The 72,089-nt window shown below is 37.3% G+C and overlaps 4 protein-coding genes across 6 annotated transcripts; 1 reads left to right on the top strand and 3 right to left on the bottom strand.

Annotated features, from left to right (window-relative positions):
• Positions 1 to 22,733: 22,733 nt before the first annotated feature.
• LOC111921690 (protein LONGIFOLIA 1) lies at positions 22,734 to 26,124 on the bottom strand. The gene is made up of 4 exons (XM_023917277.3): positions 25,765 to 26,124; positions 24,302 to 25,663; positions 24,021 to 24,222; positions 22,734 to 23,537 (listed from the first exon to the last, which is right to left on the bottom strand). Exons 1-4 carry the CDS (start codon positions 25,909 to 25,911, stop codon positions 22,951 to 22,953), a joined length of 2,298 nt encoding a protein of 765 aa, XP_023773045.1. The 5' UTR covers positions 25,912 to 26,124; the 3' UTR covers positions 22,734 to 22,950.
• A 16,418-nt stretch (positions 26,125 to 42,542) lies between these two features.
• LOC111921689 (carbamoyl-phosphate synthase large chain, chloroplastic) lies at positions 42,543 to 46,741 on the bottom strand. The gene is made up of 4 exons (XM_023917276.2): positions 45,233 to 46,741; positions 44,460 to 45,152; positions 42,846 to 44,361; positions 42,543 to 42,757 (listed from the first exon to the last, which is right to left on the bottom strand). The coding sequence occupies exons 1-4, from the start codon at positions 46,559 to 46,561 to the stop codon at positions 42,723 to 42,725; spliced, it is 3,573 nt and encodes a 1,190-aa protein (XP_023773044.1). The 5' UTR covers positions 46,562 to 46,741; the 3' UTR covers positions 42,543 to 42,722.
• Positions 46,742 to 47,984: 1,243 nt separating this feature from the next.
• Positions 47,985 to 52,160, bottom strand: LOC111921688 (peptidyl-prolyl cis-trans isomerase CYP63). Of its 3 annotated transcripts, none has more exons than XM_023917271.3 (14): positions 52,006 to 52,160; positions 51,398 to 51,493; positions 51,249 to 51,303; positions 51,068 to 51,156; positions 50,967 to 50,991; positions 50,823 to 50,861; positions 50,607 to 50,724; positions 50,362 to 50,522; positions 49,961 to 50,288; positions 49,724 to 49,830; positions 49,068 to 49,257; positions 48,723 to 48,989; positions 48,571 to 48,651; positions 47,985 to 48,502 (listed from the first exon to the last, which is right to left on the bottom strand). In XM_023917271.3, the coding sequence occupies exons 2-14, from the start codon at positions 51,473 to 51,475 to the stop codon at positions 48,232 to 48,234; spliced, it is 1,809 nt and encodes a 602-aa protein (XP_023773039.1). In that variant the 5' UTR covers positions 51,476 to 51,493; positions 52,006 to 52,160; the 3' UTR covers positions 47,985 to 48,231. The 3 variants fall into 3 exon arrangements, with proteins under 3 accessions (XP_023773039.1, XP_023773041.1, XP_023773040.1); XM_023917273.3 differs by having other exon boundaries at positions 47,985 to 48,496; XM_023917272.3 differs by lacking the exon at positions 52,006 to 52,160 and adding an exon at positions 51,815 to 51,969.
• Positions 52,161 to 62,976: 10,816 nt separating this feature from the next.
• LOC111921686 (calmodulin-1) lies at positions 62,977 to 64,095 on the top strand. Its single transcript, XM_023917270.3, has 4 exons — positions 62,977 to 63,135; positions 63,243 to 63,403; positions 63,477 to 63,554; positions 63,664 to 64,095. The coding sequence occupies exons 1-4, from the start codon at positions 63,060 to 63,062 to the stop codon at positions 63,799 to 63,801; spliced, it is 453 nt and encodes a 150-aa protein (XP_023773038.1). The 5' UTR covers positions 62,977 to 63,059; the 3' UTR covers positions 63,802 to 64,095.
• Positions 64,096 to 72,089: the final 7,994 nt, after the last annotated feature.

Genomic DNA, 72,089 nt, shown 5'->3' with positions numbered 1-72,089 from the left:
TTGATCAATACTAATCAAATAATATGATTTCATATTAATATATTAGAACTTATAATATATTAACAAATCATAAATATCCTTTTCTCACAAAAGTCTATCCAAATTGTTTCGATGCCATGCAACCCAAATGGACCATGCCAATCGGGTCAAGTACATACCAATTATAGTTAAGGACCTAGACACTAATCCAAAAATAAGTCCTTAAAGTGAGATTTGATGGACAAAATTGGATGTTGGACTCCTATAGCACATGCAAAGGCATAAAGTTGCCAACTTTATGCCCTTGGACCGCTTTAATGATTGAGATATGGTTTTTGGTGTGAGTGACTGTATGGATTAAGCACTTACTGGTTGAAAGAGCTTAACATATCAGTACGATGGGCGTACCAAAAAGTATGCAACGCGTACTGCCCAGGACCGAGTACGCTAACCGTACTGGAGTTACGTTGCATGTATGCCCCAATGGGCCTTTGGCGATTATTGGACTTGTGTGGCTTTTGGGCCTAAGCTACTTTTGGACTTTGGCGTTTTTAGCATAGGTGGGCCTAGTTTTCTATTGTGGTCCTTACGTGTCATGGTTTGTGCCTTTTGGGTCGTGTATCCCGTTATTGTGGTTGGGCTGAAATGGTTAGGTCCATTATGGGAAAGGTGAATGGGACTTATATTAGGAGTTCGGACTTAGGGTTTTGGCCCATGATTTGGGATTGTAACCTAATTCTAATTAGAGTAAATTGTATATGTTCAATGTGAGATTTTCAGATCAGTAGTCGAGCAGTTAGTATTTATCAACAGATCGAGGTGAGTCTCCTCCCTGTATCCATGGGTCGAAGGCACCAAGGTCAACCCATTATTTGGTTATGTAGTATGCTAGCTGTTGTGTCATATTGATGGGTTTTGAGCATTCTAACACTCTTATGGTGTACATGCAACCCTAGAAACCTTGGATCTATGTTTTCTCTATTATACATGCAAATATGATTTTTCCAAGGTTCTCATCCTAACTAACATACAATGGAGAAACTATACTACGAAAGTCTAGTTAGATGACATACCTTTTGAAGGAGCTTGGAGTATTGAACCTTTAAGAGCTTAGTGGCCCAAGTGTTGCACCTCAAGTGGTTCACACAACACCAAAAACCCTTAGAATAACTTGAGAAGAAGAATAATTGCACTAAAATCGGCTATCCTCCTTTTCTTATGCACTAGTGCCAATTTCATGAGCTAGAGACCTCTTTATATAGTGTGGAGGATTAGGGTTACATTCATGTAAACCCTAATACCCATGACCTTTCGTTTCCATAGGATCCATGGGTTAAAAACTCCATGGACTATCCATGAAAACTTAGCCCAACCTAAATGAACTTGGCCCATCATATATATATATATATATATATATATATATATATATATATATATATATATATATATATATAAGAGTCCATATTTAATTAGTTCCTTTTTGATCATTAAATTAATTATAAATTAATTCTTGATCAATACTAATTAAATAATATGATTCCATATTAATATATTAGAACTTATAATATATTAATATAAATCATAAGTATCCTTTTTCTCATTTTTTCTATCCAATTGTTCTGATGTCATGCAACCCAAATGGACCATGCTACTCTCCGGTCGAATACATACCAATAATAGTTATGGGATTAGACATCTAATCAACAGATATATATTGTGTTTGCATGATCGGGTTGAAATATACCCTAGGACGGGGCCCAATATGGCATGTCGGGTTGAAATATACCCCGGGGCAGGGCCCACTATGGTATGTTCGGGTTGAAATATACCCCAGGGTGGGGCCCACTATCGTACGATCGGGTTGAAATATACCCCAGGGCGGGGACCATACTTGCTTATTTGGTTGGAATATACCCAAGGGCTTGGCCCAGTTGTATGTTTGGTATGTTGTAGTTTGGGAAAACTCACTAAGCTTTTTCTTACAGTCTGTATTGTGATTTCAGCTACTTTCGGTACTAAGAGGAAGAGCCTAGCTTGATGGCGCAATATTCACTCCCCACCATTTTCCGCGTTATTTGATATTGTCACTCTGATGAGTTGATATAATGATGATTATGTAATGGATTTTGGAATCAAACTTATGATTGTAAACCTTAATTAAAAATGAAAAATTTTCTCCTGGTTTTTGGGCTGTTACACTTGGAGTCAAAGAACTCCTGAATTTTGGCGTGGTTTGGTGTGATTCCTTCTTTGGTTATCCGGAAACCTAGGAATTGGCCCTCTTCCACTCCAAAGGTACACTTTCCTGGATTGAGTTTCATCTGTGCTTGTGCTAGGGTCCGGAAGGCTTCCTCAATGTATCCAAGTAACACTGCTTCATGACGACTTTTTATAACCATGCCGTCAATGTAAAACTCGATGTTCATGCCGATTTGGGTGGTGAAGACTTTATCCATCAGACGTTGGTAGATTGCACCAGCATTTTGAGCCCAAACGATATTTCTTGGTAGTAGAACGTGCCACGATCGGTGTGGAATGTTGTCTTTTCCTCGTCTTCTCTGCGCATTTGGACTAGGTGTTAGCCTTTGTAAGCATCGAGGAAGCACTTAAGCTGAAATATTTCCAAGGATTCAAAATTTTAGTCTATCTCTAAGAGGGGGGTAATGATCTTTTGGGCAGGCGTTGTTTAGGTCGAAGTAAACGATGCACATTCGCCTTGACCCATCATGTTTCTTTACCATCATGGGGTTAGCTATCTAGGTAGGAACAATTGTTTCCCCGAGAATGTATGCGCCTACCAGCTTTACGACTTCCTTATTGATTGCTTTGCTTATGTCGCCCGCTTGACCCCTCTTTTTTTGTTTGATTGGGACGCTTCCTGGAAAATGTTCAAGCTATGTTAGATTACCTTCTTGTCTACCCCCGTCATCTCTGTGGGTTACCGGGAGAATACATTGAAGAATTGTTTCAAGAGTGCGATTAGCCTGGTTTTGGTTTTCACCGATAGGTTGGCACCCACCCGTATCACTTGCTCTGGGTAATTCGGGTGGATCACATGATTTTCCGTGCAACAGTCCTCTGTCGACTTTTTTAGGGCTCGAACTAGATCTGGGGCTGCAATAATCTGGTAGTAGATGTGTGGGCGTAGGTTACTAGCGATAATTTTGGTTGAACTGGTACACGTTTTAAACTTAATGGTACCGTGGATGGTTGATGGTATGGCCTCCAATTGGAAAAGTGTCGGATGCCTGGGCAATATGTTTTGTTCCACTGGGAAACGTATCATTGAGAACTCAATCATTTGTGTGATGCTTTCCTTCGCATCGTGGCTAACCAGCGTGAGGGGATGTATGGTGCCCAATGGACACAAGTTGTATCCTGTGAAACCGACTAAAGGGCTGCCTGTTGGTGGTTTTTGGTCATCCTTCCAGGAACTCGGTAACTATCGAAAGCAGTGTTCGTAGAGTATGTTGGTGCTACTCCCATTATCTATGTAAACGCGGTGGATCTATTTTTGGTGTATACATGTAGTGATTAGGAGCGGATCATTGGGATCCAGTCACGTGGCCTCGGGTCCTCTGATGAGAAGTGGATGTTCAAGAGGTTTCTAGATAGTGCCTCCGTATCATTGTCTACCTCGCGACGCTTGCACCTCTTACATAGTGTTTTGATGGTGAGAACCTCGTCCTTAGGATCTTGGTGTTTGTTACTGTACTTTCGGACCTCGACATTCCCTTTATCAGTAATGTTAAATGTGAATCGAGCATTTGGAGCATTCTCATGGAGTATGTGGATCATGATCATGGAGTATTTGGAGCACTTGGGGTTTATGGAGCATGTGACAAAGGAACAAATCCTCTGATAAAGGAGTGGATAGTCTAAAAAAGAAACGGATAAATTCCCAAAGGAACGGATCATACAGAAGGGGGTTTGGAGCACTTCAGAGTGATATGGAGCAACAAGGGGTCCTTGTTGCGCTATTTGTTGAAGGGATGGGCTAGGAAGGATGTTTTTGATCCAAGGGAACTCCTTCTTATACCAAGACACTCCCTCTTGTGCCATGGGGTATCCCTCTTGCATCATGGGATACTCTTGTTGAGCCATAGAGTATGTTGTTGCGCCAAGCATCGCCTTGTTGTGCCATGCATTTTATTGTTGCACCAAGATGGTGATGTTGCTCCAACCTAGAAGTTCATGTGCCACACTTGATGCCTCTTGCGCCATCCATGTTCCTGTTGCGTCATTATGGGGCAAGATGGACCATCTTGGTCCCTGATGAGCCAAGTATGCTATGAAGTCCTCTTTGATGCTTAAGATCATTCAAGAATTCTCAGAAGTTGGTATTGCTCAAGGATTACACCATGTTGTGTCACTATGATGGATCATGGATGTTAGGCCATTAGTGTTCATGATGCACCACTTGTACATCATGCTGCTCCACTATGGCACAAAGTGCTCCAATATGTGTGTTACAGATGTTGCATGATGGAATTTGATTGGTTTCAACCTTTCATGGGCCTATAGTCCAATGGGCTTGGCCCATTAGGGTTGTAGGTCTGATCCCTCAAGTATAAATATGGATGCATGCTAGGTCATTTTTTGTATCTTGAATTCTAGAGTGATATACGAATCTCTATGTAATTTTACTTGTAACCTATGTTTGAGAGACTGAAATAAAAGAATACTCCCCTCCTGCACGACGTAGGTCACCTCGATGGAACCACGTAAATATTGTGTCTTGTGCACTTATAGTCTTTCTAGTTGTCCGCTTTACTTCCTAACAAGTGGTATCAAAGCTCCAATTTGTATTCTTGTGATTGAAGATGTCTACTCACAAGTTTGATTTGGAGAAATTCAATGGTTTAAATGACTTCACATTGTGGAAGGTGATGATGAAGGCTCTTCTGGTTCAAAAAGGGTGTGCAGCGGAACTGGAAGGAGAGGCAAAACTTCCAAAGGACATGGCAGCTGAGAAGAATGTGGACATTCCGACAAAGGAACATAGTGCCATTCTGTTGAGCTTAACAAATGAATTACTGAGGGAGGTCGTGGAGCAAACAAATTGTGACATCCCCAAAATCTCGGCCAGAAAAGACCGATTTGTTTATGCTTTGTTTTTAAAATCAGAGTAATCGTTTAAAGAAAATTGTTGCGGAATTTGTCCCCAAAATAAAATAAATATGATAAGAATTTATCAAAGCATTTCTTAAAGAAAAGTATTTTCATTATATAACAAAATCTCGGGATGTCATGTTCCGATACAGACACATAAGCATAAACAGAACTTACATTTATTTACACTAATGATTTACATCTCCTTTATTCTCTCAGTGAAATATGTCTTCGTATTGATACCTGTGATACAAAGAAAACTGAGTGGGTCAGGCTTGGGAGCCTGGTGAGCATATAGGGTTTTCAACCCACAATAATACATTTATTATATTCAATTATCAACAATCAACCCAAATACCCATCCCCATTATCTTCTTTATTTATTAAGGTTTTACCCTAAGAATCAATTATACTTTCTTCATTCATTCCTAAGGGTTTACCTAAGGAACTGGCACACAGTCCATTTGCTACCACGGTTTATACAACAGGCACTACGTCGCATAGTCACCAGGGTTCATACAATTGGCACTACGTCTCATAGTCACCAGGGTTTACACCAAAAGGCACGAAGTCACATCGTCACCAAGGTTTATCAAATAGGCATGAAGTCGCATCGTCACCAAGACTTACTCAATAGGTACGAAGTCGCATCGTCACCAACTATTCCATCTACCCATGTTCTACCCAACATTTTTGTAGATATAAATACAAACACAATTTAAATCATTTAACACCCGTATAAAAACATCAATTCCAAATCCATCTCAAATAGATAATTAATATATAACACATAGCACGTATTTTATAAAATACTTCATATTTATATGTAAGATGAAAGTGACTATACACTCACTTGATCAGAAGATGATCGGGCAACACTACGGCTTGCAGAAGTAGTGTTTCTCCGTAGATTTGGAAGATCTTCACAAAAACCGGCTCCTCGCGGGCAGCGCTTCGGCTCGGGAATAACGTTCTTTGGGATCCTCGGGGCTTCGGATCTTGCTTCGGGGCTTGGGAATAATACTGGAGCTTCGGGATATGATTGGCGCGCAAATCGAGGCAAAAACTTAGAGAGAAAGTAAGAAAAATCGCAAGGAAATGGCTGATCTCAGGTTCTATTTATAGGCTGCTGGGTCTTGGATTACGCGGGGCGAAATCTCAAATTACGCGGGGCGTACTCGAGTTACGCGGGGCGTACTTTGACGTCACTGTGTGCGTCGACTGGTGGCACTCGAGTATTGGTCAGACAAGTTGCATCCGACTGAGTACGCTGGGCGTACTCAAATTACGTTGGGCGTAATTGACTCGTCGAACTTCTAAATTGCGTAACTTTCGCATACGAGCTCCGTTTTCGACGTTCTTTATATCCACGCGAAGGTGAGACTATGCTCTACAATTTTCATTTAGACTCCGTTGGCTAATTTTGACTTTGTTTTTATTATATTATTTTTAGTAGGCCGGGACTGGAAAACTCTGTTATAAATTCATAGCTTCTTCATCCGACGTCCGTTTTCGCCTATCTTTTTATCGTTTCACTACAATTGACGAGATCTTTGATTCTCGTTTAGATTGTTTTGGCTAAAAACCGCTCGATCTCAAATCGAGTATTCGGGCTGCATACTGCTAAGCTGAAACTTAGAAAAATCATAACTTCCTCATACGAAGTCAGATTTTGACGTTCTTTTTATGCACGCTCATGGTTTAACGAACTCTACAACTTTCGTTTAGATCACTAAGGCTAAATATCACTCTAATATAAATTCACTTTTTACGTCATTCAGCGTCGTGCCGGTTCTGTCGCGAAACTTCGACAGGTCATAACTTCTTCGTTATAATTCGGATTTCGACGTTCTTTATATGTACGGAATCCTTGTAACATATACTATAACCTAGTTAAGATTATTAATTCTAAATAATCTTCTATCAGAAACTCATTTTTGACGCTTATCGTCTTTAAATTGACTAGCCCTGATCTACGAGCGTTACACAAATGCTTCTGGGATCTGGGATAAACTTTGTGACAAGGACCAGAACAGCTCGCTGACGAATAGGTTGTATACAAAGCAAAGGTTGTACACTCTCAGAATGTCTGAAAGTACCCAAGTAAAAGATCATCTAGATAACTTCAATCACATCATCTTGGATCTACAAGGGGTTGGTGTGAAGATTGTAGATGAAGATCAAATGCTCATTATATTATGTTCTCTTCCTAAATCATATGAGAATTTTGTTGATACCATGCTCTATGGTAAGACAACGCTCATTGTGATTGATGTGAAGGACTCCTTGATGTCCAAGGAATTGAAAAGAAAGGTTTCAGTTGGAGAGGAGGTGTCTAGTTTCGGTTTGTTTGCAGGAAGAGGGAGGACAGAAGATAGGAAAAGGGGGAAACAAAGGGAGATCACATTCAAAATCGAAGTCTAAAGGTTCATCGAACGAGAAATGTTATAACTGTAAGGAAAATGGACACTTTAAAAGAAATTGTACACAATTGAAGAATGGGAAGTTCAAGAGTGAATTAAGGGGACGACGGTGATGTACTGACTGTAAGTACATCAAGTTCTTTCGATGCTTGAGTCTTGGATTTTGGAGCATCCTATCACATGACGTATAACCATGACTGGTTCGAAACCTTCAAAGTATGGGATGGCACAATCAAGATGGGTGATAACTGGGTGAGCAGTATCAAAGGTAGTGGCACGGTGCAGATCAAGATGTACGATGGTTCCAACAAAGAAAGGGCATGAGTTAAGCCTGAGAATCAAAGCAAAGAAAGAGCCAACGTTAGTCGTCGTCCGGGAGGGGGTCCTGGAACGATACTCAGACGATCTAGTCAGTAGTTGTATGAGAGAATTAGGGTTTAATTTGAGATAGTGAGAGAGACGATCCTTCCTTCTGGAGAAGAAGGGCCCTTTTATACCTGTCGTTCGGGGAGCATGTCCCCGACAACATTTTTTTGTCTCATTTGGACCGTTAGGACGTGGAGGCGTTCTATTGGTGGCTGTGGGGATTCGATCTAAGCAAGCACACCAAAGACCATGGCGTTTGGAACGGGGGTGTCAGATCATGAAATTGGCAGTTGTGCTCGTATTCTGTCACACCCCCAAACTAGAACGACGGAAACGTTCGGGGGGCGGGGGACGTCATGTTAAGTATCACAACACATACATTATAGAAATCAAATTACAACAACCATTGCATTAATAATGTATAAGTTTTTACATAAGCATTCATACATTAGATATTCGACATCAAAAGTAGATATAGTAAAAGACGAAAGACACAACACGACACTAGGTTGTCTTCTCAAAAGCTCCGGGAGTGCACCTGTCTACTGGATTCCTGAGAATACACGTTATTTTGAAAGAGTAGATAAGCATTTAAGTTGGTGAGTTCATAAGTATTAGTTATGGGTGTTTTAGTTTTAAGAAAATGTTTGAGTACGCTCTAGAAAGTCCTATACTTTCTGCTTTACAACTAAAAAGTAGTTTTACTCCATAAAACTGTTCTGTTTAAGTGTAATTGTACTTATAACCTAGTTTGACATAATTTTAACTCTCCATAAAATTATAAGAAGAATGTTTTCCATTTCGTTTGTGAAAGTAGTTTGAATCCCTTAAAACCGTTCTGTTCTGTTTGTGAAAAATAGTTTTGATCCCATAAAACCGTTATGATGTTCTGTTTGTGAAAAGTAGTTTTAATCCCAAAAAACCGTTCTGTTCTGTTTGTGAAAAGTAGTTTTAATCCCATAAAAATATTTTGTTCTGCTTGTGAAAAATGATTAATGCAGTAGTATTTCTAAAAAGAAAATACACTACTAGTGTAATAACTACCCTATTATTAAACTGGTTAATTAGGATTAAAATGTGATAAGGTTATAACCATACTGATTGACTAGTGTTTAACACGACGACCTGCTAGTGTCGAAACTAATGTGACATTTGTCACCCCTTGGCTTGCCTGCCGAACTGTAGCAAACTGTTGGGATGTGGGATTGTCAGTCCCGTATAGATCTATAGACACAATGTTCGCTCTCCCTCCAGGAGACACCAGTTACAAAACACGACTTAACAAGTATATTGCTAAGTCGTGAAGTAGTATCTCACATATTTAGTTTATATAGTTTAAGTAAAGATTGAATTATATCATTTTCTTAACAAAGTAGTTTAAACCTGGTATACTTATCTAGTAAAATAGATTTATCGTTTGTTTCCTACATTATACCTATTATAATTTATATGCTCTATCTGATTAGCGTGATCTCTCACGACTGTACCCCTTTGCTCGGCGTGATACAAAGGTAATGATACGACAAAAGTAACCTTTTATATTCCTATATGTATAATATATATAATTAAGAAGGATACGACCTTCGGAAAAATAAATCCTCCTTAAGCCTACATCCAAACACGGAAAAGAAAATAAGGCAATTCATTAGTCCTAAGCCCTTGAAGTCTTAATTATATACCTATACATATATAAACATGATTTTGACAAATATAAGTTTAAAGAGTTTATAAGACACTTAAAAGAGTTTAACATTATTTAAAATTGAGTTAAGCATGTACTTTAAAAATAGGGGTTTAATATGCATGTACATATTTAGCAAGTATAATTATGACTTAGCTGACTGTCGGACTAGTGATCCTACCCTAAGCCCACAGCCAAACAAGGAATAGGAGTCAAGGTATCTAGCATCAGTCCTAAGTCCGTTAAAACATACTTATAGATAAATATATAAATGAATATGATTTTAATAACTAGCAACAACCTAAAATGTTTTTAAAGAGTTTTTGAATCGATTTTAATAGCTTATAAAAGCATAAGAATTCCTTTTGTGTGATTGTTATCACAGATAAATATTAACACAATCTAATTGTGCTCAACTTGTATTCCCCCCCCCCCCTAAAAGCATTTAAAACTATCTAAAAGGTAGATTATAGGGGTATGAACTCACCTTAAGTTGGAGATTCGATTGAAGATATGATATAGGATGATAAGTTTCACAAGTGAAGTCCCGAACACAAACGGGTACTAATTAGCATATTATCACACATATAAGTATATAGTTAATGAATATAACTACAAAAGCGTTTAGGAAACAGCCTTAGGAAGTAGAAAACACTTACAATGAAGTGTTAGAACCGAAAATGAAGGGTTGAAAGATAATCATGGCCAAACTAGAGGAGTTTACGGCCTTTGAGTTGTTCACGAGCCAAGCTTGAATGTTTGAAGGGTTCACGACCAATATGAAGGGTTCACGACTGTGAACTCTTGAAGATCTTGATGAAAAGTGAAGTATCAATAGATGAAAGCAAAGGGTTTCCAAGGAACAACAAGAAGAGGATGTGTTACTTACGTTTTTTAGGAGAAAGGATGGCCTTTGATGGATGATACTTGAGAGAAAATGAGAGAGTTCACGGATGGAAGATGAAAAATGAAGAGAAAAATGGCTAACACTCATATATATAGCATGAGTTCACGGTCCGAAGAGTTCACGGCCGTGAACCCTCTTTTGCGGTCATGAACCTCGTTTACGGTCCAAGGGTTTATGGTTCGGATGAAGTCCTCGGTTCGGATGGGTTGCTGATAGCTTATTTTATTTCCTTATTTTTATTAGTTTATTTTATATTTTTAGCTCTTTTTAATTAGTTTTGCATTGTATATTATTTATTTTCTTTATTATGGATCGTACCGGGTGCGGGTTGATTGGAGTCGGACTTAGTGGGCTCTCGAGGCATTGTTGGGCTTGGCGGATCCATAAAAGAAGATTTGGGCCTTAAGAGTTAAGGACTTGGATTTTTGGGCTTGTGAAGATGGGTCATAAACTTCTATTTTTGGGCTTGGAGCATCCATATTTGAAGCTAAATGATGATTGGTTGGTTTAAATCACATGGATATGGAGGGGACCAAAGGAATCTTTGGTAATGGAAGGGTGGAGTGGTGGAATGAAGGACCAATAGCATTACAGCAACATTTGCGTGGGTGGAATTTCCGTCGCGCAGGTACCCGTGCAACTGCCCAGTTTGAGCATTTTGGTCATTTAGCACACCATAACCTGGGGGGATCAGATCCATTAGCCACATTCTCGATTTTTCACCATTGGAGACCTGGAGGAGGCGATTTTGAAGCTCAAGACTCATTTCTTTTCATCTTTCGAAGAGATTGGTAGTTTCTTTATGCAATTAGACTTTTGTGATTGTTTTTCTATTGCCATGAGTGGCTAAACTCTCTATATTGGTTAACTTTGGTTAAAACCTTTGAATGTTTGTGGGTTTTTGAAGGATTCATGCTAGATTATCAATTATCTTATGTTTATGGTTCTAGATCATATTTCTTATGCTTGTTTAATGCTTTGATCATGAGCTTGGCACTTGAATGAGCTATTATTAGTTTATTTCTTTGGTTTTGCATTGAATCATTGAATTAACTTAGAACAAAGGCTTTATGATGGTAAAAATCATCTCTAGTTTATGAATCATAGCTCCTTTATGGATGTGTAAGCATTGACATCCTCTAGGAATTGGGGATTCCTTCTTTCTTAAGGCTAATTAACTTCTTGGGTTCAATTGTTTCAATTAAACCCTTGATCTTGATTAAGAAGGTGTGTTGTGGGCTTCCCCAACCTCCATACTACCTGAGAGGAATCTTGGCATATCATGCTTCATGATTGCTATAACCAATTTAGGATGAATGATAAGCTTCATGTTGAATCCTAATGATAAACACACAAATGTTCATCGTGTTGAATTGCCTTAGTTAACCAATTCTCTCCAATATTTGAGCATCTCACTGTCTTGCTTAATTGCAAGTTTTTAGTTATTCAAGTCTTTTAGTTTTCAAGTAATCAAACACCCCCCTTTTAGTTTAATTGTTGTTAGTTAGTTTATTTACAATAGTTCTTTTAGATTGCATTGGTGATTGAATACAACCATTTCCCCGAGGACCGATACCCTTTTTTACCATTATATTACGTTTTATTTGCAAACAGAGGGTGTAATTTTCTTGGTGGACTTGACACCCCATCAAGTTTTGGCGCCGTTGCCGGGGAAATTGGTTATTGTTATTTGATTGTTTATGCCTAGGTCTACAAGAACCGGTGAACTACTCTACAATCCAAAAATTGAAAAAGAAGCAAAAAGGTTGAAAAAGTTAGCCAAACAAGAAAAGCAACAACAACTAGTTCAAGTTTCTTCCTCTTCTCCACTAATCAACATAGAAGATCAAGTTCATACTTCAAGTAATACCGACACCGAACCGAGTTCTCCAATTGTTGGTCAGTCCTTTGAAGATGTTCCGTTTGAAAACCACATAGCCATGAATCACACTCCACCTCACAATCCCATCCCAAACCCAATCAATCAAGATGCCAATACCCCACCCCATCAACCAAGACAACAACCACAAGAACCTCTCATTATTATGCCACCTTGGGATCAAGCCCATCCTCAAAACCAACCCAATTATCAACCACAAAACCAAAACTTCCACCAGTTGCGAAGGTTCCCGGTTTCAACATGTTTCACTTTTTAAACAACATCACCTTTTGAACAAGGTTTATACCCTTAAAACCCATTAATCTAGCCATATGAGTTAATAAAAGAAATGAGTTTGACCTTTACGATATGTTTGACTTTTACAAGAATAAAATTTCCGGGTTGTCACATATTCTCGGTTGTGAAGTGGCATATTTTCCTTTTAATGTATCTTGGTCTCCCGGTGGGAGCCAATATGGCTCATTAACGCAACTGGAAACCTGTTCTTGAGCAGATTCATCGAAAACTTTCTATGTGGAAGTCCAAATCCTTATCTTTCGGTGGGAGATTAACACTTGTTAAATTGATGTTAGGTAGCATACATCTCTTTCATTTCTCGTTATTTAAAGCACATGTCTCTGTTTTGAATGATACCGAGAAGATCAGAAGACGTTTTTCGTAGGGTGGATGTGAGGAAATAAATAAAATTAATTGGGTCCAACGGAAGGTGATTCTCGCCAGTAAAGATCAAGGAGGTTTAGGTGTTGGGTCCTTGAAAAGCATTAATATCTCTCTCATTTTTCAAGTGGATTTGGTGTTTAAAGTTGGATGGGTCATCCCTTTGGTGTCAGGTGATCGTCGGAATTCATAATCTTTTAAAGAAGTTGATAAGTAATCGTTCACAGAAATCCTTACCTGGTGTTTGGTGTAACATCGCTATGGTCATACATGAGATTGATAGATTATATATCTATGCGTCTAAGATCATCACGTGTAAGGTTGGCTCGGGTACTAACTGTTGGATTAGTGTCTAAGCCTATAACTGTATTTGGTATGTACTTGATCCGGTTATGCATGATCCTTTTGGGTTGCCTTCACCAAAGCAACTTGACAAGGTAATTTAAGGAGAGAGAGAGAATATTATGGTTTATTAATATATTATAAGAATAATATATTAAAGGAGAAATCATATTTATTTAATTAGTATTGATCATAAATTAATTAGGAATTAATTTGGTGACTAAAAGAGATTAATTAAATAAAGGGGCATAAAATATCAAATGTATGATAGTTGAGTTTTGGGCTGGGAAACCTAATGGACTTAAGGGGGAACGAAATTATGATGGGGGATCCATCATATTTTCGTCCAAGGCCTTATTCCAGAAGGTTCCTTGGGCTGCTTGGTGGCTAAGTTGTCCATTATGGTTTAGACTGAAACCCTAGCAGCCTAGAGTATAAATATGACCCCTAGGCTATGAAAATCGGCTACACTTGATTCCAAGAGAACCCTAGGGCCGATTTTAGCATCTCTCACCCTCTCTCATACTGCCTTCTTGCTTGTGGGGTTTGTGAACCATTAGAGGAGTTACAATTGTGACTCTAAGCTCAAGATCAAGAAGACTGCAAGGATTTCAAGCCATTTGAAAGAGGTAAACACTTAGATCTGTTCTTATGATGTTGATTTCGAATTTTATATGATAGATCTAGGGTTGCAAGTCTTGGATTCAAAGCATGTACAATAGAGAAACCTAGATCCAAGCATTAGGGTTTGTATGAGCACATAGGATTGTTCTTATGCATAAAACCCATCAGTGGTATCAAAGCCTTGATTGGTTTCAGTTGTATGTGATGCTTTAACTGTTTGCTTGTTGAAAATCGTTTTTCCTTGCCTCTGCCCGACTTAACTCGGCGAGTCAGTATCTGGACTCGGCAAGTTGGCCCTACTCGGTGAGTCCAGGTCTGACTCGGCGAGTCCGTGCGTCAGGAAGAGGATATTTCGAGATTTTGTTACTGTTTTGTCATGGGATTAATGCCTAAATCTTTTTTTGAAGATAAAATCCGAATTTTATTGCATTTGAATGATTATCCCTGCCAAAACTATAGATAATTTCAAATCTTTTGAATATTAGTTGTTTATATGATAAATATGGATTATTTAAATTATTTGGTAATTATCTTGTGACTAAAATTGGATTAGGTCAAATATAGATAATTATAAAATTAATTGTTTATTTTGTATTATTTCTTATTTGATGTCTTTTGTTTTGAAAAGTTCAATACTTGTCCTCAAGTTTTGAAATTTAAATTTTGTGATTAAAAGTTTAATTTTGAAAAAATTTAATTTCAAACCCTTAGAATTTTACAAGTTTAAAATTCAATCCTATACTATTATATTATTACAAGCTTAATATATATATATATATATATATATATATATATATATATATATAACTTAAAATGCTAGTCTTACCGTTAGCAGGCCTCATTCACGAAGCTAGTCTATAAGGTGGGTATAAGGTTGTTGCCTATAAAATGGCGCTTAATGGGTGTACACTCACACCCACTGCTTGCTTGACTGGTGGAGGGTCGTTAGCCGAATGGGTAGGATAGGGCAATTCTCTCCTCATTAAAAGTATAATGTAAGATACAAATTAACTACAATGTTTTACAAATTCCCAATCCTAGTTACTTTAGGGTAAAATGTGAAAATGATGTTAACCCATAGAATTACACTTTGTACCCTTGTCAAACGTTGGTGGAGCGCGTGTGGTTAACCGGTACACTAATTTGGGGATGACATTAGTAGTGAAGGGTGACTCGATGTTTGTCATAGATCAATGGAGCGTGTATGGTTTACCGGCACATTGATTGGGTGATAGAGACATTGAGTGCACCATGTTGATTCGCATGGTTATTCACAACTAGTTTGCGATCCTCGGTATCCCAATCACAAATTTGAAGTGCATATCGAGATTTAAACATGTCATTGAAAAGTTCAACGAATCTCAAAGATATAGGAGTTTTCAAATACATTTAAAACCTAAATCTCTTTTTCATTTTTCATGGTGAGAATTAGTGAATCATCATTCACTTACCTTCAAATTATTTACTTTTAGAGTACGACATCCCTTTCTAAGTTGTAAATAATGTTGTTGGGTCCTAGCCCTAATTTCTCATTTGGGTGTTTAATTTGGGACTCATTTCTAATCAAACTTTGTTCCTTTCTTTTTTAGATGTCTACAAACAACAACAACAACAACAACAACAACAACGCTTTTGGGTCATTCTCGTTGATGAACCTATGTCAAAAGTTGACATTTGATGGCTCAAACTTCAACGAGTGGATGAGGTACATTCGCATGATCACACGCTACGAGGATAAAGAATATGTCCTCGATGAAAAGCTTGAAAAGATCATCCCAGATGTTGCTACTCCTGAAGAGTTGGCCGCCTTTGAGGCCCACGAGCGTGATGCTACGAAAGTTCATTGCATCATGCTGGCCACCATGAACCTCGAACTTCAAAAGTCCTATGAGGACATGTATCAGTATGAAATGCATCAGGATTTGCTAGACATGTACCACCAGAGCGCGAGGCAAGAGCGCTATGAGATCATTATTAACATGATCACCGATAAGATGGGGAGTGGATAATCCCTAACCTCTCATTTGCAAAAAATGCAGAGGTATGTTGATCGTCTTCTCAAACTTAATGTTAAGTTTGATGAGGATCTGGCTATTGACATAATCCTCTACTCCTTGCCCTCCTGCTACAACCAGTACAGAATGACCTACCACATGAACAAGGAGGAGGTCTCCTTGAGCAAGCTCCAAGGACTGCTGAGAGCAACCTCAAAGACAAATCTGTTGCACCATCCCTACTGTGGCTACTCCTGTGATGGAAATTGGCCAAGGGAAGGTTAAAAAGAGGAAGGCTCCATGTAAGAGCCACCAAAAGGGGAAGTCCCGTGATGTTTCATCCTCTAGTGTGACCAAAGCAGGCCCCGCTAAACCCTCCTCCGATCCTAAGGAAGCAGAGTGCTTCTATTGCCACGAAAAAGGCCACTAGAAACGAAGCTTCCCTAAGTATTTGCAAGATATAAAGGATGGGAAGATCAATCCCACCTTTGTATGTATGTATTCTATTAAATCTAGCAACTCATCATTTGCTACTTTATGGGTTCTTGATACAGGGTGTGGATACATTTGTTCTGATTTGCAGGGCCTAAAAAGAAGTAGGGAAGTGGAACATGGAAAGATGAACTTGATTATGGGAAACAAAAGATCATCGCCTGTGACCAAAGTCGTAGTTTATTATTTAATGTTGAGTAATGGGTTAGGGCTAGATTTAAATAATTGTTGTTATTTGCCAGATATGGGAAGAAACATTATTTCATTTCATGGATTGTTTAGACAAGGTTTCAGATATTCTTTTGATAATAGTAATGGTTCTATTAATGTTTATTTGAATGGTGTCTTTTATTTCAATGCATTACCTTGTAGTGGGATTTATGAATATGTGATGATTGTTGATAATTTAGGAAATGATGTTTTGAATATTGATTCGTCTACTAGCCTAGACAAAGCATGCATGTGGCATTGTCACCTTGGCCATTTCAACAAGAAACACATAGCCCAACTCCAAAGGATGGAGTGTTGGAGTCATTCGACCTTAAGGACGATGACATGTGTGAATCTTGTTTACTTGGGAAGATGACCAAGTCACCCTTTACTGGCACTTGTGAAAGGGGTGAGGGTCTATTGGATCTCATACACACCGATGTGTGTGAGCCCTTTAGATCCACCACAAGGGATGCTTGTCGCTTGTACGTGACCTTTACAGATGATTATAGCAGATATGGCCATATCTACTTAATCAAGCAAAAGTCGGAAACCTTTGAAAAGTTCAAAGAGTTTAAGAATGAAGTGGAGAATCAGCTGGGCAGGAAAATCAAGATGCTTCGGTCAGACCGAGGAGGAGAGTACCTAAGTCTTGAGTTTCACGACTATCTAAAAGAATGCGGAATCGTTTCGCAATTGACGCCTTCGAGAACGCCACAATTGAATGGTGTGGCTGAGAGACGTAATCAGACCTTGTTGGACATGGTTCGTTCTATGATGAGTCGGACTTTGTTACCAATAGCTTTCTGGGGGTATGCCTTAGAGACTGTCGCCCATATCCTTAACTTAGTTCCCACCAAGAAGGTTGCCCAGATTCCTCACGAGATGTGGACAGGGAAAGCTCCCACGTTGGCACATATTAAGGTTTGGGGTTGCAAGGCTTTCGTAAGACGAGAGACTCACGACAAGCTCGAACCTCGTTGTGAGAAGTGTTATTTTATCGGCTACCCACAAAAGTCTTTTGGCTATCTTTTCTATAGACCGAGTGACAATGTTGTCTTCATTGCTAGCAGAGGAGTTTTCCGAGAGAGGGAATTGATAAGCCAAGAAGACAGTGGGAGGCATATTGATCTTGAAGAGATTCAAGAGCAAAGCGATGAAGGAACCTCTAATGCTAGCACTTAACCCGAGGAGGAAACTCCTGTTGACCCCGTTGACGAGTCCTTACCTCTCAGACGTACTAGTAGGGTTAGTGTTCAACCCCAGTTTTATGGTTTTCATGTTACTAGTGAAGGGGATACGTTTATTAGTGATGAAACACTAATGAATTTGGACGAACCTAGCAGCTACAAGGAAGACATGGCAGGCCCGGAGTCTGCTAAATGGAAAGAGGCGATGGACAACGAGATTTAGTCCATGTACATGACGAAGTTTGGAATTTGGTTGATAATGTACCGGGTCGTAAGACAGTCGGGTGCAAGTGGATCTTCAAGAAGAAGACGGACATGGATGGGAAAGTGCATACTTATAAAGCGCGATTGGTTGCGAAGGGCTTTACTCAAACTCCCGGAGTTGACTATGATGAGACCTTCTCACCAGTTGCGAAGATAAAGTCTATTAGGGTAATGCTCGCAATAGTTGTGTTTCATTATTATGAAATATGGCAGATGGACATAAAAACCGCCTTCCTTAATGGAAAGTTGGCTGAGGATGTTTACATGAATCAGTCAGAGGGTTTTGTCGATGCGAAGCATCCAAATAGAGTATGCAAGCTTGAGAAATCCATTTATGGATTGAAACAAGCGTCTCGCAGATGGAATCTTTGTTTTGACGAGAAAGTTAAAGGGTTTGGCTTTCTACTAAGCGAAGATGAATCTTGTGTATATGTCAAAGTGAGTGGGAGTATAGTGAGCTTCCTCATATTGTATGTCGATGACATACTGCTCATAGGAAACAACGTCCCAACCTTGCAGGAGGTCAAGTCCTGGCTTGGGAAATGTTTCGCTATGAAGGACCTCGGAGAGGCTGCTTATATTCTGGGAATAAGGATAGTAAGAAACAGGGAAAAGAGACTGATAGGACTCAGTCAAGATACATACTTGGATAAGGTACTAAAGCGTTTTAGTATGGAAAATTCCAAGAAAGTGGGGTTGCCAATCCAAAGTAATACCAAACTGAGTAAGACTTAGAGCCCGAGTACAGAGGCAGAGATAGCTGATATGAGTCGAGTACCTTACTCTTCCGCAGTAGGCTTTATCATGTATGCTATGAATTGTAATCGCCCTGATGTGACCTTCACTTTGAGCATGGTCAGTAAATATCAAGGGAACCCTGGTAGATCTCATTGGATTGCAGTTAAGAGTATTCTTAAGTACCTACGAAGGACCAAGGAATGGTTTCTAGTCCTCGGTGGGAGTGATGACTTAAGGGTATGAGGGTATAGTGACGCTAGTTTTTAGACGGATTGGGATAATTACGGATCGCAGTGGGGTGGGTCTTTACTCTAAATTGAGGAGCATTGACTTGGAAAAGTTCCAAGCAGGAGACCGTAGCTGATTCAACGTGCGAATCAGAGTACATTGCAATGAGCGAAGCGTCAAAGGAGGATATATGGTTGAAGAACTTCATTGGAGACCTTGGAGTTATGCCATCCATAAAGGAGCCATTGGAAATTTTTTGTGATAATGAAGGAGCGGGTGCCTTAACCAAGAAACCAAGAGATCATGGTAGATCTCAACATACCGACAAAAAATACCATTTTATCACACATCGGGTAGAAGAGGGACTCCTCGTTGTGAAGAGAGTATCATCAGAAGAAAAACCAACAGATCCCCTTACGAAAGGACTGAGTAGGGTCAGACCCTTACAGCACGCTAGGAGCATTGGGCTGAAGGATGATATAAGTTTGAATTAGATAGGAAACATGTAATAGATAATTTGTACTTGACATTTGATGAATAAGTAAAGTTGTGTTATTTAAAAGTAAAGCTACTATCTTGTGTTGGTTATTTATCTATTGTTTCAATTTTGCATGTTTTGACTTCCTGAATGATAGGATTATTCGAACAGTCCACAGTTGTTCATATTTTGGAAGTAGATGTGAATGAAGACAGTCATGAAGTGTTTGTAGATTGTCTAAAAGGTTTTGGGCATAGCAAATGTTTGCTGCAAAGTTCATGAGTGCTTATGAATATGATTTGAGCATTGGAATAAACCCGCGTTTGCTAGTATCACTTCGTGGTGGTTTACCTTAAGTGATCGCAAAGCGATAATATCATATAGTCTTAAAACTTAGAGATATGGTTGTCGTTTGTTGGTTGGTTATGCATTGATGATGTGTAAACACATTAGTAACTTGATGTTATAAAACACATTGGTGTGCATGATTTAATTAGTAAATAATAGATGCATATGAGTCGAAGTTAATCTGTTCCTTTTATTCTATGAGAATAAAGGCGATATCTTGGCCACTTGATGATTGGTTTGACTTATGTGTCGGGCCCGATCAGATTGAAGTTGATGTGTTCAACTTAATTCTATGTCAAACAAATCAGAGATCGAGGAGCAAATGTTGGACAATAAGCATTGTCAGCATGATATCTAGAACAGAGGATTATACGATCCCTTATCTAAAGGACAAATTGCTGATCAGAGTTGACAGCGAAGTATAAGAGCTAAGATTGCTAATCGGATTCTGAAGTCATATATGAGATATAGTTACTAGACTTATCCAAGTGCGAGACTGTTGGATTAGTGTCTAAGTCTGTAACTGTATTTAATATGTACTTGACCCGGTTATGCATGGTCCTTTTGGGTTGCCTTCATCAAAGCAACTTGACAAGGTAATTTAAGGAGAGAGAGAGAATATTATGGTTTATTAATATATTGTAAGAATAATATATTAAAGGAGAAATCATATTTATTTAATTAGTATTGATCATAAATTAATTAGGAATTAATTTGGTGACTAAAAGAGATTAATTAAATAAAGGGGCATAAAATATCAAATGTATGATAGTTGAGTTTTGGGCTGGGAAACCTAATGGACTTAAGGGGGAACGAAATTATGATGGGGATCCATCATATTTTCGTCCAAGGCCTTATTCCATAAGGTTCCTTGGGCTGCTTGGTGGCTAAGTTGTCCATTACGGTTTAGACTGAAACCCTAGCAGCCTAGAGTATAAATATGACCCCTAGGCTATGAAAATCGGCTACACTTGATTCCAAGAGAACCCTAGGGCCGATTTTAGCATCTCTCACCCTCTCTCATACTGCCTTCTTGCTTGTGGGGTTTGTGAACCATTAGAGGAGTTACAATTGTGACTCTAAGCTCAAGATCAAGAAGACTGCAAGGATTTCTAGCCATTTGAAAGAGGTAAACACTTAGATCTGTTCTTATGATGTTGATTTCGAATTTTATATGATAGATCTAGGGTTGCAAGTCTTGGATTCAAAGCATGTACAATAGAGAAACCTAGATCCAAGCATTAGGGTTTGTATGAGCACTTAGGATTGTTCTTATGCATAAAACCCATCACTAACACCCTATTTTGACTCGATGACTGGAGAGGTGGTGGGTCTTTTGCATCTCGTTTCCCTCACCCGTTTGATCTCGACTCAAAGAAATCATGCCTGGTATCTGAGAGATTAGTGCAAAACGCTATCAGGTGGAGTTGGAAGCGAAAGCCTAGACATCCCATTAAGATTCAAGAGTGAGACCAGCTGCGCGCCATCATTAATGATTTCTCCTTTTCAGATGAGCCAGATATTTAGAGATCTAGTATTTCGACTGATGGCATTTTTTATGTTCATAAGCTTAGACATATCATTGATTTATGCTTACTTGCAGATCAATCAACCCGACGGTTTGGATAAAGTTGGTTCTCGTAAAAGTTATTGCTTTTGTTTGAGTGCTTACTTAGATTGAATCCACACAACCAACACTCTTGCCCGTTGTTGTATAATCGTCCCCACATCCTGTCACCTCTGCTCTTTTGGCAATGACTCGTCTGATCACATTTTGGTGGGTTGCCCTTATGCGTGTGAAGTGCTTGATTGTATTTTCAGATGGTGTGGTTTCCCCTTTCCTACTTTTAACTTGGTTAAGGAGATGATCGATTTTGCTGCTAAATGGGGGCGTTGTCCAATAAAGAGGACGGTTCTGTTATCAGTTATTTATTGTTCCCTTTGGATCTTGTGGAAGGCACGAAACGACATGGTTTTCAACAAAAACTACTCTTCCCCTGCTAAAACGGCAGATTGCATCATTACTGTGACTTTCAAAGGGGTTAAATTTAGAAGTAATTTTGGTGCTAGTAATTGGCCGGACTGGGCATGTTGCCCTCCCAATATTTTGTAACCATCTTTTTTTGTTTCCTTTGGCCCTGCCTTTTGTTCTCTTAGACTTGGGGCTTTGTATTGTTTTGTTCCGTCTTTTATAAAATTCCCGTTTCAAAAAAAAAATTAATATCATAAATAGAGAAATTAAATATACTTTTACATTTTATTCCTACTATCCTCCTACCCACATTAAATTGTGACAAGTGGACTAAAATATTATCAATTTCATTAAATTTGTCATTAAATGTGACACATGTCAACATCCTCTTTAATAAATGAAGGTTTTATTTTTGTCATATGTCAATCTCTCATGAGTTTTGACACTTTTCATTTTGTGGTACTTTTGAAATAATATTATCCACTTATCAATTTTTAAAATTAAAGTCATATACTTATATATGTAAAGTATTAAATATCATATATATCATATTAATTGCAATAAATATGTTTTTTTTCTTATTTTAAAGTTGTATATTAAAAAATATTTTTTGTTTACAATTTAATGGTATTTTTTTTTAAATCAACCAGTGTAATACACAGGTTTCACATCTAGTTTGATACGGTAGAAATTCACACCTAGTTGATATGGTAGGAATTCACATTTAGTTTGATATGGTAGGAAGATAAACAGAAATAAAATATAGAAGAATATTTAATTTCTCTTATAAATAATAGTGTCTGTTCTATTTTTAATATGGCCAGTAGAGACAGGAAGCGAACATGTTCATATTTCTAAGTATAATGTTTCTTTCAAGATTTCTATAGTTACACTAATAAACAAAAGTAAGCATCAAATACAGTACTAGTTACAAAGGTAGGTGGTTTAACAAAACTAACCAAAAAAACAAAATTAAGGAATAAAATTATATCTTAAATGAGAAAAAGAGCATGAAAATTATTAGATTAAACTAATTTCTGAAGCTTTAAAAAACTAGTTTCCTTTGAGGTCTCAAAAACATAGATCTGCCGGAAAATTCAGATAGATCTCCGATTGCTTCGTTCACCAAATCCTTGAAGATCATCCGTTCGATGTCCAGTATCGTTTCCGACGTCTCGATCGGATAATCTTCCCAATCATTGATTCCGACGATATCTTTCCTTAAAACACCGGTAATCAATTCCAATAGGCCATCGCCAGTGTTTATCTCTCGGATTTTCTGAAATTCAGACCATATCTGTTTTAGAGACATACCGGAATCTGTAAACGAAACCACCTTCTTCCATGGCGGAAACTGTCTACTTTTCTCAAGGATTTCGACGATTACGTCGAACACGAGCTTTCGTTGGCGTTTAGAGACCTTCGATGTGTCTTTGGTATTGTATAGCTGTTTCTCGATCGAGAAGAAGACATTGGAATCTTCCTGAAGGTGTTGCGAATACGATGCTCCAAGTATCTCAGAAATGTAGATGAAATCAGAGTCATCCGATATGAATTCTTGGTGTTCTGTTGATTTCGTCTCCAATATTGAAGAGCTCCAACTACCCTCTTCAAAATCAACGGCTAGAGTTGCTGTAAGAAAACAAGCAAAAAATCAATCCCAATTTCCATACCTAATTAATGCGGAAAAGACACATTGCACGAATATTTTTGTTTTATAGATCTATCAGCGATCATGTAAAAATAGGGCATTAAACACCGACATTTGTTACAGTTGTTCTATTATCTTCAGGATTTCCAGTAGTACATCACTTGAATGCTATTAAATTTACTACTAGAATACTCCATCTTAAAGAAGACAGTAACTGTGTACTTTCAGTTTGACCACATATTGAAAACATAAAATTTTGAGAAATATTGAACTTTAATAACGTGTAGTGTTTACAGTATAAAAATAAGTTTCGCAAAGGTTAAATATATTTTGGATCCGTAAAAAAAAGTAAAAAATATAAGAATTTGTTATGCCACGTCAATTGGTTGAAACAACAAGAGTGTAATTATAAGTCAAACATGTAAGTGTCATGTGAACGCAATCAACGTTTGTTTTGGGGGTACCTTTGTAATCAATGCTGTGTGAAGGAGACGACGACTCGTCCTTGTCAAATCCCGAGTCAAGGACCGACACCGGACTCGGTAGAACTGTGGTTGAAATCGGCGGTGACTCAGTGGCACTGTTCATCTTACCTACGCTATGTTGCAACTTGTCATATTTATGTAACGAACTTCTTCCTTCTCTGAGTCCCTCCCATTTGGATCTCTGTAATTAGGCGAAATTAGAAGGAATAAAACGAATAAATGAGGACTCCAGGTGAAAGTAGTAATTGACATTTATATACCTCTGTATCGGTTGTTGAAGGTGTACTGAAGGTGCTTTCAGAAATGGAGGATGATTCGTCGTCCGTAACTACGTTTTTGATGATCCGTTGCTTTGGAGAATTAAACGAGGATGATTCCATCGGTTTCTGGTGTATTGGAGACCTGTTAGTTGAGGAATGGTTTCTTTTAGGTGTAAGTTTGGGAGAATTAATTGGCGTGGTTCGAAGTGAATCGGAGGAATCATTTGCTCTTTTTTGGATTTCAATGCTTAATGGTCTCCTTTTCACAATTGAATTACAACTCTTTAAGTTACTCTCGATTCGAGTGGGCGAAGAGTTTCTAGCTCTCACCGGACTCCTCCCGGTCCGATCAACAGCTCCACCTTCCCGTTTTGGACTAATGGACGGAGAAATTTCGGTAGCATATCTACGCGGTCCTCGAGAATCATCTGCAGATCTCTGTTTATCAACTTTTGAGACTGCCGAACGCGAAGGTTTCATGAGGATTATGCTGGATTCGTCGGAAGGCAGATTCCGATCGAAGACGAAATTTTGCTGGTGGTCTCTAATTGGAGGTCTGGTAGAACGCAAAAGACCTTTAAGTTGCAAAACCTCAAGAATTTGTTTCAATGTGCCTAGATCATTGGACTGTTCATCCATCCCTCTCATCTTCAATTTCTTCTCGAAATCCCCATGCATCGACACCGTCATCTGATTTGGCTCCGGGAAAAAATCCGCTGAATCAAAGAAGCTTCTCTTTTGCTGAGACGACCTCCATGGAGACGTTCTAGGAGATTCAGACTTCGGATTTCCCGATGCATTTCGCATTGATTTCATGGCACTACCATTTGACGAGTCTCTGTTACCTACATTTCTCCCTTCATCTGTAACAATAGTTTCTACAGTTCTCTTTTGGGAATGATTCGGCAGTTTCACCTGGAAATTGGTGCCGTCGATGTATTTTGAGCGAACCAGATCTCTTGAATCCGTAGATTCCGAAGCAGATCTCCGTAGCGTCAGTTTTGTAACGGGCTGTGAACTTTTCTGATCGGAAGATGACAATGGCTCGAGTCCCATGAGTCTCGCAATGACGCTGGGGGATCGCCGTTGCTTGTCATCGCCTTCGGCAACCTTGCTATTACAATTGGCACCATTGACTGATGCAACTGCATTGTTCATACGGACCTCTCTCGGAACCAACAGCTGTGATATCTCCGGCATTGCTATCGGGCGGACTTTCGCATTCCCCTCCACGGACGATTGAGAACTGTTTGGACTTGCTGGTACCACCACCGCATGTTTCTGTGGCTCAGTCTTTCCTACCTCTCCAGAAAACACCGGCGACTTAACGGAGCTCACCGTCTCCGATGATGCAGGGACTCCCTGTAGGAAGCAGTTTAACAGCTCCGTTAACTTTTGTATTCAGCTACATTTTCGCGACAGTAATTAGTATTGAGAAAGCAAAAAGAAAACAAAGAGCTTACGGAGGAAGGAGGGAGGCGCTTGGTGGAGTGGATGCGTTTGCCGGCCAAAATCTGTTGGCGATCAAAGATCTGAAGGAAACCGGACATGCAACCAATCTGCTTGTCCATCCGTTTTTCTCCATTCCGATCTTGAACCAACCCGGCCATTCTTCACCGTCGACCACCGTCCGGTAATATCTCCGGCTGTCTCTCAGTCACACACAAACATGCAGAGTAGGTAAGAATAGGTTAATGCTTCACAATACATTGACAGTTTTGAGTCTCACGGTTTTCTCCATGACTTTTTGAGCTTTTATCTGCAAGTCTCTCTCGCTTTATGCTATTACTTTGGAGGGTGAACCAAGTGGTTGTGAGGAGAGACGGAGGTGGGGTAGCCATCTCCGACGGATCAGTTATATGTTTCTCACTAATTTCACAATCCGAGTTAATCGCATTAAAAAAAATCCTTAAAATAAATATAATGTACCAAATACATTGAGGTCATCATTTTAATTTTGTCGACAATATTTTAATTTTTTCTTATGTAATTTATTGACACATTTATAAAAATATTTGCTTAATACATATTTTTACAACTAAACCAATTGTAAAGTTTGCCACCTTAGTGTGTTTTCTGTTTTGAAAGTATACTAATTTTGTGACAAAAAATAGATAGTTAGTTTAAATAAGAAATAAAAAAGGTACTTAATTTTTTTGGGACATAATTTTTTATAGGTAGCAAAATGCTATACAAAAAGGCAAATTAGAAAACGGAAATAAAAATAATATGGTTTTAAAGTCAATAACGACAACATCAAAACATGTTACATTGAGTAATTTAGCCCCAAAAAATCAAATAAAGTGTCACAGGACAAATAAGATCAAAAGATGGTCAAAGTTATCTATTTTGACAAATTTGATTTAAAAAAAAAATAAAAATAAAAAATAGGTGGTTATTGTTTAGTCTGGTTGGAGTCAAGTGTTTTGTAAGGTAGTGGTGGCAGCCATGGGCATAATAAGCCGCCGTCCTTCACTGTCATGGACTTGTTTCAGTGCTCACCCACACCCAGGCCATTTGTCTTCTTAAAAAACTGCTCTCAATAGTCAATAGTAAATAGTATTACTCCCATACTATACAAAAGTGTAACTCTTTTAAGTTTGTGTTTTTCATTTTGTATTTCCTTTTTCTCTTGTGTACTTTTATATTGTTTTTTGTTTCATACATTATCATGTCTGATACTTGCTTCTTGTTTGTCGGTTCAAGTCTCAATAGTTTTATAATCGCCAACTTGAACACATTTCATTTCAGTCACATTTTATTTTGGAAAAGAAATATATACTCAATATTAAACCTCAATCTTTTACTTTAGGTAATACCTCATAATCAAATTAAATGAAAGAATACACCCAATGCCAAGGTTGGTAGTAGCAAGTGCACGATTTACCCCATAAATAGTAACTAAAATAATGGAGTCAGTTAATAACTTAATATTCGTCAACCATTTATTCCATAATCATCATAAAAAATAAATTTGGTACACTTCAAAACAGTTTTTTGTGTTATTTATATAACTTTGACCGGCTATAAAAGCTTTAGCAGGTTTTGTGGTATTTATGCCGTTAAAGTATTTTGTGGGCCATTTATATATTTAATTGGAACGATTTTGTATTTATAAATTTATTGATTTCACTTGTTCATGGTTTTAGGACCAAAATGAAGGTTCCTTCATTCCCACCATTGATAAAGGCTCCTTCCAAGAACATAAAAAATCTAAATGCAACCCCAAAAGACCAAAGAAAATAAGAATAATCTAGAAAACTTGAAAGCAATTTTGTAATAAAATAATTTGTATATGATAATTAATCAATGTATTATGACAAATTGCTAATATGTATTTGATAATCAATGTATAACAAGAATGTCACACAAATCCAACCATGGAACCTTACAACAAGTCGATGAATCAAGTCAATCAAACATGAAAACTCGCAGAGCCAAATTAATATGAACGTGTGTTGCTTTCTTAAGCCTAACATCTTCCAAGGCCAAAAACGCGTATGATATTTTTTGCCTAATGTTTAGGAATTTATTGTCTAGCATGATTTAAATTATTAGGGTTCATACCCTTTTCGGGGAGAAACTCAATAACAAGCAAATGGATACGTACACGACACATGATGATTGATTACAAACTTGGTTAGATTGAAAAAAACAACAAAACAAACTTAATTTCTTATTATTTCCTAATTAGACTTCAATTTTCTTTTTACTAAAATCAATATACTTCATTTTCAAAACTAATTGCTAGATAATTTTGACTCGAGAGCAGTAAAATCTACCCTAATAAATAAGAATGATTTTGCCACATGTCCTTCTCTCATTCAATTTGTCACATGTCATTTTGTCATAATTTAAAAATATATTTATTTTCCACTTGTCATTTATTTCATTTTCCATTTCTAATATATTATTAATTAGTTTCCATAAATTAAACCTACCATAATGATATTAATTTCAACTTTTAAATTTTAAATTTCAATTTCAATTTCAAATAAATTTACAGTTTAAACCTTTGTTTTTAACATTTTGTTATAATTAACCTGTTTAGTATACGGGTCTGATAACTAAACAATAATTTTAATTTATTTATTTTTTGCATGTTTTTTTTTCTCATAATTTTTATTTATTTCAAATTTCGAATTCAAATAAACTTCTCATTTAATCGTTTCTATTTAACATTTTGTTTTAATCAACCCGTATAATATACGGGTTTCACAACTAGTGCTAATATAATTGAATGACTCTCGAATTTGAATTATTTTCGTAACTTTTATGCAGAGTATACCATTTCTACAAGCTTGATATAAAAAAAATTAAAAATTAAGAAAGAAAAAAAGAAATTGTTCTATGTTGTAACTGAGACTTTCATATTCACTGAATTACTTGGTAATCAGGAATCAAATAGTCCGCACGCTTTTATCAAGATCATATATTTTTGAGCCTTTTGTCCCCTTGTTTCGCTCATATAGAAGCAGTTTTTAAGCTTTTTTTAGTTGAGAAAACAAAGGTCAATTTAGCACATCCCTGAAAATATGGCCTACATTCATTACAGTCCTAAAATATATTAATCAGATTAACACACACACTTATATATATATATATATATATATATATATATATATATATATATATATATATATATATATATATATATATATATATATATATAGGGAAGAGTTATATGGAAAATAAACAATTAGGGCAACATATGTTGGAACCAATAAAAGCATGACAACACATCATTTTGGAATAACTACATAAATAACTTCCAAAGTAGATTGCTTATGAATAAAGAAATGGACACGTGTCACTTGATCATTGGTTCCAGCATATGTTGCCCTAATTGTTCATTTTCCATTGAACCTACTTCTATATATATATATATATATATATATATATATATATATATATATATATATATATATATATATATATATATATATATATATATAGAGAGAGAGAGAGAGAGAGAGAAAGAAAGAGTTAGGTTCAAATGTTTTCACTATCTATTGTGTGACTGTATGATTGATTCTGGACCAATCATTTTAGTTATTTTAAGAAAGTAATTAATGCATATTAAATGTTGAAGATGTAATTAATATCTATTATATCTTCAACATGTAATATGCATTAATTACTTTCTTAAAATAACTAAAATGATTGGTCCAGAATCAGTCATACATGCACACAATAGATAGTGAAAACAAAATAACCTAACCCTATATATATATATATATATATATATATATATATATATATATATATATATATATATATATATATATATATATATACACACGTAAAAGTTCAAATGGGAGCCAAAAAAAGTTAAGACCCGTAAGAACCTCTAATTTTAGATGTTTATAAAGGGTTTAGGGTTTAGGGTTTAGGGGTTAGGGTTTAGGGTTACCCTAAACCCTTTATAAACATCTAAAGTTAGAGGTTCTTACGGTTCTTAACCTTTTTTGGTTCTCATTTGAACCACTCCCTATATATATATATATATATATATATATATATATATATATATATATATATATATATATATATATATATATATATATATATATATATATATATATATACATTGAAATGTATTTTGTTTATTTAATAATAGTATTATAACATGCATTATAGATTATTGATGAAATAGTATTATAAATCATGCATTTGGTCGTATTGATTGATTATGATTTCCATGTTAGAATGTATTTTAGGTATTTGATTATTATCATTGCATGCAGTAATTTTTTTTTTTTTTTGATGCGTTATCTTGTTAAGGATGTTATATGGATTGATATTAATTAATTTTTATCATTCACGATTTAGTTAATAAATCAAAATTTGAGTTGAAAAGATACATGATTGATCAAATGGTCAAACGGCCAAAGAGCATGCAAAATGTATTTCTAATACAACTAATCTCCAAAACTATTTTATTTTAGAAAATTTAGATTATTATTACAATAGTTCGATTTAATTATATTTGAAATATATAAATTATCTATAAAAAAAGATTTTAAATATGGACAAATATGTATTTGTTGGCCGGCCCAAAAGCCATTAGTTTTAATTCCTACCCGTTATACTTTAGTATTTGATTCGGTATTTTTACTAAAATTTGTTATTGTATGCATCAATTTCTTTAACCGGTAAATCTATCTATTTCATAAATCTATCTATATTTATGACGAACTTGAACTATTGATGCGTGTAAATAGCTACAACTAATTTTATATTTATAACATAACTACTTAACTAACTTAAATGCATCTGGGCAGTATACTTATTCAAATTATAGAATAGTTTCGGTAAGTCAGGTGTCGATCACAGGGAACGGTTTTAACTAATTAATCTACCTATTATTAAACTAACCTAATTTATAATAAAGGAAGGGGTTTTTATCTAATTTTGCAAGTTTAGAAAAACTTAATTCTTTAACACAAATTCAATCAATAAACAAAACACTTATGTTAGTTCGAATTCATTTTCCTTCAATGGTTTATAAATTAGTTATGACAATTACTGTTGGTTACCAATTAAGATACTATTAGCAATTCAGTTCTAAATTTACTAGAATCAATTAGTTCATGTAAATCTATGTATGGTCACACATTAGTTAACACATAATCAATTATTAAATGGAATTGGAGCCATGTAAGATTGATTTGAAAAACACACCCACAGTCATAATATGAGTTCTCTAGCACAACTTAATTCAATAGTTCAATTACTTATCTAATATTGGTTTGATCGTAGCTCTAATAACCTAGTGTTCACTGAATTATTAGGTATTCAAATTAATGCAGATTCATATTCACTAACTACACAGAACAAAATTTTAAAGCAAATCAAATACTAAATCAAACATGTTAGGTTCAATCAATCAAACACAAGTCATAACCAACAAGTAAATCAAAGCTAAAGTATTAAAATCATGAGTTCCAGCTTCATCTAGCTAACAGAAGCAGCTAGATTTAGCTGAACATGCTAACAAATAAACTAACACAAATAATATTCAAAGACATATTTAAATGTACCAAACTATTAAGCTAATTATGAACTTCTCCTTCTTCCTAGGTATGCAAACCAACTTCCAGGCCTTTGAACTCTGTAATTTTCTTCTCCTGAAACTTCTTTAGGACCAACCAACTTCCAAAACCGTAGGGATCAAGTCCTATTTATATTCGTCATAAGATTAGCCTCCACGTCGTGGATTAGTGTTCCACGTCGTGGACATAGACAAATCCTAATCGGGTAAGGATTCTAACTTTGCGTGCACTTATCTTCAGACTTATTCCTTTCCACGTTGTGTAGGAGATATCCATGACGTGGACAGCTTTCTCAGTGGGTTTTATCTTCTTTAGCCTCCAAAGTTTCTTCTTTTTTCACTTTTAGTCCTTATTTTTCAAAATGACTTATTTTGGATGCAAAATACAATTTAATCCTATAAGTATCATTATTCCATGCAAATAACCAAAAGACAAAAGTTCAAAAATGGTCCCTGTTGTTTTCGAAAATATCAAGTTTAGTCCATAAGTTCAAAAAACCTCACAGATGGTCCCTGTAGTTTCAAAAATTTACCATTTGGTCCTTCCGGCTCACTCCGTTAGCATTTAGCCGTTAAGTAAGGGGCATTTTTGTCATTTCACTACCCAGGGACCATTTATGAAGTTATGTATAAAATATATTCAAATATTGCCCAAAAATATGTATAAATATGACAATATCAACCATCAACCTCAAAAAAAAAAAAACAATATCAAATACCGTTTACTAAAAACTCTTTGTATACACCACTTTTTATTCCTTATTACATGATATATATGACTAAACTATATATTAGAACACTTATAATATTTTTAACCTATAAAGTATTAAAAATATGGAGCTGTATATGTATTACCATTGAGCATTTTAAATAGGGAAATTGAATAGTCTAACTGTAATGTAATATAATTGAAGAAAATAATTAAAAATTTTACTTTTGGAAAAATAATCACCAAGTCCAAAATGGAGGATACTGGACGACTGACAAAAAAAACATGTCAGACTAACATTCCAGAGTTCTGAACCAATATTCTAGAGTTCGGACTGAAATTTCGGAGTTTAAAAAACGAAATTTCAAGAACAAATCCGACATTCGGTGAACATTTATGAAATTTCATAAAAAAAAATTATTAAAATCTAACAAAAAAGTAAAGAAAAATATTAAATAGGAAATATATAAGATAATATTTCTTAAAATCTGACAATTGATTGAAACAATAATATTAAACACTTCAAAACAGATATTTTGGATGTAACTAAAGAAACGTTTTTGGAAAAAAATACAACTTAAAAAGAAAAGATATTATATTTTTAAAATGCTCATTTTCTAATGATTAGTTTACTTAACTATTTTAAATACGGGGAAATTGAGTAAAATAACCCATATAAACGAGTATTTTAATAAAAATAACCAACTTAACTTTTTTTTTTTCGAAAAATGGTCACATTCTCCGTAAATAGGGCATTCTGAAGTCAAGGTTTTATTCTGGAGCCCTGCTAACCACACTTTCTCCGGAATAGGGCTTTCCGGAGTCAAGGTTTTATTCTGGACTTGTGGTCTGAAATAAGAATCTCCGTACATTTCGGAATTACATTATGGAGTACCGATGTCCGAAACAGGAATCTATGTACGATTGTCAGGCTCGTACTTTGAAGCGGCAACATGGAGTCGTAGATGCAACTACCGAAGACCCGTTCCAAAGAGTTATTCCAGATTAAAAAAAAAACTAAATATTCGTCCCCCCCCCCACACACACATACATGTGTGTGTGTGTGTGTGTATATATATATATATATATAGCAACCTGGTCACCAAAAGATTACGCGTTATGCCTTGGATGATTTCGATGAGCCTGCAAGGTCTCAACAAGAAGAAACCGTCAGCCGTTCTCCGGGAGGAGGCTCCCTGGAAAATGCTCTGACGGTCAAGTCAGTGGATAGACTTGGGTGTATTCTAGAGTGAACTGGTAGAGAGCGACTTACTTTCCAAGGCATCGGAGGTGGCCTTTTATACTGATGCCTTATGTTAATCCGTACAGGATAGAGAGGTCAGACCCAACAGGATATGCGACTCTGATTGGGTAGTCGTGCTCCTTGATCTGTCAGAACCAACGATTGGTTCAGGTGGTAATGCTCTGAGCATCTTTGTAACGCCCTATCCCGAATCGTTTCCTATTCAGGGTAGTGATCAAAGATCGGGTATTAGCAAGCTTAGGACCTTGAGGAATTGAGATATGGAACCATTTGGATGTGGGTGACATAATTTAAATGATCCGAGTGTTTGGTTTATGTTTTGGAGCCATTGGGTATTTTGGTAAAGTGTCAACTCGGAAATTGGATTTTTGTTCAAGAAAGTGTAAGGCAAGTATGAGTTGATAAAAGCATAGAGCTTCTCATTACCTTTTCATGGACATAGGGATCGTCAAAATCCGATTTATAATGAAGAAGTTATGGCCTTCGGTTTATTATAGGGTTTAAGGGTAACACTAGTACGCGGGGTGTATATAGGGGGTACACAAGGCGTACTAATGTAAGTGCAGTATGCAGGGCGTACGTTGATATACGCTAAGTGTACCAAGAGGGAATGATCCCGAGACCAAGGCCAGCGTACGAGGGTTTAATGAAACCCTAGTTTTGAGATGTTGCACCATATTTAAGCTCATTTAATCCTTAGGGCTGGCCTCTTTACCAGTCTCCATACCTCCTAAACCCTAAATCTCGACCTTGAGCCTCCATTTTGGTGTTTTTGAGCTCTTGAGAAGAATTTGGTGGTTATTTTGCTCTTTGTGAAGGAAGTAAAGAAGATTGAAGGAGATTTGCTTGGTGAGAAGGTTATAGATCCAGAATCATCACCCGTTTTGCAAGTTCTTTTATGTATCAAGTTCATACCTTATCTTCTCCTTGCTTAGATCTCTTCATAGGTTGGTTTGTTATGTTTTTGGTCCCTTTTTGGGTTAGCTTGATGGGTTAAGTTGTTTGAGGAACTTATCCTTTCAAATCTAAGCATGTTATGAGGTTCTCATACATAAAAGTGCAAGCTTTATGGGGTTTATGGTCACATACATGTAATAAGTCACCAATTAAGTCCTTTTGAGCTTTAAGAGCTTCATTTAGCCATGCATGAACGTAAAGTTAGCAACTTTACGTGGTAATCCAGCTCAAGGAAGTCAAATCTACATTGTGGAGCAATGTCTTAATGGATTAAGGACAAAAATCGAAATATAGCTGAAAGGGGGTAGTACGTTGTGCGCACAAGCCTGTACGCGCCGCATACAAGCCCCAAAGCATGTACGCTTAGCGTACAGCTGAGTACACCTCGCGTACTCAGCAGGCTGGACTTCGAATGTTTGGGCTTCGGTTTGGGCCATATTTTGGGCTTAGTTGTTTTGCGCCGAGTTGGGCCATCTGGTTTTGGGCTGCTATTTATTTTGAGAGGGACCACAATGGCATTTGGGCCCAATTTGGAAAATTGGGCCATAATTAGGCCTTAAATGATTAACTTGGAATTGGGCCTTTTTGAATTATAGGTTTGGCCTTAGTCTTGGACCAAACTAGGTAAGGGGTAAAATAGTCTTTTTTACCCTAAGTATGAATTGATGGTTATGGATTGGAATCTAATTGCTAATTGGATGTTATTGGTAATTGATAGCTCGTGGATTGTCAGACCAGCAACCAGGGATTTATCAGTGTGATTCAGCAGTGCGAGGTAAGTTTTTTCCTCACTGTACTTTTGGGTCGAAGGCACCGAGGCCGACCCCTTTGGATTGTTATCCTGGTTTATCGCATGATTGTATGTTGTAGTGATCTGTTAGATTTGTATCCTGGCATATAGGATGATGTTATGCTTAGTGATCTGTTAGATCTATATGATTGTCTGTATATGCTAGCTAGGGTTTGATATGGTATATGTTGATATGTGATGGAATGTTGGGTTGAGGCAGTCCTGCTATGTGCTGAAGGTCAAGAGACCCAGGGAGTCCTGGATAGACTACAGGCCCGAGAGGCATACCAGTCAGGCCAAAGGCCCGGAGAACGTTTCAGATAGGATGAAGGCCCGGTGTAGCATACGAGTCATGCTGAAGATTATGTGAGCGTACCAGATAGATTGTAGGTTGGTGGGGCGTTTCAGTCAGACTAAAGGCTCCATATGCATGTTGTTGTTGTTATGATTATGTGTTGTGTTGGTACTTTAGGGGAACTCACTAAGCGTTGGCTTACAGTTTTTGGGTTTTGTTTTAGGTATATCAGATGATCGTGGGAAGGTGAAGGTGTGATCATACACATCCTCGCGTTTTGACTTATGATTTTAGGAAAACTCTGATAATAATCATGTTTTAAAAACTATATTGTAAACAATTTATGATCTTGGAGTGGTTTTAAAAGTTTAAATTTGTTTATGATTTTTATGGTTGTTACAATCTTCCTTGTGATCTGGAGCTATTATACTTTGTCGCAGAGTCGAAGGCGCCCCTGGCGGGGTCGGGCCTTCTCCGCAAGCACCCTGCTCTTAAGGGGCATCCATGGGCGCAAGGTTCGTTCGGTCCTGTTCCTCTAGGCACAGCGTGCCTTGGGGACTTACTGGCGCTTCTGAGCGCGACTCTTCGTTCGTGCTAACGACACGTCATTAATTCCCCTAGTATAATAGTCGTAGCGTTGCAAGACTAGCTATGATGTTCTGGACTTAACTGATTGGTACACGCGTTAAGTTCTGATTCAATCGTCATGTCGGTTTTTCTGGCGATGTGACTGCTCATCATGAAAGTCAGTTACATTATTGTGTCAGGGATTTTGAATATCCCACCTTTCCTTATTCTTTATAAGGTTAAGGGCTTTCACTATCAACGCAGCCTCTTCCTCTTAGTTCTCATTCTTCTCTGATTAGGGTTTTCTTTGCTTCCCTTTTGGTTTGATAGTTGCTCAATCCGACACTATTCCTTCTGTGGCTGAGTTCAAACTTCTCAGCAATGCTTACGTAATTTTCATATGGATTAATAAGTTATAGTATTATAGATTAATACTTGATAGAAGCATTACCCGCCAGTTGGATCGCTAGTAGGATCACCCGGATAGCAGTCAATCGTCTGAGTAATTGTCCAGGTGAGCTACCTCACTATATTGTGTATTACAATGCATATCCTTGTGTGTTAGGATATAAGAGCTAGTAAAATAGAGTCGATAGTATAGTATATATGAGCTCCATGTTAGTGTGTTCGAAGCTAGTATAGTAGAAAGTATAGTCTCTATGTGACTGTAGTAGTAAAATCTAAAAGTGTAGTCTTATGTATGTCGGGCGGGGACCATTATGTATGTATATCGAGTGGGGCCCATCATATAGATTGGGTGAGGCCTATTAGGTAGTTTGGGTGAGGCCCGTTTATAAGTAGGCTGCATAGGGCCTATTAGGTAGTTTGGGTAGGGCCTGTTTATAAGTAGGTTGGGTGGGGCCCATTAGGTAGTTTGGGCAAGGCCCGTTTATATGCTTAGTTAGCGGGGGTCGATATATGTATTGTAGTATATGATATTTTGGGAAACTCATTAAGTCTCGTGCTTACCTAGTTGAATATAAATGTTTTTCAGGTACTTCATCGAATCATGAGAAAGGCAAGGTTCGATTGCACACGCACACATTTACTACATGTTTCCGCACAATGTAATCATACTTTGATATATTTGATTAAAAAAAAAATAATTTTGGGTTGAAAAGTCGGGGCGTTACACTAGACGTACAAGACTATTCCAGATTCTCTAAAAAACATAGTTTTGAACTAAAAAACGTTCATAAACACACTCTAAGCTACTTAAATGCACATTCTATATGTACAACACAAAAAACATACAAAAAATGGATATTTCGGACTCGCTCTTTGTATTCCGGACCTACAGGACCATTTCAGATTTGCTAGAAAACATAGCTTTATACTAAAAAATGGTCATAAACACACTCTAAGCCACTTAAATGCACCTTTTATATCTATAAAAAACAAACAAACAAACAAACCAACCAAAAAAAACTAAACAAAAAATGGACATTATAGACTCGTTCAATGTATTCCGGAGTGTTCAACGCATTCTGGAATACATATACTTGTGTGAAAACTCAAATGCAAGTAGTTTAAAGAGTAGAACTCACTTGGTTTGATGAATCCATGTTGGAAACTAGGTCCGAAATGTGGGGAAAACGAACTTCGGAACTTCAGAATCCGGAACATGTATTCTGAATTTTTGTGTGTGGGACCCATATACATAGCATTGGGCTACAATATTAGGCTTGGACTCATTATTCTGGTCTGAAATGGTCCATTTCGGACAAAGTAGTTAGTTTTCAAAAAAAAAAAATTGGTTAGTTTTTTTAACTACAACTCAAATTGTGGTTAGGTTACTCAATTTCCCATAAATATGTATTATAAATTTTTACTATTTAACTCTAAAAAACTATATAAATTACTGTCCTTTCCTGTTTAGGTTAATGTTTTTATGCTATGCGACATTTAATGAGGAAGATTTTTGAAGAATACACGATGCATGTGATAATAGATATTTTTGTGAATTTAGCTAATTGCATGTTGGGTTTTTCTTACAAATAAAGAAAATATAATTAGATTCTTTTACACTTTTTTAATAAGTAATTGAAAAATCAGAGTTTGTTCGGTTGTATGAAAATAATATTATTGATAGATTTTATTAATTAATTAGACCAAATGTGCAGCAGAACGGCAAAATGTGGGCCTTTTCATAAAAATATATTTTAAGGTTGGTGTACGAGAAAGAAGGGGATGAAAATCATATGTTGGAATTTGATGATAAGTAAACCACATTTATCATTTTATAATATAAGAACGATTATAGTAATTAGATAAAATTACATACATGGTCCGTGTATTTTATAAAAGGTCACAAGTTTACTTTTAAGTTTTTTTAATGAAAATGGTCCCAATGGTTTCTATTTCTTGTATGGTCCGTCTCTAAGCCATATATCTTAATATATTTTTAATTTAAATAAAACTGTAAAAATAGTTTGTGTGGTATATGTATTTTTTCAAGAAAAAAAATCAAAATTCTTCAAAAAATTACATAGAATGTTTTTTTCAACTAGTTTGATTTTGTTTCGCGTCTAAACTAAAACGACTATTATACATTTATTTTATTTTTTAATATTAATAAATATTTAAAAAACGAACCCACATATCTCTCTCATTGTTTCCACACCACACACACACTCCATGATGAACGGGATGTAGGCCTTTTTTTTAATTTTAATAATAATAAAATGTTTAAGAAAAAAATAAAAATAAATAAATATAAAGGATATAATAATCATTTTAATTTTAGAATGGACCAGATCCACAACGAAACATACTGAAATGATCATCAATCCAAATTTTCCAAGATTTGGACTAATATCGTGAAACAATATAAACCATATGGACCATTTTTGTTGTTTTGTCTTTAATTTATTTTAGACTTTATTTATATATATTCTCTCCCTAAGATATATGCCTAGTGGTTAAAGAATGACAGGGTTAAAACACTCTCACATCCAAATATGATTATTGTTTTGTGATTAACTTCTCATGTAGACTTAAATTGGTTGATGCATGCCATTTAGATGGTGTTATTTTTCATTTTTATTTTATTTTATATTTTATTAAGCATTATATATATATATATATATATATATATATATATATATATATATATATATATATAAAGAGAGAGAGGATTGAACCCCACACTTCACCCCCAATAAATAGACATTCTTTCATATAAAATGTCTACCGACTCCCTCACTTCGTCTCATCTTCTCCATCTTCATAACAATTTCTTTCACCCATCATATCCTAAATTGTTGTCACCTAAAAGGTAAAAATGATTATATCTCCTAATTAATGCATGTCAATTATCAACTTATTGATTATACAAGTTTAAATTTTATATTTTAAATTTCTCACTCTAATTACATTAAATTAATAACATTAGAATAAAATTAAAATAAAATTAATACAAATTATAAAGTAATATAATTTTACATATTTATTTAAATCAATGGTTATAATTTTATATAACTAAAAAAATCTCTTAATTAATAATTTATTTAAGTGATTAATAATTCTGAGTTTTTTACTATTAAAGTTTAATTAAATTTGTAACCGTGGTTTTCACGGGTTATAAACTAATATATATATATATATATATATATATATATATATATATATATAGAGAGAGAGAGAGAGAGGGGATTGAACCCCACCCACCCACCCCACTTCACCCCCCAATAAATAGACATTCATTCGTATAAAATGTCTACCCACCCACCCCACTTCTCCATCTTCATCACGATTTCTTTCACCCATCATACCCTAAATTGTTGTCACCTAAAAGATAAAAATGATTATATCTCCTAATTAATGCATGCCAATTATCAACTTATTGATTATACAAGTTTAAATTTTAAATTTTAAATTTCTCACTCTAATTACATGAAATTAATAACATTAGAATAAAATTAAAATAAAATTAATACAAATTATAAAGTAATATAATTTTACATATTTATTTAAATCAATGATTATAATTTTATATAACTAAAAAAAATCTCTTAATTAATAATTTATTTAAGTGATTAATAATTCTGAGTTTTTTACTATTAAAATTTAATTAAATTTGTAATCGTGGTTTTCACGGGTTATAAACTAATATATATATATATATATATATATATATATATATATATATATATATATATATATATATATATATATATATATATATATAGAGAGAGAGAGAGAGAGAGAGAGAGAGAGGATTGAACCCCACCCACCCACCCCACTTCACCCCCCAATAAATAGACATTCCTTCGTATAAAATGTCTACCGACTCCCTCACTTCGTCTCATCTTCTCCATCTTCATCACGATTTCTTTCACCCATCATACCCTAAATTGTTGTCACCTAAAAGGTAAAAATGAAATAGAAAAATCAAGTTGAAGTTGCAGGTGCCGCCAACAGCGACCTTCAAAGAAGCCTAAATAGCAACAACTTTAGGCATATCCAAAACATCGCCTAGGGAAATTTGCTAATAATTTTTCTGTCTCTTTATAGATTTTCAGTGTTTCTAATCAGAAAGTTATGGTGGGAGCGGTAGTAATAGGTTGGGCTCCAGTACAGTGTCTAGTAACACTTATTTCGTGCCGTCATGTGTTGGATTCTTTTAGTTATGAGATTGAGAAAAAAATTTAAGGATTGGGTTGGGTTCTTTTAGTTGAAGATTGAATAAATTTATAGCATTGTTGGTTTTTAGACAATGACACTCAATAAACTTAATACGTTTGAACAATTTGTACAACATTTGAAAATTGGTTATAGGAAAAAAAATAACATCTGAATGTGAAAACACACTTGTATTCTATATATTTGACGCTTGCTAGTAGTGAGATGTGGTAAATGAGCATTGTGACAAACAAAATCTTCTATAGTGTCACATAATTGTTTTTGGGAACAAAATATCCAATGACCAACATGTTTTTCCCTAAAATATGCGACAAAAAGTTAGGTATAAAAATAGGATAAATCTAGTTTATTTGAAAAATATCATGGCATAAAGTATGAGGTTTATGTCATTTTTGGTCACTTAATTTTTGGTTTTGTGCTCATTTGGTCATTTAACTATTTTTTAAGTTTTAAAAGGTAATCAAACTTTTGACTTTGTGTTCATTTAGTCACTTAACTTTTGGTTTGGTCACATTTAGTCACCGAATTTTTTAGATTTGTGCTCATTTAGTCACCTAACTTTTAAAATTGTGCTCATTTAGTCACTAAACTTTAAAAAAAAAGTTTAGTGACTAAATGTGATGAAAACAAAAGTTAAGTAACTAAATGAGCATAAAGTCAAAAGTTTGATAACCTTTTAAAACTTAAAAAGAGTTAAGTGACCAAAAATGACCTAAACCCTAAAAAAAAATGATAAATATTGGAACGATAGTCTTAGGGTAATGCATATAACTACCATATTGGATCTGAGGTTTAAGATGAAGATCCTAAAGTATGTCTTTCCTCTTATCTATGGAGTAGAGGATGAATTTCAAAATGTGCGTTATATTTGTGAAGATATACATCAACAATATGAGTCAAGAGTTGTGAGCAAGCAAGTAATGGTGATATTAGTAGCATGTTCACTTCTCGTCAAAATGCAACTCCTGGAGGTGACATGAAGTCATTACATGCTTTCTTTTCATGGAATTCTTCTACTAGCGTCGTTTGTGGAAAAAAATGAATTAAAAAGGTACTTAGAGGAAAACACTTTACTGGAAAATCATGAGTTTGATGTGTTAGATTGGTTGAACTTAAATGGGATTAAATTTCATATATTGTGTGTGATTACAAGAGACATATTATTCGTTCTTATCTACATTATTGCTTCATAGTCTTGTATTTCTACAAGTGCTTGAATCATGAGTCCACATATGAGAAACTTCTTTTGGAAACAGTTGAAGCTATTATATGCATTCAAATTTGATTATGGATGGGAAAAAGATGTATGTATGACTTTACTTGTTATTTGTTTTATTCATTTTAACATATTTTGTATATCACCATTATCTACTTTTCTTCCTTAGGTTGTGTTATTGATGATGATGTACATGATAATAAAGAAAGAGAGAAATAGAGTAATAAAATATAATATGTGTTTAAATTTTGTATCGACTAAACTAGTATAGACATGTATTTTATTATTATTATTTATGAATTACACTCAAAATGTTGAAGAGTTGAATTACTATCCTAAATGTTGAAGAGAAATTAAATATTTTCCTACCTTTTATTCCTATAAATTCTCCTACCCATTTAAATAATGACATGTCATATTACTATCCTAAATATTTTTATATTTCATTAAATGAACATTAAATATTATACATGTCAGGATGATATAGTAACAAAAGTCTATGATTTTCCGTTTTAGGCTTTTAAAATTAAGCATGTTTTAGCCCAAAAGGGCATTTTTAAGCCCACAAAACGGGGTGACGAAAGAATTTGGGGGACTGGGAAACGGGAAAGGCTACTTCTGGCCCGTGGACATCCCTAAATTATGCAAATACTTTTCGCAATTAACATTTCCTTCTAAAGCCTGCATCAACTAGACACATAACATAACTATCTTTGTGCAGTGTACATGTTAAGAGTGTGTCACATTAACATAAAAACACCACCTTTATTACGTCTCGTTTATTAAAACAAGCAACACAAAAAAGGTGAAAAATTAACAGATCCCGATCATAAATAACATCATCATCATCAAACAAACATAAGATAAAACCAACGAAAACACAAAAATAAATATCTAAAAGAACAAAATCAGTGGCAGCAAAGACCTACAACTCCCTCGAGATTGCTGCAGCACTCTTACCTGAAACATATACATATAACAAAATGAAATGATATCACATGACACAGAATTAGATGAATCAATCAATAATATACTAATTTATATTTACCAATAGGTTGTTCCTCCTGTTTTGCAAAATAATCCTGAAGAGCCACCATTTTAAACTTCTTGGTTTTCATGCTTTTGATAGCCTCACAAGTAGCCAAAGCCCCAGAAACGGTTGTTATGATGGGAATCTTGTAAGCCAAAGCCATCCTCCTCAATTGACGCCCATCAATCTGATCAAGATCATCATTGGAACTGGTGATCACCATCAACTGAATCTGTCCATTAGCAACCATATCACCTGCATGTGGACGCCCTTCATGCAACTTCAACACTCTCTCAACTGGAATCCCATCCATCTCAAGAACATGAGCAGTTCCTGAAGTTGAAACAATCGTGAACCCAATCCCCAAAAAAGCCTTAGCAATCTTCCCCAAATGAGGCTTCGTCATATCATTCAAACTCAAAAACACAGCCCCTGAAACCGGTAGCTTCTGTCCCGCAGCTATCTGAGATTTAGCAAAAGCAATTGAAAAATCCGTATCAATCCCCATCACTTCACCCGTACTACGCATCTCAGGCCCTAAAAACACATCACACCCTTGAAACTTCTCAAATGGAAGAACAGCTTCTTTCACTGATACATGTTTTGGTATAACCTCTTTTGTGAAACCCAAATCAGGAAGTGAAATCCCCGACATTACAAGTGAAGCGTATTTAGCTAATGGCCTCCCGATCGCTTTTGACACGAAAGGGACTGTTCGGGAAGCCCGCGGATTCGCTTCGAGCAAGAAAACATCTCCGGAATTCGTGATTGCGTATTGACAGTTCATAAGCCCGCAAACGTTCAACCGTTTAGCTAATTTTGTAGTCCAATTTCTGATTGTTTCCAGACTCGCAGCGGAAACGGTTTTGGTCGGAATCATACAAGCGGAATCACCGGAATGGACTCCGGCTTGCTCGATATGTTCCATGATTCCGCCGATCACGACATTCCCGTGTAGATCCGCGAGGGAATCAATATCGATCTCGATCGCGTCTGATAAGTACCGGTCCACCAAAACGGGTCGATCCGGATCCACTTCAACCGCGGTTTCGAGGTACTTGATTAGCTTTTCGTCACTGTAAACAATCTCCATTGCTCGACCTCCTAACACATATGAAGGTCTGACAACAACCGGATACCCGATTTCCGATGCGATTGCGAGAGCATCGGCTTCACTTTTCGCGATTCCGCCTTTCGGTTGTTCGATTTTTAGTTCGTTTAGAATCAGATTGAACCGCTCTCGATCCTCAGCTGCATCGATGGAATCGGGTGATGTCCCCCAGATTTGAACGAACCCGGAATTGGAAGAAGATGGAAGCTTGTGTTCATCGAGGTAGTTTTGAATGGGAAGTGCGAGCTTCAATGGAGTTTGACCTCCGAATTGGACTATGATTCCATCGGGACGTTCCATGTCGATTACATTAAGAACATCTTCAACTGTGAGTGGCTCAAAGTAAAGTCGATCACTCGTATCATAATCGGTTGATACAGTCTCGGGATTTGAATTCATCATGATCGTTTCATAGCCTGCCTCCTACAATTACAAAGAAAGATTAAATAAAAAAAATTTAAAATTTAAAATTATACTATAAAGTAGTGAATAGTGATGAATGGATGTTTCGAGTTACGAACCTGAAGGGCAAATGAAGCATGACAGCAGCAATAATCAAATTCAATCCCTTGACCAATTCGATTGGGTCCACCACCCAAGATTAAAACTTTTTTTCTTTTAGTTGGAGATGATTCGCATTCATAATCATAAGATGAATACATGTAAGGAGTGTCTGCCTCGAATTCTGCAGCACACGTGTCAACACGTTTGTAAGCAGGAGCAACTCCCAAAGACAAACGTGTCACACGAACTTCTTTCTCTGTTGATTTTGTAGCAAATGATATCTGTTTGTCACTAAACCCTCTTTTTTTGATTTCATAAAACTCGTCTTTATCAAGCTGCGATAAAGTTTTTGACATGATGTATTGCTCGACATCCACCAATTCTTTAAGTTGTGTGAGGAACCATTTGTCGATGAAGCTTAATTCATGAATGGCGTCCACTTTCATGCCCCGTTTCATTGCAGCATATACAGCATGGATTCGATCAGGATTTGGAACACGAAGACTGTATTTCAGTTTGTCCCAATCCCAATCCAGCTCTTTGATTGGTGCACAACCCCAACCCGAATACCCAGTTTCAAGTGATCTCACTGCCTTCTGGAAAGATTCTTGAAATGTTCTTCCTACAGCCATTGATTCACCTACGGATTTCATCTGTGTTGTCAACACCGGTTGAGATCCTGGGAATTTCTCAAATGCAAACCTGGGAATCTGTATAATCCAATGAATTTTACTGTTAGAAAATTATTATGTGTTATATATATAAACAAAGGAAAGAAGATAATACTCGCCTTTGTGACAACATAATCGATTGAAGGCTCAAAACTAGCAGGTGTCTTCATTGTGATATCATTTGGAATCTGGTCTAAAGAATAACCAACAGATAACTTAGCAGCCATCTTTGCAATAGGAAAACCAGTAGCTTTTGATGCTAAAGCAGAAGATCTTGAAACTCGAGGGTTCATTTCAATAACCATAACCTCGCCATCTTCAGGATTCACAGCAAACTGTACGTTAGAGCCACCACATTCAACTCCAATTTCCCTTATAATTGCGATGGAGTAATCACGAAGGCGTTGGTACTCCTTATCTGTCAGAGTCTGTGCAGGGGCAACTGTGATTGAATCCCCAGTATGAACACCCATTGGATCGATGTTTTCAATAGAACATATAATAACAACGTTATCTGCCAAATCCCTCATAACCTCAAGCTCGTATTCTTTCCATCCTAACAACGATTTCTCAACTAGAACTTGTGATGTGACACTGGCTGCAAGTCCTGACTTACAAATCGTCTCGAATTCTTGTTTATTGTAAGCAATTCCACCACCAGAACCACCTAAAGTAAAAGCCGGTCTAATAATCAAAGGGAACTCACCAATTGTGTTGGCGATTTGCAGACACTCTTGAAGGGTAGTACCAATTCCAGATGGGGGAGTTTTGAGGCCGATGTTCTTCATGGCTTCCTTAAACAATTCCCTATCTTCAGCCTTCTTGATAGCTTCAAGTTTAGCTCCGATTAACTCCACATTGTACTTATCAAGCACACCGCTTTCAGCCAACGCCACCGCCAGATTAAGCGCGGTTTGGCCACCCATGGTGGGCAAAATCGCGTCTGGTCGTTCTTTTGCAATCACCTGCTCGACTAACTCCGGTGTCATCGGCTCAATGTATGTCCTGTCAGCCATATCCGGGTCGGTCATGATAGTAGCCGGGTTTGAATTGATAAGAACAACTTCATAACCATTCTCTCTTAAAGCTTTACAAGCTTGAGTACCAGAATAATCAAATTCACATGCTTGGCCGATAACAATAGGCCCAGCACCAAGAATCATAATCTTTTTGATATCAGTTCGCTTACCGACATTTGGTTTTTGAGTTTCAGTTGGTTGGGTGCTCTTAGTAGAGCTGCAGACAATGGAACAAGCGTTTTGTGTGCGGGTTGAAGGTGCTGATAAGTTGTGGGTGATTTTGGACTTCTTTAGTGAGAATAAGGAGAAAGGGAAAGACTTTGGTTTGGAGGAGATGAAAGCGGAGGTGGAGGTGGTGGCAGTGGCGGCGGCGGCGGTATTAGTGGATGAAATGAGCATATTTTCGCAGGGGTTGAAGCAAACCGTCATATCGGTAACGACGGAAGACGAGAGCGGCGCAAGGGACAAAGAAGATAGGTTTTAGCCCAAATGTGTCACGCCTCCACTACCTTACGGCGTTTTCTCCGTTACCCACAATTTGCTATTGTGCTCGTCCCTTTCGCATATATTAACTAGGGTTTGTCGCAAAAAAGATCGTGATATTGGGGAATATGATTACCTATTTTAAAGCATCGTATTTAAGTCTATTATGTGCTTGTAATAGATTTATGTCATTCGAAAATATATTTTCGACAAAAAGTATTAGCATAGATATTTCAAACGAAAAAGTAAATTCCCAAATAAACTTTTTGGCAAAAATTATTATTTTCAGAATAAACAATTCTGACAAAAAAATGTTGTAGAAATTTTAGGAAATAATATTATATACTTCAGGTAAAATTTGTATATTCGGGAGTTCTTTTTCAAAATTTTGAGTTGATTGTAGAATTTCATAATTGTTATGTTTGTTTAATCTGTTGTTCAAATGTGAACATGTCCAATCCAAGACTCAAAGCCTCAAATGATACTGGTTGAGAAGTTCTCTGACTTTAGAATCCGGTGAAGTACCATTTTGAAAGCCCAATGATGGTGGTTTTTGTCAAAGTCTCGGTGTAAATAAGTGTTGGGCATTAGCTGAGGGGTGGGTAGTGTGGGCGGGAATGAATATGTGTGTTTTGGAAAAAAAAAATGGATTAAGAAAATTATGGAAACACATGTAAAAAACTAGCATACTGTGAAAAAACATGTAAAAAAAACCAACATACTGTGTAAAAATTTTGTAGGAAAATTTTTGGCCTAAATTCCTCGCTTTCAAAAATCCACATAAAAGGTCATACTTTTTTGTCCCCTTCCAATTCTTAAATATATTATTCTAAACTAACATAAGTGAAAAAACATGTAAAAAGACGAAATAAAAAAAAAAATAAAGTTGTCAAAAACAAAAAATGTAAGAAACCTTGGCCAAAAAAATTACAATGCCATTGAATAGTCAATATATATATATATATATATATATATATATATATATATATATATATATATATATATATATATATATATATACACTCAATGACCTTGGATAGTAAACGAAAAGGAGACATGTAAACCTATAATCATTGGTAATTGACTAAAAAAACAAATTATGTGATCTTTTAAATCTTAAACAAAAATAGTGACTAAATGAACACAAATACAATAGTTTAATGCCCAAATTCAACTCTAACCTTTACTTTAATTCTTTTTTTATTTAAAGAATTGCATTATCATCTCCTCTTTGGTAACGTAGTACACAAAAATCTCAATTTTATACAAAGGACAAATAAAACAAAAATCATGAACTTTACTAATCAATCTAAATTCTAAAGTGTGGTGATTACAAAATCATCGATCCAGATTGAATGAGACAAGAACATAACTTACCAAGTTACCATGCATATCCATACAAGTAATGGTTCAACTTCAACAAATACAATTTCCGAAATCAAGAATCAGTTTGTAACGGAATGACTTGTACAGAAATCAAGAATAAATTAGCATATTCACCTAATTTTGAAGTTCAGGTTCCAGCAAAATCCATCACAATAAAAAACAAAAACAGAAACCAATTCAGCAATCAAAGGTAGTTGTAGACAACATAACATTGTGAAAGCATATGCGTTTTATGGGCTAATATCACCATAGGAAACAAGACCCCTTTGACCACCAGCACCAGGTGGGATTGACCTTGACCTTGACCTTGACCTTGACCTGCTTGAAACCACAGACACCATTTTCTTAGGCTGATGCTTACCTGGAGATGGAGAAGCCGCCCTTTTGGCTTTGTGTGAGGGTGAGGGTGATGCCACCCGAGGTCCAAGCCGCGACTTTAATTTTTCGCTTATATCTGCTCGCCTTTCAACTGGACTTTGGCTACGACTCCTTCTCCTATACCTACGAAAGGCCAAATTAGTAAATTCCATTTTAAAATATCAAAGAAATACTTTTAAGAGAGAGAGAACCTGGGAGGGCTCCTGCCTCTCGGTGGACTTCTGTTTCTTCGTGGTGGGGACCGCTCAGAATATCTTCGATAATTTGGATATCTGATACAAATCATGTATGTTATATACATGGTTATTATATTTGGTAAATAATTCAAATGTTGATTTATTACCTATCATGATGAGGCTGAGGGTAGCCAAACTGATGAGACCTGCGGGGTGAGCGGTCAGGGCTGGGGGTGCGGTATCTTCGTGCAAAGGAATATTCCTTGGTGAAACCTCGTCCTTTTCTAACTCTTTTTGGAGTCCCATTTCCATTTGGTGATCTGCTTCTTTCAGTGTTGTCAGAAGGTCGAGACCCTTTTTCATTTTGTGACGGACTTTTTGAAACCCTCTTTGAGATTGGGCTTCCACTTCTCCTTACAGGACTTCCCCCACTCCTAAACACACAAACAAAAATTATTACACACACACACAACACAATATCAATGTATGTCAGTGTGTGTGTGTCTTCAAACCTGGATCTGCTCGAGTCATCTGAATCTTGACTTTGCTTGCCAGATGGCTTATTAGATAGAGTTTCCTTCTCCTTCACAATCCCATTTTTAAGAAGCTCTTGCTCTTCCAAGGTTTTCTTTGAATTTTGATCCTTAATTTCCACCTTTGATTCAGGTTCCTTTCGTGACAGATCTGGTGAACTTTTCCTCACTACATAGTATTACATAACAAGATTTCTAAGCATCTATCTCACTAACAGTTGACTAGGGAAAACTGAAATGTGCGTTCTACTTTATTTTTTTACCCATAGCAGCAACCTACTTACGTACATCTGTTTACCAATAATAGCGCAATGTATTTGATTATTAATTTTTACTTATAAGTTATACCTACCATAATAGCAATTTACTTTAATTTTTACCCAAAATGGCAATGTTGCATTTTCTACATATACATATATGACCATTTTACATTATCCACTACTATCTGTAAAGAAAAATTTAAGTTGGTTGCTACCATGAGTGACATATTGCTATTATTGGTAAATAAATGTAAGGCCGTTGCTATATTGTTATTATGGGTAAAAATACAGTACAATGCCTATATTGGTAGAAAGAGTAAATTATGTTGCTATTTCCTGCAATATGCCCTTAAAAAGAAGGGAAAAAAAAGATACCAGAAGTACTTGAAGGTCTATTTTTGGCCTTTGCAACACGTCGATTTGCTTTTCCATCATCAGAACTGCTACTTCCACTTTCTGTTTCACTTGAACTCCCAGAGCTCCTAAAGTAAGTCCACTTTTACAGGTTAGAAATATAATATTAAATGAAAAGAGATTTAAGTAATATATATATATATATATATATATATATATATATATATATATATATAATCAAAAGGCAACTATTTGGACCTTCTCCTTGATCTTTTGCCGGGCAAGCGTCTCTTTTCTTTCCGTTTGTTCTTACGCTGTTTGACTTCTTTTTTTGTTGACCTCTTCTTCCTTCTTTTACCACCAGCAGATGAACTTGAAGAGTCGGAATCAGCTTCCGATTCCGACTCCGAATAGGAATCGGAATCACTCTCCGAAGAATAAGATTCGGAATCTGAATCAGATGGTGAGTACTTCCTTCGTTTCCTCAATTTCTCCCTGATAGATGATCCCCGGCGTTTTTTTACTCGCCCATCCGAACTGTCATCAGAAGAAGAGATATCTTTCTTCACAGTTTTTTTCTTTTTACCTATAAAGAAAATGTAACATTGCATATAATCAAATAAATGTTATTCATGGTTAATAAATAACAATAGCAATACCTTTTACGGGTTCCACCACATTGTTCTTCTTATCTTCAATAACTTCACCACAATCCACAATTTTTACCACACCAGAAGGTTTTCCATCACTTGTTCCCAACAGCTCAATCTTCTTAATTGTCTCCATTCCCTTTGTTACCTTACCAAAAACAACATGTTTCCTGCCATATAACCAGTGAACAAAGCTAGGGTTAATAAAAAGATTATAAAACCAGATAACTTGTAACAACAAGGCAATGAATTACCCATCAAGATGGGGTTGGCGCTTGAAGAGTATAAAGAACTGAGATCCATTTGTATTTGGGCCACCATTTGCCATAGAGAGTATTCCAGCTCCACTATGATCCAGCTTAAAGTTCTCATCTACACAAAGAGTAGAATTAGAAAGAGCATTAAATGATAAGTCATAAATCTTGCATATAAAGAATGAAAGGAAACATGTTTTGAATTATAATTTATACCTGCAAACTTTCCTCCATAGATGCTTTCCCCACCAGTGCCTGCAAACCATCAAAACGTCACCCCTTACAACTCTGGGCATGCAGATGGAAGTTAAAAAGAGCTTCTCCACTCTGTCAAGAACATGATTTAAATAAAATGCATACCATTTTGTTTTGAGAAATCGCCTCCCTACACACATTGAAAAAAAAGTTATTTCACATGCAAAAGTTATGCTGCTATTATAAGATATAACCAATTAACATACTTGAGCCATGAAGCCTTTAATAATGCGATGGAATATAATTCCCTTGTAGTGCAATGGTTTTCCAGTAACGCTTCCAATGCCCTTCTCCCCTACACAGTTAACTCACAATGTAATAACAATGCATATGTATGTATGTATTTCAGATGCCTAAGGTTCATTAAGCCCTTGAGTTTACACGTACCTGTGCATAGTGCTCGAAAATTCTCAGCTGTTCTAGGGACAATATCGGCAAAAAGCTGCAAATTTCAAGTCGTTACTTTCCATTAGTATCTTAACCCCATAATGAAGAGATATAAAGTTACATGACTACATATAGAGTTACATAAATACCTCGATGACAATTCTTTCTGCAGGACTTCCTTCTATTGATAAGTCCAAGAACACACTAGGGTTTTTATTCTTACTCATCTCTTCTCAAAGCAGATCCTAAAACGAACAAGTACCATTAGCATTAGCATATCGCTTCAGATTAAGTAAATGAGAGAAGGTCTAAACTCGCTCTCCTCGAATTTACAAAAAGGTATAATATAATCGTATACTCTAGTGACGTATCATTTAAAAAAAAAAAACATGGGAAAATGATTACAGCTACATAAATGCACATGTTTACACGAAGAAACTTTCAATTTACTATGCTATTAGAAATGCTTTTAACTAATGGATAAAACCCTAAACCCTAGCAGCCCCAGATCAACAAATAAGCAGTCTCACTAATTTTTCAAAAATATTTTGTTTACTAAAACTCACATTAAGATGTAAATTTCAGGAACAAACTACAGATATGAAATAGAACACGAAAATGCGATCGGTTAATTAGAACTTTGAGGTGACATCCGTAAATAGTGCATGCGTCGATTTGAGATTGAACGCAATAGCAAGAGTCTGAGAGTAAAGAGAGGATCGAAAATCTGATGAACTTTAAGAGAGACAGAACCCACCGGCGGACGGCGGTGGCGAGCAGGAGAGATTCTTGGTGATTTTTCCTCTTGTTTTCGCCTATGGTCACTGCTCCACCCGAAAACTAGCAATCGGTGACTTGGGTGTGGTTGGGATTAAAATATAAAATGACTTATAGCAAAATAGTTTTTAAAACTTTTGCCTGCTATTAAATTGCTTTTAGGGTGTTTGGAATTTTATTTAAAACGATTTGTTGATTTATTTGTTTTTTTGTTTTTTACAACGGAATAATTTATTGCTTTTTTAAAAAAATTAATAAGTAAAACAAAAACAAATATTTTGCAATATAAGAATGATTTTTAAAATAATTTTTTATTAACCTTTAAAAAATGAGATTTCAATAAGTTAATACAAATACTTTTTAAAAAAACAATTTATTGACTTGCTGTGTTTTTCCACCTAAAAAGTTAATTCATATATTTTTTCAAAAACTATTTTTCTCATCATCATAAATCAATAAGTCATTTTACCTAAAAGTTATATTTAGGGGGTGTTTGGCTTAGCTTTTCACAGCCAAAAGTCCTTTTTTAAAAAGAAAAAAAAAAAAAAAAAAAAACAAAAGATGTTTGGCAAACTCGTTTTAAAAGTCACTTTTGAAGTTTTTTACACAACGAAAATGAATTTTTTGGAAAAGTCAGGAAATCCTGACTTTTTGTAACTTTTCCAAGAAGGACTTTTGGAGTTTGAAAAGCTAAGCCAAACACCCCCTTAATATCAAAATGGTATCCCAAACACCCTCCTTAATCTTAACTTCGTAAAAAATGGTTCATAGTTCTTTATAATTGAGGTTATAGTTCACGACTATATAAGTTAGTTTATAAGATAGTTTTTCTCTTGGATTTATAGTTATTTAGTTTTTGATAAAAACTAAAAGAACTAAAAAAACTAGCTATTTTCAACCTTCGCATGGCTTTGAATTTCAAAAAGTTCATTGCATACACATGTTTAATGGAACTTAGCTCGGGGGTTCTCGTTTCACCTGCTTATGTAACAACTGTATGAAACAAAGAAACCTCGACTGATTCCTCATATGACCTAAAAATTTTTATCGTATGTCTTTTTCTTCTATCATTGCTTTGCCTTGTGGCCTGTTTGACCACCCCGTGTTATCCTCAAAACTTCTCATGACATTTGGAATCCTGGTATGTTCAATATTGCCCCTTTGTGTATTGATAATTGCATTTTGGTCCTTATGTTGTATATGCGGCGTACCACATGGTACGCTTGGCGTACATGCTACGAAGCGAGTACGTGGGGCGAAAATGCAATTATCAACCTTCGCATGGCTTTGAATTTCAAAAAGTTCATTGCATACACATGTTTAATGGAACTTAGCTCGGGGGTTCTCGTTTCACCTGCTTATGTAACAACTGTATGAAACAAAGAAACCTCGACTGATTCCTCATATGACCTAAAAATTTTTATCGTATGTCTTTTTCTTCTATCATTGCTTTGCCTTGTGGCCTGTTTGACCACCCCGTGTCATCCTCAAAACTTCTCATGACATTTGGAATCCTGGTATGTTCAATATTGCCCCTTTGTGTATTGATAATTGCATTTTGGTCCTTATGTTGTATGTGGGGCGTACCACATGGTACGCTTGGCGTACATGCTACGAAGCGAGTACGTGGGGCGTACCACATGGTACGCTTAGCATACTTATGTAAGGGTTAGACGGGGTTTCAGACACGTTGGTGGGGCGTACGTATTGTAACGTCCAAAGAATAATGACATAAAATTTTCGTTTTTAGATTAATAAATCGTTAATACATATCATTTTTCATAAAACTAAGGTAATCAAGATTTAACAAAACATCATCGAATCAGAGTAAATCATAGAATGCAGAAACACGTGGTGTGTGCTCTGCAATCACCCGAGCTCTTCTATTTGAAAACCAAAGTACCTGAAACATAAACTGAAGACCGTAAGCATAAAGCTTAGTAAGTTCCCCCACCATACCACATACAAAACAATCATACATTCATACTGCCAAACATATTTAGGTGTTGGCCTACCCCTTCGGTTTATTTCAACCGGATATTGTCGAGCATATATGGGTGCTCGACGTGTCCCTTCGGTCTATTTCAATCGGATATTGTCGAGCATATATGGGTGCTCGACCTGCCCCTTCGGTCTATTCCAACCGGATAATGTCGAGCATATTTGGGTGCTTGACCTGCTCCTTCGGTCTATTCCAACCGAATACCAGGTTTATTTCACCCCTACCACTACCACATAATATCACACATGATTCACAGAATCATCGAACAACACATGCATAACCGATAATTATCACAAAGACAATCATCATGCGATATCATAACTAGTGGGTTGGCGTTGGTGCCTTTGACCCACAAATTCTACAAAGGGAGACTCACCTCGCATTGCTGAATCACACAAAAAATCCTTGGTTGCTGGCTAACCAATCCCGAACTATCAATATCGAAACAACACCCAGTTAACATTTGGGTTCCAATCTATAACCATAAATCCATTATTAGGGTAAATGACCAATTTACCCCTTACCAAGTTTGGACCAAGACTTAGGCCCAAACCTAATAATCCAAAAGTTCCAAATACCAAAAACCACCCAAGGCCCAATCCATGGCCTAATTTTCCAAATTGGGTCCAAACCCATTATAGGGCTTCTCAAAATAATTATCAACCCAAAACCTGATGGCCCAACAGGGCCCAAGACAACTAAGCCTAAAAGAAACAACCCAACCCAGTCGAAGACCATACCAAAAGAGTCCAAGTCCAGAAAGCCCAATTCTCATCTGATTAGACGTACGCATGGCGTACATGGCTTGTAAGCACGACATACGTTGTCGGTCCAAAAACGGGCATCATAGTCGGAACGCACGGTGTTCCCGACGGCCATGTAACATCCCAAAAATACGAGCCAAAAATTTCATTTTTAAAACATGCACTTGGCATAACATCAGGGATAAAACGTTCAACGATAATATCATTTTACAAAAGATACTGCATGTCTAGAAAACATTTCTATAAAACATTAAAGTGTCAGAGTACAATTTCCCAGGAGGATCCCGTGATGCGGAAAACAAGGCATGTGTGTGATGTACCGCTACCGCGCCGACTCCTTCCCCTTCGACGAAGAGGTACCTGAAACCGAAACTGAAAATTGTAAGCACAAAGCTTAGTGAGTTCCCCCAATATACCACACACCATACAATTTCATAGCATACATAATGCCGGGCAATTCTGGGGTGCCCGACCTACCCGGCACGACCATTCTGGGGTGCCGACCTACCCGTGTCAAGCCGTTCTAGGGTGCTGACTACCCATGTCAAGCCATTCTGGGGTGCTGACTACCCTTCGGTCCTGACGACCGAACCTCGGGGACTATTTCACCCCCTGCTACTACTACTATCACATATCCTAAGTCCTAACAGATCATGCTAACATATAAACATAACATCACATACTGTCAGACATATCTGGGGTGTCTGACTACCCTCCGGTCCTAACAACCGAACTCTACTACTATCACATATAACATATCGTGCTAGCATATAACATATCATGTAGTAGCAACCTAGATGATATCACAGAGACAATCATCTATCATACGTCTCCTACTGGTGGGTCGGCATTGTGGCCTTAGACCCACCGCTATTGGAAGGTAACTCACCTCGAAATAGCTGTTGATCGGTGTGGGAATTGACTGTCTGCTGCTGCTGCCGTTCCGGAAATCCTCCGGCTATAATTCCCACAAAATACTCAGTCAAACACCGATAATTGCCTCTTGGGTAAAATGACCATTTTACCCCTGATCAAGTCACAAGTCAAAGTGAGGGTCAACTTCCAATTGACCCCACTCGCCGAGTTGGCTCGCCAACTCGTCGAGTCCCGTCCATTTGATTGTCCTTAATCCCGTCTTTACTCGTCGAGCTAGGCATTGACTCGACAAGTTCGCCTTCTAAACTGATGTCCAAGTCCTTCATCCTACTCGCCGAGTTGTGTGAACAACTCGCCGAGTTCATCTTCATCCGATGAACACTTTATACTGTGACTCGCCGAGTTGTATGAACAACTCGTCGAGTCTGTTCTTGATCTAAGAAGGTTTCCTTGAACTCGCCGAGTTCTTTCATGGATGAGCTCGGCTTCCAACTCACCGAGTCCACCCAGGACTCACTACTCTGCTCGGCATGAACGATGAAACATCCCAAAAATACGACCTGAAAATTTCATTTTTAATATAACCAAAAATCATAAAACTGAGTATCATATAATAAAACCATACGCTATGTATCTCAAACCATACTAAAATACTGTGAGAAAGCTGTGTCACAACTGTATCAAAACATATCTAAGAAAACTGTATCAACTCCCAGGACAAAAACTGAAGTTGTGGTGTGTGCGATGCCATCATCCCGAGCTCTTCCCTTTACTTGCGGAAGTACCTGAAACCAAAAACTGAAACCGTAAACATGAAGCTTAGTGAGCTCCCCCAAACTACCACATACCACACAATAACAAATAAAACACATACTGGGCCTTGCCCACTGCATCGGACTGAAGTCCGGAACTAACTGCATCGGACCGAAGTCTGGAACTGACTGCATCAGACCGAAGTCCGGAACTGACTGCATCGGACCGAAGTCCGAAACTAGTTGCATCGGACCAAAGTCTGGAACTGACTGGGACCTTGTCCCCTGCATCGGACCGGAGTCCGGAACTAACTGCATCGGACCGAAGTCCGGAACTGTCTGAACATAGCATAACATAAACACGTATTTGCTAACATAACACATATACTGCATCGGACCGAAGTCCGGAACACATAACACAAAACATGCTTGAATTACAAAGACATCAAGCACTCTAACTATTGCATCTGACTGAAGTCCGGAACTACTGCTAACTAAACGGGCCGACATTGTGGCCGTAGACCCGTTCCTACTGGAAGGAAACTCACCTCGTGAACTGGCTGCTGTGTGTATGGCTCTGGAAGCTATCTGCTGCTGCTCCGGTATCTCCCCGGCTACAATTCCATAAACACACTCAATCAAATACTAATCACTGCATTGGGGTAAAATGACTCTTTTACCCCCGGTCAAAGTCAACTCTCCCGGTCAAAGTCAACCTACAGTTGACCTGACTCGTCGAGTCTCTATTCTCACTTCTCAACCCTGCTCGTGGCTACTCATCGAGTATGGCATCAACTCGACGAGTTCCCTTTTGATTCTAAAACTCAGGCAATCTGTATCCGACTCGCCGAGTCGTATGAACAACTCAACGAGTTGTTCTTCGAGCTAAGAAGATTGCCTTGGACTCGCCGAGTTGTATGAACAACTCATCGAGTCCCTCCATTACTGAGTCTGACCTCCAACTCACTGAGTCCACTCTACTACTCACTGGTCCCCACTCGGCATCGCTCAAAAAGGGGAAAATCGGGGACTCGCGACTCGACTCGCCGAGTCGCTTGCATGCAGCTACTCTAAACTCGATTATGCTTGAATCCAGCGTATAAAACTTATAGATCTGGGCTCCCTTAGCTTGATTAGCACGTAAAAATTCTATCTTTACGTGCCCATAAGCATCCATGAAGATTATAAGGCTCAAAAAGCATAATAAAGGCTAGATCTAAGGTTCTCATGCAAAGCATCTTCAAAAAGGCAATAGATCCGGGCTCTACAACTCCTAAATGAACAGATCTAGGGATATCTCGACCTATTAAGGCATCCATACAACTATAAGGTTTGGAAAAAACATCAAACTAGCCCTAGAAGTGTTCTAATGGAGGTTTAAAGCATAAAACAGAAGGAATCCGAGAAATACCTCAATGAACTCTGATTTTGACCTTGGATCTTTGCTCTACACCTCTTTTCTTTAGTTCTTTCTTCTTTTTCTTCTTCAAACCTTCTCCACACAAAACACTTTAATCAATCAAGGGATGGATTAGGGTTTCTCACAGCTCTCAGAGGGTGAAGGAGGCGAGTTTGGGGCACATAACATTGCTTAAATAGTGAGCAACCCGGGGATTTAGGGTTTCTTCCTGGCAGGTAGACTCGCCGAGTCCCGAATATGGACTCGCCGAGTCGCCGACTTACACGTACTCGAAATCCCGTCCCTACTCGATGAGTCGGGCTATAGACTCGCCGAGTCCCTCTTGAAAACTTCTAAATAAATATCATGGAAGCAACATACCAGAGACGGGTCGTTACAAACAAAAAGGGGGAAAACTCAGGGACTCGCGGCTCGACTCCCCGAGTCCGATGAGCGACTCGCCGAGTCTGCCACATGCAAATACTATACCCTCGATCTTGCTCGAAACCAGTTCATGCCATCTACAGATCTAGGTTCTTAGGGCAGGATTTTCACGTAAAGTTTCCAACTTTACGTGTAGAAATGCATAGAATGGGGATTAAAGGCGAAATAAGGGCTAAGAAGGTAGATCTAGGACATTCAAGCAATTTACTCCCATAAAGGTTATAGATCTGAGCTTCTGGAGCTCAAACATGACTAGATCTAGCGGATAATCAACCTATTATGAATTCTACCTCATGCACAAGCTTGGAAAAGGTTCAAGAAGAGCTCAAAAGGTGCTTTAATGGGGTTTTAAGCATACAAACAGAATGGAGCAGAGATATACCTCATAGAACTCTGAAATAGTACCAAGATATCTGGTCTCCTTCTTCTCTTCTTGATCCACTCTCCTTTTTCCCCCAAAATCTTCAAGGAATCACTCTAATCACTTCAATCTCACAAGAAACGAGTTAGGGTTTGATGTAGGGTGCTCTGAGGGTGAAAGAGGGCGAGCTTGGGCCGCACAAGCTAGCTTAAATAGGGGGCAAACCCTTGGGATTAGGGTTTCATCAGACAGCGGGGACTCGCCAAGTCCGGAATATGGACTCGCCGAGTCGCCAACTTAAACATGCTCCAGATCCCGTCTCTACTTGGTGAGTCGGACCTACAACTCGCCGAGTCCAAGGCTAAAAAGAAAAATACTAAGATAAATTTTACGTACCAGGAACCAGGTGCTACAGCCCACCCAAAAGTTATTCCAATGACGTAATCCTTTAAGATAAACATCAAAAACATCATAATAGCTAAATATAAGTGACTTGATCTATAAATTCGAAGGCTTTAAGCCTTTTCATCGCTTAATGAAGCCCAACACCAAAGATGAACTCCAAAGGTTAAAATCACCCTAAAATGTCTTAAAACTTCTTAATACCTTAAGACCTCAGTCCAAACTACATAATCCACCTCCAAATGAGCCCATAATTCAATTCTTCAAGGGTTTTAGGTCTTCTAATACCCACTCCTTGATCACCACCCTACAATGGGAAACAATTCGAAACAGGACGTTACACGTGTGTTTAATGAAAACCCTGATTTCGGGGTTGGACACTATATATTCATCCTTATGGCTTATGAAACCCTTATTTCTCAGCCTCCTATGACCCTTAAGCCTCATACTCGAAACCATAAGCCTCTCCTTGTGTTTTGAGCTCATTGTGTCCATTTTGGTGTGCTTTACTCCATATTCAAGAAGTAGAAGCTTGGTGCAAGGTGGTGGATCAAGGAAGAGCTTGTGGATTTTGACTAGTTGCTTCATTTCCAGCTTGTTTGAGGTATAAAACTATGAACTTGTTTATTTATGGCTTAGATCTATTATGTATGAGTTTTGGTCCCTTTTGGCCCTAAGAATGAGATCTAGAGGTGTGGTACCACTTGAGGAGCTATGAGTTGCCACTCTTGGTGTTTCTGAGGTTTTAGATTCATAAAGTTGGCACCTTTAGGGCTTAAATTCATCCATGCAAGAGTTTATGTCCATTTGATGAAATTAGAGTGTTATATTTTGAAGTTGGGTCTTTATGGGGCATGCAAACTCACCAAGTCAGTGACTTTATGGTTATAGACGCTTATTAGGACTTGGATATGTGGTTTGGGCTTCTGGTCTTAAGCATTAAGTGCTTAATGTGTAATTTGGCTTATCGGGTGAGTACGCTGGGCGTACAAGTTTGTACGCACGACGTAAAAGCCATTTAGCAAGTACGTTTAGCATACAACTGAGTACGCCCCGCGTACTCAAACGGTTGGGCTTAGCATTTTGGGATTCGAGTTTGGACCATTTTATTAGGCTTGGATGCTTGGATTCTTGTTGGGCTATCTGAGTACAAGTGTTATGGACTAAGAAACGTTGTTGGGCTTTAGGGTAAGGCCCATGTACGGTTTGGGCCTAATTTAGAAAATTAGGCCATAAGTGGGCCTTGGATGATTAATTGGTTTTGCTCCTTTTAGATTTTAAGTTTGGGCCTTAGCCTTGGGCCAGACTAGGTTAGGGGTAAAAATGGTCTTTTTACCCTAAGTATGGATTGTTGGACTTATGATTATGGATTGGAACCCAAATGTTAATTGGGTGTTGTTTTGGTATTGATTAGCCCGGGGATTCGTTGGACCAACAACCATGGATTTTTCAGTGATATTCAGCACTCGAGGTGAGTTTTCTCACTAGGTTTAGCAGGTCTAAAGAACCAATGTCAGACCTCATTGTTTATGTTAGGATGCTTGGAATCTGTGTGACCCTTGCATATGTTATGTGCTGCTATGTATACTAGGCGGGACTCGATGTCGGGCAAGGCCCGATAACTAAAACATGTGCTATTGTTTTATGATCATTGTATGTGTTAGCATGATTATTTGGTGTCGCTTTTGTAGTATTGTCATAGGTTTTTCATTTAAAACGTTGTTTGAAAAGTTTCGCATTAATACATACCCCTTTCTAGTATTATCACTTTTGTAATTATTTGGTGTCTCGTAAATCATAGGTTTTTTTTGTTTAAAACATTGTTTGAAAAGTTTCGCATTAATTTTCAACAATTCTTGGTAAAAGCCTAAATTTTGTCATGTGTTATGTAAAGTCTCACTCGCTCTTTTATGCTAGAAGAGTTAAACTTTTGGAGAGCACTAAAGTATTAGAGTCACTTTCTGTTGTAAAAGTAAATCAACTTAGAGGGTGTTTGGATAAATTAGTTTATAGTTTATTGCTTATTAGTTTATTGCGATATGAATAAGCAGTTTTTGTAAAATTGTCTGTGGTGGGTATAAGTAATAAGCACCAAGCAAGGGGGGAAATGCTTATTAAAATTAGCTTATTTAGCTTATTCTTACTACAATAAGATGATTTTTAAGAATTTCTATCCAAACACTTAAACTTAGGTTATTGTGGTGAGAATAAGCAATAAGCACCCTCTTTTTTTCCTATAAACACCCACTTAATTTGAATAGGCTAGCAAACATTCACATGAAGAGTCATGCAAAAATACATTCAATCCCTTGTAACGGGACACCTTCTAGTTATTATTAATTTTAAATATTAGTAATAATTAAGTTAAATAGAATCATAATACAATGATAAGGAAAATATTAATTATTATAATATTATTAAAATATGTTTTTTATAAAATTTTAGTATACGGTTAGAAGGAAAAAAATTTGATGTTAAAAGGTGATTATTTTGGTGTTATTATGTTTTGTGGTTGAATTAATTGGTCTAAAAAACAATGCAGAATAATAGGAAGCAAAAGAATAATAGTATGACATTGTTGTAACCCACAACCATCGCCTAAAGTAGCTCATGAAAAATCCAAACCTATATACTACAGTTCTAACTTCTAAGCTACCTCATGGCTTAATAGAAGCCACAAACCGAACCCTGATGTGTAAATATTCTTAGTAAATTTTTGTATCATGCATGCTCCGATTTATACTCAACTTAAAAGACCATCGAAGAGTTTCCACATATAATGGTATTTTCCATTGACTTCATATTTTCAAACCTTTGACCAAGATGAAGTCTTCAATTGTACTTTAAAGTTTAAACCTTGTCATTGATGCTGTAACAAGTTGTACCATAAGCATCAGAGATTGTAACTTCATCTTTGATCTACTAGACCATGACTCGTTCAATGCTTTTGATTTGGGGTTTGGTAAAACGAACTTATCAGTCTGTGAATCATGCAAGACTGTAACATTGTTTAACTGGACTGGTAATGTACTTTAGTTATGACTTTATAATATATTTTTTGTTGAATATTCTTTTTGATTTTGTTTTAAATGTATAAAATATTATAAATTACGTTTATAACCATCACACAATAATATTTGTTGGCAAGCATAATAATATTTCTGTTACTCTGTTAGTGTAGCAAGATATATTTATTCATATTATAGTATTACTTGCATCAATGACTTTTACAGTTTAATTTACACAATATAAATCTATTATTCGGTCTATATTTTATGATTTTATAACTAGTTAATATGTTGATACATGTTAACACGCTTTGAGTCGAGTTGGTCGACCCATCAACACCGTTTATCTATATATATTTTAATACTATAACTATCTATTAATATGGCCATATTTTTTTTAATAAATCAATTTATAAAGCGTGTGCATTTAATTCATTCTGGACAATTTTCAAATAATTCAAACCATCTCTTTAACTAAAAATTTTCAATTGGCAGATCGATTAACACCAAACCAATCAACTCATTTATAATTATAGGTAATGGTATATATATATATATATATATATATTTTGAACGGGCGAATGCATTATCAAACCAATAAGAAGCTAGCAGAGAAGAAAACAAAGTACAAGATCGTTGCATGCGCGTTTATAGATATTGTTGACTTGGTCACCTTTACTATTTATAATTTATAATAAAATATTTTTATTAAAGTATATATGAAAATTTACAAATCTTCCAAAGTCAAGATCGTCCAAGCTGAAAGTTTAAGGCTTTGGTTGACTCTTGGGAACAAGGATATGTGAGTCAGCGATTTAAATTTCAAAGAAACGACTTCTTTTGCTTTATAATTTATTGAATGAAGAATTCTCTTTTGGACATTTATGACTTTTTACCCATTTTCTACGCCATTGGTTGTTATTTATTCAACCATTCTTTTCATAATTGAAAGCAAACAAACTCTTCTCCTCTCTCAGTCTATATATCTTTGTCTAATCACCATTTTTTAATAACAAGTAGGCTGAGATGGCTGAAAGACTCACATATGATCAGATCAACGAGTTTCGTCAAGCATTTTCCATGATCGATAAGGATTCCGATGGTATGTTTATGTTCTCTTTCTTTTATTTATTTATTTAAGAAAATGTGTAACTGGTTTAATTAAGTTGCTTAATGTCTTAGAATCTTGTTGTGTCGTTATGTTAATAGGGTTGATAAGTACGGATGATTTGATTGGTGTGATTCAGACGTTGAATGAAAATGCTACTAACGAAGATGTCCAAGAGATGATGAACGAAGTTGATCATGGAAATGAACAAGGCACTATTGATTTTGATGAGTTTCTCAGTATCATGTCCAAAAGAATGAAAGTAAGTGTCCCATTATGTTGTTATAAGTTTATAATGCCTATTTGTTATACTAATGATTTACGGGAGTTAACAGGATAGCGTGAGCGACGAGCTAAAAGAAGCTTTTAAAGTGTTTGATCGAGACCAAGATGGCTATATTTCACCAGATGAGGTAACTATTTCTATATATTGTACTATTATATAACAAATATAATGAAAACTTATTTATTCCAAAACTATATAATATAGGATACAAATAATTAAACTATTACGGTATGCAGCTAAGAAACGTGATGATAAATTTGGGGGAGCGATTAAAAGATGAAGAGTTGGAACAAATGATACGAGAAGCTGATCTTGATGGTGATGGTGTTATTAGCTACGAGGAATTCGTTAGGGTTATGATGAATTCTTCATGAAGAAGATAAACAACAACAATTTTACTTGGTGCTTTTCATAATAAGACTAAATTAACTTAATCTCGTAAACCATTCAAACGAGAGGATTTTTTATTTTCTTTCTTATTTTATATTCTCACTTTCCGATATTAAGTTACCTTTTTTTGTTTTTTCTTTTATTTTAATTTTTACTTTCACATGTTGTGAAAAGAAAAACAAGGGAACGAAGAAGGTTTTTGTGGGATCCTAATCTTTTCTCGTTAGTTTCGTACGGATTGAATATGACAAGGAAAAAACGGAATACGTTATTTTGTACTTTTTGTATTTTATTCATTACGTATTTGAATAAAGTATTTATGAATTAAAAAAAAAAAGAACTCTACTTTATACCCACATCAAATGTATGGTTTTCGTGAAAATTTAACTATTTAAGCATATTATTTGATAAGGGTAAATTACATGAATGGTCCCTATGGTTTAGGGTAATTTACGTGTTTGGTCCCTAACTTATTTTTTAAACTCGGAATGTAACGTCCCAAAATTCAAGACTAAAAATTTCTTTTAGTAAAACATTACTTAAAGCAAAGTCATCAATCCAAAACATAATCAGAGTATTAATTTCCAAAACACATGTTCGTTATCAGAGTAAACATTCTCAGGCTGTCTAATCTATGGTGTGTGACATGCGATCACCCCGAGCTCTTCCCTCCGCTATCGGAAGTACCTGAAACCAAAACTGAAAACCGTAAGCACGAAGCTTAGTGAGTTCCCCACCCTACCACATACTGCACATACTGGGCCACGCCCGCTACAACGGCCCCGCCCCTACCTCGGGCCTCGCCCGCTACAACGGCCCCGCCGCTCAAGGCCCCGCTTGGCTTCGAGCCCCGCTCGGATACAAATCTGTTTCACTTAGGCCTCGCCTGTCACAGGGCCTCGCCCACTAACAAATAATAGCACATAAACATATCACATCACATAAGCTAAACACATACTAACGGATCTTGTCCTAAGGCATCGCCTGTCTCTGGGCCTCGCCCTTGTCCTGTTACTGATGAGTCATGGAACCCCGTCCATACTCCTGCTGATAGTGAGGTATGGGCCTAGCCCACCCTCACTCCTTCCCTAACTTGGGCATCCCCCCTGATCTGCTGCTAATGAGATGTGGAACACCATCCACACTTTGCTATTGGTGAGTTACGGGACCTCGCCCACACTCACCTCCCTACCAGGCACATACAAGTATCACACAGACAACAAGTACAAACTATCACCTAAACCATTCCTTGGGCGCCCGCCCGCCATCATTGGACCTCGTCCTGAATATCATACTAGCATACTGTGCCTAGAGCTAACCCCCGGGTCTTCTACTCATAACTACATGGGCTGGCATTGTGGCCGTAGACCCATTCACACAAAAGGGAAACTCACATGCACTTGCTGATAGCCCCTCTAGCTATTTCCCGACAACTTCCTGAATTCCTGCTCCACTAGCTCCCCGAGCTACCAATATCAATACAACACTTAGTCTAACTGACCCCCGAAAGTCAACCCAGTCAACGTTGGTCAAAGTCAAAGTCTTGGTCATAGTCAACCTCCCAGGTCAACCCTACTCGCCGAGTCTGCCTACTGACTCGTCGAGTTCATAAGCTCAGAGTCCTTCCATCCACGACTCGATTCGCCGAGTCAGTCCATGACTCGCCGAGTCTACCGATTTCCAAGTCCTGACCTGTCCAACTCACCGAGTCTCCACTCGACTCACTGATTCGAGTCTCAACTCGAAGGGTTTGGGGTTTCACATCTTGACTCGCCGAGTCCAAGAACAGACTCACCGAGTCCAAGACAACCTTCAACAAACTCGCCGAGTTGTTCTTCCAACTTGCTGAGTTCCTGCTTAACTTCATCCGACTCGCCGAGTCTACCCATGTGACTCGCCGAGTCACTCCAACTCTTAATCCATGTAGTGGCTCTTTGAGCCAAACAGGGGCTCCAACACATAGATCCATACTTCCAAGGCATGTTCCCCACATAAAGTGGCAAACTTTACGTGTAAATATGGAGATCTAGGCTAAATACACCATAAACTAGGGTTTAAGGAAACCATGCTTCACCAACATACCAAGAGCTGATACTTTATGGGATTCTAGACCAAAACAAGCCTGGATCTGAGGTAGCAACCTCAGATCTGAACTCCTAACTCGAAATGGTTACAATCATGCCAAGAATGCCCAAAACACACACATAGATCTAGGTGCAAAGGAGTCCAAGAACTAGTTTATTACCTCCAAATGCTCAGAAATGTCTTCCCAATCCCGGATCTATAGCCCCCTTCTTGCACCTCCAAGATTATTCTTCCTTCTCCAAGCTTTAATGCACTCTTCAAGGCAATAATTAGCTCAAAAATGGACATGGCAGCTAGGGTTTAGTGTTATGGGTTAGAGAGGCAGTAGAGGAACCCTAGGGAAGAGAATGAGGCGCTTAAATAGGCTCCAAGTCTAGGATTTAGGGTTTTCCTCGTTCAGACCAGACTCGCCGAGTCGGTCACTTACTCCTCGACCCGGATCCCGCTCGGACTCGCCGATTTCCTCCTTGGACTCGACGAGTCGTCCCTTAAAATTAGGGTTTTCTTTCCTTTCTTGGCCTTCCTGACTTTGGGTGTTACAACTCTCCCCCACTTAAACTAAACTTCGTCCTCGAAGTTTGCTATGGCCCACTGCCTGCGATCTGCCTCCAATACCCTACTAATTATTCCAACACTAGCTGCCTACCTTTGCCGGTCTTCCGCCCGGTCAATCTGACTAACATCAATCCTTGCAGATAATAATCTTGGGTCAACCCTGACCCTGAATATTCTGGAAACACAACTTACCCAACCGACAATCCTTCTGGTACTCTCCAAGTACTGCACTGACCCCATAGGGGTTCACTTCTTCTTTCCTTGCGTGATTTCCTTGCCTTCCCTAGGCAATGCTCCATAACCAACTATTTCCTTTGCCACTGTGAAGATCCTATCTTCACCAAATCCATCACTCCCGCTACCTCCAGTACGGGTTATTATCGCTAGTATCCACTGGGCAATTCTTTCTACTATAATTTGGTGTCGAACACCCCACTATCAACTAACATTGCATACCCGCACTGCTACTTGCTGAAAGTTCTGCTATTCCTCATCTGTCTTCCGGATGAACGGAGACCACCCTAGTCCCTACCAATCTATCAATATCTAGATTACCGGCTCCCACCGGTAGCTAGTTCCAACATAACTCCTAGTCGCTCCCAGCGACTTTCGAAGAAACTTCGACCACCTATAATTGCTCAATCTATTCTGCCATTCAGGCACTACAATCCTGGGATCCCCGATCCCCAATCTTGACACTAAGGTCCCTGCCAGGTCCCACCTGTGCTACTAAAACTCACGGGCCTCGCCCACGGGTCTCACCCGCCTCTATCCTTTTAGTCCTACTTGTCTAGCCACTCTCGCTCGGGCCTCGCCCACGGGTCTCACCCAACCATACTACTGAGCAACCCTGCTCTCAGTTCTCACCTATACTGCTCCTCTCATGTGGGCCTCGCCCACAAGTCTTACCCAACTATATCCTGGAGCGGCCTCTCCCAAGGTGTCACCTCTCTAGGGCTATACAGGCAAACTCTCTATCATTCTCATCCACTACCCATTCCTGATCCCTATCTGATTACTAGAAGATAAGGGCCTCGCCCCAACTTCGCCAACGAAGCTACTATGAAATGCTACGGCTCACCCGCAGTCTTACATCACCTACTATCACTGTCTGCTAGTGAATGCTACCGCTGCCCCGTAGTCTGACAACACTTTCCACCACTGACTGCTAGTGAATGCAATGGCTGCCCCGTAGTTTGACAACACTTTCCACCACTGACTGCTGGTGAATGCTATGGCTGCCCCGTAGTTTGACAACACTTTCCACCACTGACTGTTGGTGAATGCTATGGCTGCCCCGTAGTCTGACAACACTTTCCACCATTGACTTCTGGTACAAAAGCACCCCATTCTATTAGTTCTCAAGATCTTCATTCCGACTCTCTTGAGTCCTACAGGCGATCCAACAACCTGAATTCCCAACCACATACTAACCATCACCAATACACGCACTAGCTGAGGGGGATTTTTGTTGGATATAGTGTCTAAGTCCATAACTTTATTTGGTATGTACTTGATCCGACCCGGCATGGTCCATTTGGGTTGCATGGCATTGCAATACTTGGATAGACTAAATGAGAGAATATGGCACTTATGATTATTAATATATTATAAGTTCTAATATATTAATAATAGTATTATTTAATTAGTATTTGATCAAGTATTAATCTAGTATTAATTTGGTGATCAAAGTGAGACTAATTAAATATATAGGGTTGATTATGACAATCATCAATTCTTTTATGGTGGATTAATGATCCATGGTTTATGGGATATGGATGTAACCATTTGGAGCACCATGGATAGTCCATGGGAGTTACAAACCCATGAGTCATGAGAAATGAAGAGTCATGACAATTAAGAGTATTCATGTGAAAACCCTAATTGTGACACCACTATAAAAGGGACCCTTTGGCTAGTGAAATCGGACCTAGTAAGGTTACTAGAGAGGGCATAACCGATTTTGAGTGCTAGAAGTATTCTCTCAAGTTATTCCAAGTTTTGTGGTGTTGTGTGAAGCATTTGAGGCACAACATTTGGGGTGCTAGGCTCACAAAGTCTTGAAGGAATCCAAGCAACAACAAGGTATGTATTTCTACTAGTTTCTATGTTTCATATATTCCCCATGCCATGCTAGTTAGGAAATAACCTTGAAAAATAAATTTGCATGTATATAGAGAAAACATAGATTCAAGGTTATTAGGGTTGCATGTACACTTAGGAAGTGTTAGAATGCTCAAAACCCATCAGTGGTATCAGAGCCTAGGATTGTTTTCTGTATACTTGATGCAAAACTGCTTGAAAATCGAAAATTCTGCATTCTGACGACTGTACTCGCCGAGTAGGATCGAGCTGGGCAGATTTTTCGAGTTTTTGTTGCTAGAAATGGATTAGAATCATTATCCCAATCTATTTTGGACTTGTAAAATCTGTTTTTCAAAATGATAATGATTATGTTAATCCATTTTACATGACTTTTAACAATTTCAAAGTATTATATATGTTCATATGATTTCTTGAAATTGCTTGACATGAATTTGTGTTCTTATGAGTTTTTAGAAGATCATAGGAATTATGTGTAACCACCATGTGTGTTTAATTCTTGATCTTAATTGTATTGATGGTGTCCATAACTTGTCCTCAAGTTATGGATAACCAAAGGTCACTTCTTTAATTTGTGTTTAAAGAACTAAAGAGGTTTCATAAAATGAAGAGTCTTCATTTTATGAACCATTAAAACTCATAAGTTACAAATTGAAGAGACTTGGAATAGTTTCAATTCTTGCCCTCAAGTTTTGGAATTTGAAAAGTCTTACACTCTCATACTTTAATTCCAAATTAAACCTTAGATTTTTAAAAAGTTTAAAAATCAACACTTATAGTATTATTATAATTTTATTATATAGATATGTATAAGAATATGTCGTTCTTACCGTTAGTAGGCCTCATTCACGAAGCCGGTCTATAAGGGGGGTATAAGGTTGTTGCCTATAAAATGGTGACTTAATGGGTGTCCACTCTCACCCACCGCTTCCTTGATCGGTGGAGGGTCGTTAGCCGAACGGGTAGGATATGACTTTAAATTCTCATTAAAAGTATAATGAATTATAAAGTAACTATACATTATAAATTCCCAATCTTAGTTACTTTAGGAAAATGTGAAATTGGTGCTAGCCCATAAAATTACACTTTGTACCTTACCAAGTCGTTAGTGGAGCGTGTGTGGTTAACCGTCACACTAACATGGACTAGTAACAGTGGCAAAGGGTAACTTGACTTTATTATAGATCGGTGGAGCGTGTGTGGTTAACCGGCACATCGATTAGGTAATATTGTTAAGGGTACCAAGTCAATTTGTATGGTTATTCACACCTTGTTTGTGATCCTCGGCATCCCAGTCACAAACTTGAGAGGGCACATTCGAGATTCAAACATGCCATTGAAAAGTTCAATGTATCTCAAAAGATCTAGGAGTTTCAAAACCAATAAAACCTAATAATAAAATATTTCGTTCTTATGGTGGAAATTGGTAAATCGTCATTTACCTACCTTCAAATATTTTATAGTGTGGATTACGGCATCCCTCTTCCACCTATAAATAGTTTGTTGGATCTTAGCCTTAATATTTCATTTGGGTGACTTATTAAGGATTCTTAATCTAATGAAACTTATCTTCCTTTTATTCCAGATGTCTTCCAGTAACGCTGCTGGCTCAAACCCTACAGGCTCCTTTTCCCTAATGAACTTGTGTGGTAAGGTCATCTTTGATGGATCCAACTTTAATGAGTGGATCAGAAACATCAGGATGATTACCCGCTATGAGGACAAAGAATATGTCCTTGATAGGGAGCTTAAGGTTGTTAATGAAGCCACTGCTACTCCAGGAGAGCTTGTGGAGTTCATTGCGCATGAGAAGGATGCCACCAAGGTGTCCTGCATCATGATGGCCACAATGACTCCGGAACTCCAAAAATCTTATGAAGATTTCTACCCCTATGAGATCCACCTAGATATGATGGAAAGGTACCATCAGAGCGCGCGTCAAGAGAGGTATGAAATCATTTCCTCCATGATAACCGCAAGGATGAAGGATGGTGAACCCATCACCGGTCACTTACAGAAGATGCAGAGGTTCGTTGACCGGTTGCTAAAGCTCAATGTTGACTTCCCTGAGGAATTGGCGATTGACATCATTCTCCATTCCTTACCTTCAAGTTATGATCAATTTCGTATGACTTATCATATGAATAAGTAGGAAGTCACACTTAGCAAACTTCAAGGACTCTTAAGGACAGCTGAAAATGGCCTTAAGGGTAAAGCGGTTGCTACTTCTACTCCTTTAACAGCCCCTGTTCTTGCAATTGGGCAAGGGAAGGGTAAGAAGAGGAAAAGCCCTTCAAAGGGTACCAAGGGTAAGACTCTTAATGGTTCCTCTTCAAGTGGGACAAAGAAAGATCCCATGACTCCTTCTTCGAACCCAAAGGAAGCACAGTGCTTCTATTGCCAAGATAAGGGACACTTCAAGCGAAGCTGCGCCAAATATCTGCAAGATGTAAAGGATGGGAAGGTTAAACCCACCCATGCAGGTATTTACACAATATTGTCTAACAACTCATCTAATGCTAATTCTTGGGTGCTTGATGCAGGGTGTGGTATTCACATTTGTACTGATTTGCAGGCACTAAGAAGAAGTGAGCAAGTAGAGCACGGGAAGATAAACTTAGTCATGGGCAATAGGAAAGCATCACATGTTACCAAGATAGGAGTTTATTCTTTATTGCTTAATAATGGGTTAATGTTAGATTTGAATAAGTGTTGTTACTCGCCCGAAATGGCGAGAAATATTATTTCTTTTCATGGCTTGTACAAACAAGGTTTTACATTTTCATTTGATAATAAAAATGGTGCTATTAATGTTTATTACAATGATGTATTTTACTTTAAAGCAATACCTTGTGATGGTGTATATGAAGCTGTGAATGTTGTAGACAATTTAGGAGATAATGTGTTGTATATTGATTCTTCTGATAGCTTGGATAAAGCATCCTTGTGGCATTGTCGTCTTGGACATGTTAGCAAGAAGTGCATAGGCCAACTCCAAAAGGCTGGAGTCTTGGAATCATTTGACCTCAAGTCAGATGATAGTTGCGAGTCTTGTTTACTTGGAAAAATGACAAAGTCGCCCTTCACAGGTACTTGTGATAGGAGTGAAGGTTTGTTGGACCTTGTACACACGAATGTGTGTGGGCCCTTCAGAGTTGCTACAAGGGATGCTAATCGTTATTATGTGACTTTTACTGATGATTATAGTAGATATGGATATATTTACTTAATCAAGCATAAGTCAGAAACCTTTGAAAAGTTCAAAGAGTTTAAGCAGGAAGTTGAGAATCAATTGGGCAGGAACATTAAGATGCTTCGATCCGATCGAGGATGAGAGTATCTTAGCACTGAGTTCCTTGACTATCTTAAGGAATGTGGGATTGTCTCACAATTAACACCTCCCAGAACACCACAGCTGAATGGTGTGGCTGAGAGGCACAATCGAACCTTGTTAGATGTGGTTCGTTCCATGATGAGTCGAGCTTCGTTACCAATCTCTTTCTAGGGGTATGCCGTAGAGACTGCCACC

Source organism: Lactuca sativa, chromosome 9 (assembly GCF_002870075.4).
Source record: "Lactuca sativa cultivar Salinas chromosome 9, Lsat_Salinas_v11, whole genome shotgun sequence".
Lineage (NCBI taxonomy): Eukaryota > Viridiplantae > Streptophyta > Magnoliopsida > Asterales > Asteraceae > Lactuca > Lactuca sativa.
This window is presented reverse-complemented; position numbering and strand designations above follow the sequence as displayed.

Coding starts and splice junctions, on each gene's coding strand:
- LOC111921690 (XM_023917277.3), bottom strand. CDS start 25,911: ATGGCCGGGTTGGTTCAAGATCGGAATGGAGAAAAACGGATGGACAAG. Junction 24,223..24,301: donor CTTCAACAACCGATACAGAG/GTATATAAATGT, acceptor GCCTAATTACAG/AGATCCAAATGGGAGGGACT. Junction 23,538..24,020: donor ACACAGCATTGATTACAAAG/GTACCCCCAAAA, acceptor GTTTTCTTACAG/CAACTCTAGCCGTTGATTTT.
- LOC111921686 (XM_023917270.3), top strand. CDS start 63,060: ATGGCTGAAAGACTCACATATGATCAGATCAACGAGTTTCGTCAAGCA. Junction 63,404..63,476: donor TCATGTCCAAAAGAATGAAA/GTAAGTGTCCCA, acceptor GGGAGTTAACAG/GATAGCGTGAGCGACGAGCT. Junction 63,555..63,663: donor GCTATATTTCACCAGATGAG/GTAACTATTTCT, acceptor TACGGTATGCAG/CTAAGAAACGTGATGATAAA.
- LOC111921689 (XM_023917276.2), bottom strand. CDS start 46,561: ATGACGGTTTGCTTCAACCCCTGCGAAAATATGCTCATTTCATCCACT. Junction 44,362..44,459: donor ATGCTTCATTTGCCCTTCAG/GTTCGTAACTCG, acceptor TTGTAATTGTAG/GAGGCAGGCTATGAAACGAT. Junction 42,758..42,845: donor ACAGGAGGAACAACCTATTG/GTAAATATAAAT, acceptor TATATGTTTCAG/GTAAGAGTGCTGCAGCAATC.
- LOC111921688 (XM_023917271.3), bottom strand. CDS start 51,475: ATGAGTAAGAATAAAAACCCTAGTGTGTTCTTGGACTTATCAATAGAA. Junction 50,725..50,822: donor CTATGGAGGAAAGTTTGCAG/GTATAAATTATA, acceptor CTCTTTGTGTAG/ATGAGAACTTTAAGCTGGAT. Junction 49,831..49,960: donor GGCAAAAGATCAAGGAGAAG/GTCCAAATAGTT, acceptor GACTTACTTTAG/GAGCTCTGGGAGTTCAAGTG.